The sequence below is a fragment of the Panicum virgatum genome, chromosome 6N (genome assembly GCF_016808335.1).
Source record: "Panicum virgatum strain AP13 chromosome 6N, P.virgatum_v5, whole genome shotgun sequence".
In the NCBI taxonomy this organism is placed as follows: Eukaryota; Viridiplantae; Streptophyta; class Magnoliopsida; order Poales; family Poaceae; genus Panicum; species Panicum virgatum.
In genome coordinates, this window is record NC_053150.1 from 31,535,898 (window position 1) to 31,605,319 (window position 69,422).

The 69,422-nt window shown below is 44.8% G+C and overlaps 9 protein-coding genes and 1 long non-coding RNA gene across 18 annotated transcripts; 7 read left to right on the top strand and 3 right to left on the bottom strand.

The window, feature by feature from the left end:
- The first annotated feature begins 15,335 nt into the window (after nt 1-15,335).
- Nucleotides 15,336-17,677, top strand: LOC120678766. 9 transcript variants are annotated; one of them, XM_039960103.1, is made up of 5 exons: nt 15,336-15,604; nt 15,906-15,955; nt 16,534-16,608; nt 16,784-16,964; nt 17,111-17,677. In XM_039960103.1, exons 4-5 carry the CDS (start codon nt 16,797-16,799, stop codon nt 17,333-17,335), a joined length of 393 nt encoding a protein of 130 aa, XP_039816037.1. In that variant the 5' UTR covers nt 15,336-15,604; nt 15,906-15,955; nt 16,534-16,608; nt 16,784-16,796; the 3' UTR covers nt 17,336-17,677. The 9 variants fall into 9 exon arrangements, with proteins under 9 accessions (XP_039816037.1, XP_039816035.1, XP_039816036.1 ...); XM_039960101.1 differs by having other exon boundaries at nt 15,337-15,604; nt 15,906-15,967; XM_039960098.1 differs by having other exon boundaries at nt 15,338-15,604; nt 15,906-15,967; nt 16,787-16,964.
- Nucleotides 17,519-21,748, bottom strand: LOC120678765 (chloroplastic group IIA intron splicing facilitator CRS1, chloroplastic-like). Its single transcript, XM_039960097.1, has 8 exons — nt 21,019-21,748; nt 19,825-20,317; nt 19,430-19,560; nt 18,716-19,066; nt 18,468-18,624; nt 18,071-18,363; nt 17,925-17,984; nt 17,519-17,805 (listed from the first exon to the last, which is right to left on the bottom strand). Exons 1-8 carry the CDS (start codon nt 21,718-21,720, stop codon nt 17,761-17,763), a joined length of 2,232 nt encoding a protein of 743 aa, XP_039816031.1. The 5' UTR covers nt 21,721-21,748; the 3' UTR covers nt 17,519-17,760.
- A 2,445-nt stretch (nt 21,749-24,193) lies between these two features.
- Nucleotides 24,194-26,158, top strand: LOC120678065 (exocyst complex component SEC15B-like). The gene is made up of 2 exons (XM_039959224.1): nt 24,194-24,211; nt 25,781-26,158. Exons 1-2 carry the CDS (start codon nt 24,194-24,196, stop codon nt 26,156-26,158), a joined length of 396 nt encoding a protein of 131 aa, XP_039815158.1.
- On the top strand, nt 26,111-27,225 carry LOC120678066. The gene is made up of 2 exons (XM_039959226.1): nt 26,111-26,253; nt 26,421-27,225. The coding sequence occupies exons 1-2, from the start codon at nt 26,246-26,248 to the stop codon at nt 27,223-27,225; spliced, it is 813 nt and encodes a 270-aa protein (XP_039815160.1). The 5' UTR covers nt 26,111-26,245.
- Nucleotides 27,226-27,650: 425 nt separating this feature from the next.
- LOC120679686 lies at nt 27,651-29,443 on the top strand. Its single transcript, XM_039961336.1, has 3 exons — nt 27,651-28,369; nt 28,458-28,576; nt 28,697-29,443. Exons 1-3 carry the CDS (start codon nt 27,712-27,714, stop codon nt 29,228-29,230), a joined length of 1,311 nt encoding a protein of 436 aa, XP_039817270.1. The 5' UTR covers nt 27,651-27,711; the 3' UTR covers nt 29,231-29,443.
- Nucleotides 29,444-31,475: 2,032 nt separating this feature from the next.
- Nucleotides 31,476-35,772, top strand: LOC120679341 (protein SAR DEFICIENT 1-like). Its single transcript, XM_039960910.1, has 8 exons — nt 31,476-31,526; nt 31,691-31,827; nt 32,528-32,603; nt 33,846-33,901; nt 34,111-34,622; nt 34,804-34,964; nt 35,059-35,247; nt 35,339-35,772. The coding sequence occupies exons 2-8, from the start codon at nt 31,712-31,714 to the stop codon at nt 35,654-35,656; spliced, it is 1,428 nt and encodes a 475-aa protein (XP_039816844.1). The 5' UTR covers nt 31,476-31,526; nt 31,691-31,711; the 3' UTR covers nt 35,657-35,772.
- A 15,171-nt stretch (nt 35,773-50,943) lies between these two features.
- On the top strand, nt 50,944-55,998 carry LOC120678067 (vegetative cell wall protein gp1-like). Its single transcript, XM_039959227.1, has 2 exons — nt 50,944-51,070; nt 55,505-55,998. Exons 1-2 carry the CDS (start codon nt 50,944-50,946, stop codon nt 55,996-55,998), a joined length of 621 nt encoding a protein of 206 aa, XP_039815161.1.
- Nucleotides 55,999-56,874: 876 nt separating this feature from the next.
- On the top strand, nt 56,875-57,599 carry LOC120679903. The gene has a single exon (XM_039961561.1). It carries the CDS (start codon nt 56,943-56,945, stop codon nt 57,432-57,434), a length of 492 nt encoding a protein of 163 aa, XP_039817495.1. The 5' UTR covers nt 56,875-56,942; the 3' UTR covers nt 57,435-57,599.
- A 287-nt stretch (nt 57,600-57,886) lies between these two features.
- LOC120678068 (ethylene-responsive transcription factor ERF118-like) lies at nt 57,887-58,702 on the bottom strand. Its single transcript, XM_039959228.1, has one exon. The coding sequence runs from the start codon at nt 58,700-58,702 to the stop codon at nt 57,887-57,889; it is 816 nt and encodes a 271-aa protein (XP_039815162.1).
- A 3,996-nt stretch (nt 58,703-62,698) lies between these two features.
- Nucleotides 62,699-64,304, bottom strand: LOC120680185. Its single transcript, XR_005677506.1, has 3 exons — nt 63,804-64,304; nt 63,614-63,714; nt 62,699-63,076 (listed from the first exon to the last, which is right to left on the bottom strand). It is a non-coding gene; the product is annotated as an uncharacterized LOC120680185 (long non-coding RNA).
- Between the last annotated feature and the right edge of the window lie 5,118 nt (nt 64,305-69,422).

Consider the following 69,422-nt stretch of genomic DNA (forward strand, 5'->3'; position numbering starts at 1 on the left):
TTGTAAAATCGATATAAAATCATAGAAAAATAAAAAAATACAAAATCAACTGTTCTGAATTCTATGAAACAAGATCTACAACTTTTGTTACATAAAGTTGTTCATTTGATCAATGTATCTTGCTCTATTTTAAATACCAGTTTAATACACTTTTATTTAAATCTCAAGATCCATCCTTTGGATGCATGTCATCTTTGGCCAGAGTGTTGCATATGGTGAGCATAGTCTTGTACAAAATTGGTAGGCCCAGAAAACATTTCTAGAATAAGTTTTTAAATTAGATCTTGCAATATGTCTAGTTTAAATGGGTTATTTATCCATACTGCTATACTGAGTATTAGAAGCCATAACTTTTACAGTACCATTATTTTATTTCCTAAGAGTTATAAAAAAGTTTGGTAAATTTTAGATTAGCATAACTAGACCAAATGAATTATTTCAGATGTTTCTAGGTACAAGAACTATTTTTCTTGATTTAGATACATTGATCAAATGAAAAACTTTATGTAATAAAAGTTGTAGATATTATTTCATAGAATCCAGAACAGTTGAGTTTATATTTTTACGATTTTATATCAATTTTACAAGTTCACTACAAAAACGTTGATTTGTCCCGGTTGGGAAACCGCTGTTGTCCCGGTTTCCCAACCGGGAACGCCTGTCCGGGACAAAAGGGGGTGCCCTTTTGTCCCGGTTGTGGCAACCGGGACAAAAGAGGACCTTTTGTCCCGGTTGGTAACACCAACCGGGACAAAAGGTGCAGCCAGCGCCCACGTGGCTGGCGCACCCTTTTGTCCCGGTTGGTGTTACCAACCGGGACAAAAGGTCTCTTTTTTTTTTCATGTTTTTCTTTTCTCGATTCTTTTTCTATTTCAATTATACTTTTGCATTTCAATTAAACTTATGTATTGGAATTCAGTGTGTATGATCTCCACTAATATATACATATATATATAGTTACTTATATAATATTTGTCCTAGATAGTTTTCATATATAAATTAATTCACTTATATATATATGTATACACATATCTATACATGTGAATTCCTTTACATATGAAAATGTCTAGGACCAATATTATATAAATATATATATATACACATATATATTATTGGAGTGCTTATATATATAATACATACATACTCCATCATATTTGCATAGGTATATTCGTTCTTAATTACATAGTAGAATTTGCCTTTTGGAAATTTAATACATACATACATACTCATAAATAGAAATTTAATACATAGACACACATATATATTTACATAGTTATATTCGTTCTTAATTACATATATACGCGTATATTGTCATATTTACTGTGATTGTCAATATTAGATATTCCATCATAGTAGAATTCGCCTTTTGGATCGAGGACTTGCTCAACAATAAATCCGGAGAATTGTTCTTGAATCGCCATAACCTTTTCCTCCGGTATGAGTTTATCGCGCATCTCCCCGACCTATGGAAAAAGAGGATAATTAATTTCGACTAATTAAAATACGAGTTCAAATATTAACAAGTTTTTTTACTTACTTCCTCCTCCCAATCTGTCCAGCCCTTTGGAGGACCTACCAGACCATGGATGTTCTCGCATACATAGTATGCGCACAATACAGTGCCTGGTTTCTGCCTCATACACTTTAAGAGAGAAGAAATTATCAGGTATTTACATGAATATATAATAAAACTAATGAATCGTGCAACGAATCATCCAAGCGCGTACCGGAAAATCTGTCTTGATCTTCAATTCCTTGTCAAATTTGCCTGGATGATTTTTAGCGAATTCTTTCCAAACCCTGTGCATGATTAGAACAATTATAGTCAAGTAACAAAGTGATTCAAATTATCAGTCACCGACGGAGTAGTGGTAGATTTACTTTTTCATCATGTTAAGAAGATTTTCGTATTGTTCTGGAGGTCTCCTCAATGAGTCCATAACCACGAGTAGGCTCTTCTCGGGAATTATGACAATTAGGATCCAGTGTTCACTGCAAGATTATACGGAGGCAGTTCTTGGTAGTTAAGGTTTAAACAATTCGATTACAGAATAGAAAGAGTTAGACGGAAGGAATCACTCACGCAAAGTTGTAAGGAAACAATATCATTTGCTTGTTGTGATAAACGCTTATGTACTTGAACAACATTTGGAATATCTCATCGGTATTGTCGCGTAGAAGCCTCCAATTACAAGTAATTGGGTCGATGAAGCCGAGGTGAGAGTATCCCTTTCTTCTGCAAGTATGTATCTCCATTCTACATGATACCGAATAAATCAAGAGATCAGTATGTTGAGATCATGCAAAACAATACGTAAGGAGAGTAAAATACTTACAGAACCCACAAGGCGACCATAGAGATGTCGAGGGCCTCCTGATGGAATAGTTGGTAAATTTCTTCCCAGTTTATCCATAGAATGGCCTCCCCCCGTAAGAAATCATCATCTTTAATCTTTGCGCCCTGCATGAAGATGCAATCGGCCATCGCACGCATGTAGTGCTGGTGCAGCTTATACATTTGCGTTGGAAGCACAGACACTACTTCGGGGGGTACAAGAGTTTTGCCGATCTCAAACGTCCATTTGACGACCACATCGGCCTTTGGAATATCTTCTCCCCCTGCAATCTGAGCGGCCGTCAGGTTTGATTCTTTCAGAAATGTAACAAAGTCTTGTTCTTGCGTCGTCTGTCCCACTACGAGAGGCTCTATTGATTGTTTCTTTTGGGCTCCGAGCTGTGGAACGTCGGACGACGACGACTTTGATTGTCTCTTCTTTTTCTCAGTAGTTTTGATAATTGTGCGTTCGTAGTCTGAAGGGGGGTCTCTTGGAATGAATTTTCTCTTATTTGCTTCGCACATTCCCTTAAAAAATTTCAAATCTATCGGATTTATCACTTTCTCGGGCTCCGGCTTCGGCTTCGGCTTGAAGTGCTCTTTAACTCTTTCTTGAGTTATCCGATCGCATTCTTCAAGGCTCATGTCCCAGGGTTTAATAGGAGCCTCCTTGGTTTTCTTCTTCTTTTCCTTCTTCTTTGGAGGCTCCCTAGCCGGTGCAGCTACCTTCTTTGCCGGCGGCCGTTTCTGCTTCTTTGCCGGCGGCGGAGGGGGTGACCATGGAGGCGACGGTGACGCTTGAGTGTTCATCGGCGCATGAGATGATGGTGATGGAGAATGTGCCGGTGAACCTTGCCGAGACAGTGCTGCCCTTGGGGAGTTTTGCGGAGATGCCGGTCTTGGAGAGGCATGCTGAGATGCCGGTCTTGGTGTTTGATCATCCGACTTTAGGACAATGTAGCGCTTATCCCATAGGATGTAGCCATGAATGGCTTCTGCTAGTGTCCTCTCCCCATCGCCTCCAGGAATATCAAGCTCGAGCGTCTCCCAACCCTGGCACACCTGCTCCACGCCAACTCTTGTGTATCTAGGCGGAATTTGCTGCCCGTGGTACACGTCGCCTGGTTCGGTTGGCATGGCGGTACCGTACGCAACAGTGAACATTAAGTTCTTAACGGCAGTCTGCAGGTCACAAGGTGTCCGGTGGGTGATCTCATCCACTGGAAATCGCTGCGGGGCCGACGCTTCAACTGCGGCCTGGATCCCCGTGGGCTCGGCAGCGGCGACGTCTGTGGAAGCGCAGCTACTTTTCCGCTGAGACAGGTGATCGGCTGCGACACTAGGCTCTGGAGGCAACGTTTGCGCTTGCTGTTGCTGGCTCATTGCTACGGCCACTTGGCGTTGTACCTCTTCCTCCAGTCTTTGATCGTGTGACATGAGCCGTTCCTCTAGCCTTCGCAGGTGCTCCCGCTCATCATTCTTTCTTCTTTGCCGGCTTCTATATGAATCAATGTAATCCCTGAACCCATACTTCCACGGAACCACGCCTTTGCCTCTTGTGCGGCCCGGATGCTCTGGATTCCCAAGGGCGTAAGTCAGCTCGTCCCTCTCTCTATCTGGCTGGAATGTTCCCTCGGCCGCTGCTTGTATGGCCTCCTGTAGTCTCTGGGCTGCTCGCTGGATGTTTGGCCCATAGATGCAGTCACCAGTCATTGGGTCCAAGCTTCCCCCGTGACCATAAAACCAGGTCCTTGACCTTTCAGGCCAGTTCATGGTCGCAGGTCGGATGCCTCTGTCAAGCAGATCCTGCTCCATCTTCTCCCATTTGGGTACTGCAAGCTTGTAGCCTCCTTGGCCTAGAGTGTGATGGTACACTTTCTTCGAGGCGTTGTCTTTGGCCTTCTGCACCTTTTGAAGCCCAAGCTCTGAAGACTTGTATTCCACAAATGCATCCCAGTGACCCCTGAGCTTTTCGAGCTCGCCGGTAAATACGGGTGTGGTCCCGGTCTTGATATATTTCTTCGTCAAAATTTTCTTGAATGATCGCAGTTGTTCGGCCATCTTACTCAGGGTCCAGCGCTTGCATATCTCTTCGGATTCAGCTGGAACCGTGAAGTTTTTCTTAAGCTCCCGCCAGCACCATTCTTTTTCTCTTTCGGGTACCGCATCCCGTTCCTCGCTTGGATTGGAAGCTTTCCAGAGCTTGAAGCTGATCGGGATGTGGTCCCTGACAATACATCCGGATTGTCTTATGAATTTTTTGGCGGCAGCTTCTGGAGCGATCGGTTCGCCATCTGGACCAACTTCCGTTATAATGAACCGCCCTTCCAGTTTTTTTGTTGGGCCTCGCTTCGTCTTTTTCTGCTGCGACGATGATCCAGACGGCTATAAAAAAACATTCATAGTATTCATATAGATTCAGATGAAAATATGATTGTCACTACAAATAATTATAGTTGTGATATGTACATTAGCACTTTGTTCAGCAGCAGCGTCATCCTGAATAGATGGTGCCTCAATTCCATCACCGGACATATTCAAATATATGTCGGTATTGCTGCCATCATCAGCTTGTTCAGCGACATCTCCTTGACCTTCGCCAATCATATTCAACAAGAACTGTTCGTCTTCCGCGTCTGTGTGTCGCGGGTCCATCGTAACTAAAATATGAATACAAATAAAACCCTTAAAAAATTATCTAAATAATCCACATATTTGCGAGCATTTGACTAAGTAACGGAGAATTGTTTGCATGTGTGCGCGTTTGTTGAAGAGTCATGCATGTGCCAGCTAAGCTGGGCCAGTTTATGATGTACCTGTGTTTGTATTGATCTCGTACGGATGCTATTTTGAAATTCCCCTCAAGATTGAGAGAAGGCTATTTGCTTTGTGAATCGACATAATGAATCATCTTCTTTAACTCTCCGTTGGAGAACCCAATTGCAACAAAATAATTGTATTTCTTTAGTCTCCGTTACTGGGTTAATTAGTACTTTAGTCGTCAAATCACTGCTTCTGCTGATATCTTTACTGTTTCTCTCTTTTAATTTATTCATTTTTTTACATAATACCGTTGTTGATATTCTGTAGTAATTTGTGGAACCCTAAGTATATGTCTTTTCACCCCTGTTCAAACTTCATCTATCTAAAGACTTATTAGTGTACCCTTTTATCACTACTACAAAAATAATTTGTAGGAACACCCCTTTTTTTTAAGGAGCGAATCAAAAAATAACTCATTTCTACTGCTACAAGAAATCCTTAAATGTATGATAGATTTTTGGTGAAATTTACGAAAACTGCCATAAATAGACAGGATCTATGACAATTTATAAATTTTCATTATATATTTGCAAATAATCCATATGGACTCTAGTTTGGGCCCAGTTTCTGTGGCAAACATCTGAAAACATCACAAAATGAAAGTAGAAATCGTCACGAATTTAATATCTTGCTCAAATCACAATAAAATTTTTGCATAAGAATATTGTTGTACAAAAATATGAGGTGCCGAAATTGAACCTCTAACTCCCTTAACGATGCAAAAGTTTTACTACTTCTTTGCACTAAATTTGAGCACCTTGGCGGCGGCGTGAGGTCGGGGCGGGCTCTGGGCGGCGGCGTGAGGTCGGGGCGGGCTCTGGGCGGCGGCGACGTCGATGGCGGCGGTGCTCGGCTCGCGCGGTGGGGGGAGCAGGACGGCGGCGGCGGTGGCTCTGGGCGGCGGCGTGAGGTCGGGGCTCTGGGCGGCGGCGACGTCGATGGCGGCGGTGCTCGATCGGCTCGCGCGGTGGGGGGAGCAGGACGGGCGCAGAGATGAGAAACCAAGTGTTAGGAGAAGGGCGAAGGAGGAAGGAAATATATGGGGGGGGGGCCTTTTGTCCCGGGTGAAGCCACGACCCGGGACAAAAGGTCCTTTTGTCCCGGGTCGTGGCTTCACCCGGGACAAAAGGCCCCCCCTTTTGTCCCGGGTGAAGCCACCACCCGGGACAAAAGGACCTTTTGTCCCGGGTGGTGGCTTCACCCGGGACAAAAGGGGTTTTTGGGCGGGCCGGGAAAATTCCCAGCCCGCGGCCCACCTTTAGTCCCGGGTGGATCTACCACCCGGGACAAAAGGGGCCCGTTTTCCCTCGTTCCCGCCTAATGTTATGTTTGTTTTTGTTTCTTTTTTACTTCTCATTTAAAATTGGCTTTCATATGTTAATTCAGATAATAAAATTATGATTCCAAAAATTATGGAACAAAATTTCTTATTATCTCTATATAAACTTGATACACGCAACAAAAATAATTAATTTTCATTCAAGTGATTGGGTCAATGAAATATCTAACTTTTTTGAAATCATATTTGTTATTTTGACCATGCAAAAATATATTAGGTGAAATTTTTTTCAAACTGTTGCTTTTCGATAGAAAGTGGATTCTATCACGATATTAACGTTTAAAAAGTGAATTTTAGATAAAATTAAGCAATTTCATGATATTAATGAGTAGTGTGTGTGAGTTTGAGAGATAGTGTGTATTAGTGAGATTGTGTGTGTTAGTGAAAGAGTATAGTGTGTTAATGTGAATGTAATTTCATGAAATAAATAAAATTAGTTGAGTAATCCATTATTGAATGAAAATTATAATTGAGTCTAGTAATTAAGTGAAAAATATATAAAATAATATAAAGAACACATAAAATATAATTGTACAGTACATATATAATAAAAGTATTCGAATTGCGATTATGTTTTTATACAATAATATAAAATGATTCAAGTACATGAAGGATTAGCGGTAACAGACTTTCTCTTCACAAATGTCCCTTGATTATGATCACGGCGCAAGTATGGAGCATCATCATTGGCTAGCAGGATGCATGGATCAGCATTTACTTCGAAAGCTGGAATGGCAACAAAATTATTATATTCTTCTGAAAAGTCTGTCTTGTCCTCCACTCCAACGATGTTTCTCTTTCCTGATAGAACTATGTGTCGCTTAGGCTCATCCTTTTGCTTGTTGATCCCCTTCTTTGGCTTGCTGGACATGTCCTTAATGTAGAAAACCTGAGCGACATCCTGGGCTAGGACAAATGGCTCGTCTCTATACCCAAGATTGTTGAGATCAACTATTGTCATCCCATACTCATCTTTTGTTACCCCTCCTCCAGATAGCTTAACCCATTGGCAACGAAATAGAGGCACCTTGAAATTGGGACCGTAATCCAGCTCCCATATCTCTTCAATGTAGCCGTAATATGTGTCTTTTTTTCCATTATTGTCCGTGGCATCCATACGAACACCGCTGTTTTGGTTGGTACTCTTTTTATCTTGGGCTATCGTATAAAATGTGTTTCCATTTATCTCGTACCCTTGGTATGTTAAGATATTCCAAGATGGTCCCCTAGCCAATAAGAACAGTTGTTCACTTATATCCATGTTATGCATTAGATGCTTCCGCAACCAGCTACAGAAAGTGTTCATGTGCTCACGTGTAATCCATGCCTCAGACTTTTCCGGGAAATTGGAGAGCAGAATTTTCTTGTGTTCCTCGATATATGGGTCAACCAAGGATGATTGTTGAAGAACCGTATAATGCGCTTTCTTGAATGAGAAATCATCTGTGCAGACATAAGATTTCTTTCCTAATGTACCCTTTCCAGATAGTCTCCCCTCATATCGCGATTCAGGGACTCCAATCAGTTTAAGGTCATCAATAAAGTCAACACAAAAGTCAATGATGTTGAAGAAAGATGGTGGAAATATCAGCTCAAAGCCAACAAGACATTGCACCACATCGTTTTGCAGCTTTATCAAATTCTCCGGGTCAATTATCTTCTGAGAAACTGCGTTGAGGAAGGCACATATCTTCACGATGGTTAACCGGACGTTATCAGGCAGAATCCCCCGCAGCACAACCGGAAGAAGTTCGGTCATAAGCACATGGCAGTCATGGGACTTGAGATTTGTAAATTTCTTCTCTGCCAAATTTAAGATTCCTTTTATATTGGATGAGTATCCAGATGGAACCTTTATACTGCTCAAGCAGTCAAACATGGTTTCTTTCTCTTCCTTGCTAAGAGTATAGCTGGCAGGACTTAAGTATTGTCGTCCATTATCTCGCTGTTGTGGATGTAAGGCATCTCGTTCTTCCATACGTTGCAATTCTTGACGTGCTTCTACTGTATCTTTTGTCTTTCCGTACACTCCCAAGAATGCTATCAGGTTGACGCAAAAATTCTTCGTGAGGTGCATCACATCAATTGCATGACGAACATCTAAGACTTCCCAATATGGTAGCTCCCAAAATATAGATTTCTTCTTCCACATGGGCGCCATTCCATTTTCGTTCGGAACAGGTTGGCTACCAGATCCCTTTCCAAAAACAACTTCTAGATCTTTTACCATGTTGAAGACGTCTTTACCACTACGGTGCATCGGTTTTGTTCGGTGGTCCGCTTGGCCTTTGAAATGCTTGCCCTTCTTTCGTACCGCATGCCTGATGGGAAGAAACCGACGATGACCCATGTATACAACCTTCTTACAGTGAGTCAACCATATATTATCGGTATCATCTAAACAGTGTGTGCATGCTTTGTATCCCTTGTTCGAATGTCCTGACAAGTTACTAAGAGTAGGCCAGTCATTGATCGTTACGAACAGCAATGCTCGTAGGTTGAAGTTTTCCTGTTTGTATTCATCCCACATCCGTACACCTTCATCGCCCCAGAGCAATAAGAGTTCTTCGACCAATGGTCTTAGGTACACATCAATGTCATTTCCGGGCTGCTTTGGACCCGGGATAAGCACTGGCATCATGATGAACTTTCGTTTCATGCAGAGCCATGGTGGAAGATTGTACAGACAAAGAGTCACAGGCCAAGTGCTATGACCACTGCTCATCTCACCAAAAGGATTCATGCCATCCGTACTCAAACCGAACCTTATGTTTCTCGCATCCAAATCAAATTTAGGGTACGTTCTATCTATTTTTCTCCACTGCGACCCATCAGCGGGGTGTCTCAACATCGAGTCTTTCTTGCGTTCCTCTTTGTGCCATCGCATCAACTTAGCATTATCTTTATTTCTAAACAGACGCTTCAAACGTGGTATTATAGGCAAATACCACATGACCTTCGCAGGAACTCTCTTCCGGGGAGGCTCTCCCTCGACATCTCCAGGATCATCTTTTCTAATCTTGTAACGCAATGCACTGCATACGGGACATGCATCCAAATTCTCGTACTCGCCTCGGTAGAGGATGCAGTCGTTGGGGCATGCATGTATCTTTTGCACTTCCAGTCCCAAAGGGCAAACAAGTTGTTTGGTTTCATACGTTGTGGCAGGCAATTCATTGTCCTTAGGAAGCATTTTTTTAACAAGTTTGAGTAATTCACCAAATCCCTTGTCGGATACACCATTTGTCGCCTTCCATTGCAGCAACTCCAAGGTGGTGCCAAGTTTCTTAAATCCATTTTGACAATCTGGGTACAACAACTTATGGTGGTCCTCTAACAACTTCTGGAACTTCAACCTCTCTGTTTCACTCTCACAGTCTGCCTGCACATTGTGCAATGCTTGCCCCAGATCGTCGCTGGGATCATTTTCTGCTACATCTACTTCGGGCTCTTCCATGGGAATATCGTCATCGAATGCACCGATTCCAGCATTCCCGGGAAAGTGGTCGTCAAAATCTTCTTCTTCATTGTCTTCCATGGTAACCCCCTGTTCTCCGTGCTTCGTCCAACAAACATACTTTTTCATGAAACCATTTGCGAAAATGTGGCTGTGTAGGATTCTTGAAGATGAGTAATCCTTGTTATTGTTGCAATGAACACACGGGCAGCACATAAAACCATTCTGCTTGTTTGCCTCAGCCACAGACAAAAAATAATGCAGGCCATCAATGAATTCTTTCGAACGTCGGTCAGCATTGTACATCCATTGCCGGTCCATCTGCATTTTAAATAAATCGATTTGAATTCTTTACACGTATCGAATAAATAAAATATATCAAACCTAAATTAAACTAAATGTAACATAACATGAATAATTAAAAGATATGCAATATCTATCATACATCTTGATTAATTAAAAGGGGTACTTAATCCATTACAGAACTTAACAAAGGAGTACTATACATGAAATTTAAAAATTCGGTCAACAACACATAGGTTTTCAACCGTCCTTGCGTTGGAACGCAGAATGTTCTAACGGATTTCTTGCTGGCGCAGAATAAGATGGCGGAGCTGAAACCTCCGAGTTTGGTGGTGACGAACCGTAACGCCGCAATAAATCCTCAAGATCAAACGGAGGTTCCTCGCCCCTTGCCATGCATTCTCTATATTCTTTTTCCAAATAACGGAGCGCTGCCCTATGAAAAGCACTAGGTTTTTTGGACCGACGACCTACTCGAGTTGTGCCCTTCTCTCCAGAAGGACAACGATCACCCCCACCGGCGCCACTCCCTCCAGCTGTTGAAGCCATATTTTACTGAAAAATACCTTTATTTTCCACAAAATTATAAATTCTTACCATTACAAAGCAAAAATTATTTACTATTACAATTACAATGATCAGATTAATAACTCTTGCAAATAACAATGAAATTATATAAAAAAAGACGAAATGTATCATTAATCCTCAAGAAATCTCTAATTAATTGAAAGAAATCTCTATAACTTCTAATTACTTTGACACCCTTCAGTTCCAGGAGTACACTCTTTTCAATATCCAGAAACCCTCTAGAAGAAAAATAAACCTTTATTTCTGAAAATGTATATGTCAGTAACCTCAACCCTGCGGTGATGACACTGCCTTTCGGGGGGACACGGTGCGGTACAAGGATGTCACCAATCGGCTAGTCGCAGCACCAACATTTACGATTAATAGGCACAGCACTTGGCACAGGCAGCATGCTCGTTCATATGCTCTCAGTACAACAACGGCATGCTGACTGCGTCAAATGCTGTCTTCTTATCAATCGGAAGTGCTGGTGATGCGACCAACCGATTTGCGACGTCCTTATAGCGCATCGTGTATCCCTGAAAGGTAGTGCCATCACCGTTGGATGGAGATTAACGACGTATACTTGTTTCGAAATAAAGATTTTTTTAGCTTCTAGATGGTTTCAATGTGAGCCTGATTAAATACATCACTAGAGTGTCAAAATAATCCATTCATAATACAAAAAATTCTATAATATACTCATTTCATTAATTCATTCACGAATAAAAAAATCAACTATCCACAATATGGTCATATATACAAGTACATCACATGAAGTATCTACACTCATTCTAAAAATTTCTACTATCCATATACTCATCTAAATCTAAAAGAAAATTACGCCTACATATATATGCAATCTAGCTAGCAAAATAATGTCCAAGAAATGAGCTAGCTACACATTTTCTCTATTTCTAAAGTATGAAATGAGCTATACAAGCCAAGGAAGAAGAGAAAAACAAGCCCCAAACCTTTAGAGCAGATGGATGGACGGGGAATCAAAGATCTTCACAAATGTGGTGAAGAAATGAGCAAGAACTCCTCTATCCCGAGCCAAGAACAGAGAAAACAAGTGAGCTGAATGGCTCGGGCGGGGGGAGAGGGAAGGGGATAAGGGAAGGCCTTTTGTCCCGGTTGGAGGCACGAACCGGGACAAAAGGGGGGACTTTTGTCCCGGTTGGTGGTTCCAACCGGGACAAAAGGCTACGCGGGCCTTTTGTCCCGGTTGGAACCACCAACCGGGACAAAAGTCTCCCATTTTGTCCCGGTTGGTGTCTCCAACCGGGACAAAAGGCCCCCGTCCCCCCGCTGGCCCGGCTAGCCGTTGGACCCGGGACAAAAGCCACCTATTGTCCCGGGCCCAAAGGCTGCCGGGACAAATGGCCAGGAACAAAGGCCTGTTTTGTAGTAGTGCTAGCCCTTGGAAGAGGTTGCGGTCCCGGCAGCGGCGTCCTTGCTGGGGTTGTCCCTTGGCTGGAGTTGGGGGAGCGCGTCAACACCGTGGCGTCGGGTCGCGGCCCTTTCCCAGCACCAGTTCGGCCGCGCACCCCCAGCACTTCCCTACCGGGTGCCCGCGCAACCGCGCTTCGCGGCAGCGGCATGCCTGCTGGCTCCCATCCGGGGGTGGCTCGACCATGGTGCCGGCGCGACGGCGGGATTGGGAGGTAGCAATGGCATCTGCAGCCCGCTGGTGGAGAGTCAGCCTCGGACGCTGCCTGGCTGCCGGCAAGTGCTCCTGATGGGCGCAGGCGTGTGGAGGTGGCTTCGAAGAGTGCAGGGAGAAATCCCAGTCCAGCCACATGATAGCCGGCAATGACTATGTTTCTTGCGTCGATTTTCCTTTTGAAGGCATTGCCAATACGCTATCTACATAAATTTTGATGAATCTTCAGGTGAAAACCCAATTCTAATTTGATAGATGAGGCGGCGATGACGTCTTTGATGTTATTTTCTTCTTGAGGCATTGTCTTGGAGATCCTTGTATCTGATTTAATTACCTCGGCAACATCTGATGGTTCGAACATTAAATTTCTAAGCAGACGAGTGATATTATCGGTGGCGGATCTAACGGTCGGGGCTAAAGCACCCCTACCGCCGGAGAACCCCTAAAATCCCCCTTAACCCCCCCTAAAATTTTCTGCCATGGGAGAGAGGATAGGAGAGTTTGAGCGGCTGAGCCTCGACGTGTCTGGAGGTCCAAAACGAAGCCCGTCCGGCGGCCGGAGCAACTAGGCTGTTCGGCTGGCCACTTGAGCCCAACTTTCTTTCACGGCCCAAACAACAGCCGAGCGGGCCGACCGAGCCAGCCTTCGCCCTCCCCCCCCCCGCGGGCCTCTCCTCTCTCGGTCTCGGCCTCTGTCGTCTCTCCGACTCTCTCTCTCCCCCTCTCCTCCCGTGTCCCGCTCCCGGCGGCCAGCGGCTGCTCGACCGGTGAATCGCCTCGGGGCTCGGCTACTCGGTGGCCGCTCGGCCTCAGCGGGGCGGGGGTGGCCGCAGTACTGGGCGGCCGGATGGGGCCGCGGCCCGTGGGAGAGAGGATAGGAGGGTTTGAGCGGCTGAGCCTCGACGCATCTGGAGCAGGCCCGTTGATGAGGGTGTGCGAGGTGGATGCTCGCAGAGGGCCCCCAAATAGGTGGGCTCCCAAGGCCAGATATAGGTATAGGTCTGTATGTCCGTCCCTAACTCTCAACACGTCCGTCCGTTAGGTACTCACGTATTTTGAAGATCAGTCGTCCAACTGATTGGTGCTTTGGTAAAAATTGGTTGACAGTAAGTCAATTATAAAATACTCGAACCAAGGTGTAAGTAATCACTTATCGTTGCTCCTTTTCAAAAACTAAAAATTGAAACATCTAGATGTAGGTTTAATTAGTAGTTAGATTAATCAATAAAGGCTTAAATTTTTTATTTGTTCTATAATCTGATAATTATACGAGCCATAGTGACTTAATTAGTAGTTAGATTAATCCGAAAGCTTTTAGGAGCGCGTGGAGGCGTCGTCCGCCCCTAAAAATCAATTTATAGGGGGCGGGTGACACCATCACCCACCTCTAAAAACAAGCCCTATTTTCAAGAGCAGGTAATGGCGCCGCCCGCCCTAAAAATACTTTTGTAGGGTGGGTCAGGTGCTACAGTAACCCCGCTCCCTTTATAGGAGTGGGTTACATTTTGATTGCCTATAGAAAAAATAGGATATTCCTGCAAATTATTTTTGCAGTAGTGAAAATTGTTCTAAAATGTACATGAAGAGACAAAAAAATATAAGCACTCGCTCAATATTAATTAGTAGTATTAGACCAAATATTTTAAAAAAAATTAGAGCCCAATTTGCATTTCGCACCTGGGCCCAAATTCCTGGAGACGGCCCAGGTCTGGAAGCGCTTTTTTCATTTTTATATTTTAAAAAAAACAAAATTTCAAAAATATATGCCGAATAGGGAAATTTTCAAAAATGGGTGTCTGTCGCCCCCCTAATGGGCGACAGGGTGCCTGTCGCCCATCCAGTGGACGACAGGACCTAAATGTAAAAAAAATTTACATTTAGGTCTTGGCGCCCAGGGCGCATTAAACAGTGAACTTGTAAAATCGATATAAAATCATAGAAAAATAAAAAAATACAAAATCAACTGTTCTGAATTCTATGAAACAAGATCTACAACTTTTGTTACATAAAGTTGTTCATTTGATCAATGTATCTTGCTCTATTTTAAATACCAGTTTAATACACTTTTATTTAAATCTCAAGATCCATCCTTTGGATGCATGTCATCTTTGGCCAGAGTGTTGCATATGGTGAGCATAGTCTTGTACAAAATTGGTAGGCCCAGAAAACATTTCTAGAATAAGTTTTTAAATTAGATCTTGCAATATGTCTAGTTTAAATGGGTTATTTATCCATACTGCTATACTGAGTATTAGAAGCCATAACTTTTACAGTACCATTATTTTATTTCCTAAGAGTTATAAAAAAGTTTGGTAAATTTTAGATTAGCATAACTAGACCAAATGAATTATTTCAGATGTTTCTAGGTACAAGAACTATTTTTCTTGATTTAGATACATTGATCAAATGAAAAACTTTATGTAATAAAAGTTGTAGATATTATTTCATAGAATCCAGAACAGTTGAGTTTATATTTTTACGATTTTATATCAATTTTACAAGTTCACTGTTTAATGCGCCCTGGACATCAGGACCTAAATGTATTTTTTTACATTTAGGTTCTCCCCGTCGCACATTAGGGGACGACAGGCATCCATTTTTAAAAATTTCCATATTCAACATATATTTTTGAAATTTTGTTTTTTTAATATAAAAATGAAAAAAAGTTGAAGACGAAGTCCCTCCGGCGGCCGGCGCAACTGGGCTGTTCACTGGCCACTTGAGCCCAACTTTCTTTCCCGGCCCAGACAACTGCCGAGCGGGCCGACCGAGCCGGCCTTTGGGTCTCTGTCTCTGTCGTCTCTCCGCCTCTCTCTCGCCCTCTCCTCCCGCTCCCGGCGGCCGGCCGCCTCTCGCCCTCTCCTACCGCGTCCCGCTCCCGGCGGCCAGCGGCTGCTCGGCCGGTGAATCGCTTCGGGGCTCGGCTGCTCAGTGGCCGCTCGGCCCCAGCGGGGCGGGGGGTGGCCGCAGTACTGGTCGGCCGGACGGGGCCGCGGCCCGCGGGCGCGGCCGCGCGGGGGGCAGCGCCGTGCCGCCGCAGGAGAGTGGGGCAGGCAGCAGGCCTGCAGGGCGCAGCCGGCAGTGCGGCACGGCAGGCCGAGCGCGGGTTCAAAGGTGCACTTTAATGATTACCAAGTCATGCTACTTTGAGAGTTAAAATCGAAAGCTCCGTCACGGAGAATTCATTCCCTGCAAGTGCAAGCATTTGCGTATCCTAGCATTGATCTATTGACATGTATCCCTACTTCTATGTGTTTCCAGTCTTCCACGTCTAGATGTCCTCTGTTATTTCTAGTGAAGTAGTGATAACTGAAATGTTGTGGGCCTTATAGTAATGAAAGTTTAACACTTTAGATTTGCTGCTTGTATCAGATACCTTAGTATGTCTCTGACAAATAGGATATATTTATTTCAGGAATGCCCAACCCAGATTCCAGTTCATTGTCATGAATCGCCGGAATACTGGTATTTTAGCATGTAATTTTCTTGAGCTTGTTTGATCTTGTATGATTGATTATTATTCTACCCTTTGCAAGACTTACACATGAGAATAATTCAATCATGTGACATGAATGATGATCGGTATGAACCTGGCGGTTCAAAACGTCAAGTAGCATATTGGGGAACTATTTTTTCTGTGAACAATTGTGATCTTTGCTCCTGCCATTAGGAAGTAGTTGGAATTTTAGATAATTCCATCTCATAAACTTCAATGTTGGTCTTATATGGGATACCATGAACTTGGACTTGCTCTTATACTTCAGCCCCCCCCCATGTATTTTTTCTGGATCCGCCACTGGATATTATGGTTTGGTATTGCGTAAAAGGTTTTGCAAGGATGGAACGTGGATGAAGGGAAGCATTGAAGCTTAGTGTTTTTGATTTTTTTTCTTTGTTTTAGAGTTTTCTTCTTTGTGTTTGGAGATCCACGTTCAACATCTAGAATCTAAGAAAACCTATAACTTGTGGCTGTATATATTCGCGCATGTGAATATTCTGCCGCGGACTCCTTACATCTCGTCTTCTACCAACTGGTGTTTCAGATCTAACCCACCGCCGCTCCCTGGATTCTGCACCTCACTGCTGCTGCTGCCACCGACTCTAACCAGCACTCTAAGGTGTGTGATAATATTTGTTACAGGCGATTGTATCCCTCGGTTCTCCGTGGTGTGGTGGTGTCAAATTTTCGTATCCGTTGGTTCATGAATTTTATAGTCCACTGACCGTGGTGTCAAATTTTCGTATCCGTTGGTTCATGAATTTTATAGTCCACTGACCACTGCTCTGAAGCAGCAGCTAATCGGCTATGTTCGCGACGGCAGCGCGGTGGGCGGCGAAGAAGGGGAAGCCAAAGATGGCGCCGATCGAGCTGACAACGCCGCCGGAGCAGACGCAGTCCATCACGCGCGCAATCTTCGATGTCGTCAGGGAGCACGGACCGCTCACCATCTCCGACGTCTGGGACCATGTCAAGGTACATGTGATTGCCCAGGGAGTCGTTAACCCTTTCCGTCGTCACCCACGCACGAAACCTGTTCGACAGAATGTTTCCTCTGAAAAGAAAATGTTTCCTCTGAAAAGAAAAGATGGTGAGATTGATATTTGCTCTCTCGTCTTCAGGATGTTGGCCTTATGGGACTGACGAGCAAGCGGCAGATGAAGATCATGCTGCGGTGGATGAGGGAGCGCCAAAAGCTCAGGCTCATCTGCGACCACGACGGCCCACACAAGCAGTTCCTCTACACCACCTGGTTCACCAACCCCAAGAACGCGCCACAGAGGCCCAAGGGGGAGCTCAAGGCCAAACCCGAGAAGCTCTCCCCTCCGCCTCCCAAGCAGCCATGATATTGTTTGAGCAACCTCCATTATTAACAACCAACGGTCTACCAAGTGATGACTAGTTGTGTGCCTTATAAGTTTCTTACCATCAAGGGTGATTTCCTGGTTAATCAGCATCCTTTCTCTAGCATGCAACAAAAGTGAAGAACCATGCAACACTTTTCAATATCTCTAGGCCTCAGCGCAAACTGTACATAAATTGAAGAAATTTCAATTATTTTCATGAAATGTTGTGAGTACGTACATCTGGGGCCATGCTGTTGGGACAATCTATTTTCTCGTGTTAAGTGGCAGTGGCACATATGTACAACAACAGACAATTATACAGCTATACACTTTCAAGTTTCAGCATTGTTCATTCAGGGCTTTACACAGCCATCCCAAATGAAAGCTGCAGGTAATTGTTCAGAATTAAAAAAAATTCAAGTCCCTCATGATCTTGGGGTTCGATACTTGATTTGCCTTGCCACATATCTCTACAGCAATAGGATAAAAAAAATTAATCAGGAGAACAATTTCCAGCTGCATAAGTATAAGAAGTGGACAGTGAGCATTAATTCCTAGCTACAAAACATATGAACTATTGCATACTGACCAGTCTCCTTTTCAGTTCCAAAATGGACTTTTGTCTTTCCCGAGCAAAGTATTTCATTGACTGCATAATGAAAGGGTGTGAGATAGCTAGAAATAGTTAATAAAATGGAAGTTCTAGTGGACGAATGGTTATATGCTGATTTGTACCCCTCGTCGTTGGACCTCAATTGATCTGCGCAGTGCTTCTCTTTTTGTTAGAAGATTACTGGATGATGATTTTTCTGGGCGGTGATAGTTTTTCCCACGGTAAAGTATTATGGAATGGCTGGTCGGAAGCTTTTCTACAGCTATTAGGATACCACCTGTTTCAACCTCGAGCAGATTTGCTGTGTACATGATTTGGCGGGCTTGATTCTGCTTCGTAATTACTTTCACAACCTCTTTATGTTTCCAGTGTTGATGAATCTCTTCAATTACACCATCAAAGATGCCACGCCTTCCTGCAGGGAAAACAAATGATACATAGATTCAATAATTATAGAAAGCTAAGATGGCTGTTGGTGGTCATTGGTAACGGTATAAGAGCACATATAGATAGTTGTACCTAGAAGAACAAGACCATCCATTTTACGGCCAATCATGCGGAACATCGCCTTTTCCTCTTCTGTCAAGAGTTCTTTGTCTGCGGACTCCTCTAAAGGGCTCCAAGAATTGTGAAGCTTTGCCAGTGCCTGGTTGGATCTTTCAATCTTCTTGTTAAGCTGCAGAAAATAACAGAGTTAGATTACAATTAAATGTCATTAGAAGTTAAGGACTTCAAAAGAGAGCATGAGATGCTTCCCATCAACATACAATGGAAAGCTTCCATTCTTGGTCTTTCAGTTCCTTTTCCAATCTATGCTTCTCAGCCTCTAGTTCAATGATGGTGTTGGAGTTTTCAGTATTTCCATGCACATGGTCAGCTTGGAAGTTCTGATACTCCCTGAAAGTTCCTACAGAACTTTCTTCTGATGACAATCCACCGACCATCTGAAGAGAGTCAACTGCTTTCAGTCGAGCTTCTTCTTCCTTCACTTGTTCATCATGTACCTGAGCCTCTCGTTGAATTACAGTTTGAGCAACTCCACCAGGAAGAAAATCCTTGCCTCTATATAGAATAATAAAATCCTTGTTTCTCAATATTACAGTGCCTCCTGTAAGATGCTGCACTGAGGAGCTTCAGTGTTACACATGAAGATACAAATGAAGGACCAAATATCAGCACAGAGAAACAAATTTCTGAATAAAAACCATGTAAACTTGCAGTAAGAAACTAAGGATTCATGGTTACTCCAATTCGGTATGTACTCTAGATCAACAGACCTTTGATAGGACAAAAGCTGGATTTAGCACATTAGTGTTAACAAACAAGTAGTAATGCAAGGTAAACCAAGCTTCATACCAAACAAAGGAGGTAACTGGCAACATTCTTGGATTTTTCTACTTAAATGGAATGATTACAATGCACAAAACAACACAAATGCTACCCATATCTTAGTACAAGATATCATCAGAAATGATACTTGCCTTAAGGTTCCATGCCATTTGTTCATTGTTTGTATTTTGGATACCCACTTTCACCGCAATTTTCGCTATAAGGCTTTTTTCCCAAAGCTTCAGTATAGCAGCAGCCAAACCCTGCAGTCTTGTATTTCTACCTGCCAAAGATAGGCAAAATTATAATTTCCTCGTTCATAAGGTAGCCTAAGGTGGTGGGCCTCATAAGATGGTGAATATAGACAACAGAACTGGTTAAACACAATTGTCAAGTGAGCGCACAGAAGGTGAAACATGAATAAGATGGTGAGACTACAAACTACAGAAATGCTTAACACTTTATGTCCATAAAGAAAGCACACATATAGGAACAATTTAATCATATACTTGACAAAGATGCATCTGGCAACTAAATACATACTCACCAAGGGCAAAATGTGTCGGCAAAGGCTGTGCAAGTTTGCGCAAGTATGTCAGCTCCTCATCTGCTAGTGTTGGTCTCACACCAGGAGGGCACTGCCTAAACGGAGTCTTAAAGCCCGGAACAAACTCCGGGAGTAGATCAGCATCCACAGGCAATGGTGTGTTCCACCACCAATCAACAAATCGAGGGCCCAAACTGTCCAATAATCTGTTGACTTCTCTCTCATAGAGAGTTCCCTTGACAGGTTCTTCGTCATTCTGACCACAAATGCTTTGATACTTTTCTTGGAAAGCATCATCTGCTTTGCTATTAGCATTGGTTAGCATTTCACCTTCGTTACCATATTCAAGCTGGGTTGTAGGAACATTGTGTTTCATATTTTGAGCATCACTCACAAAATAGTGACTATGATTTGTGTTTTGCTGATAATTGCTTCCTCTGTAAACAAAATGTATGTCTCCTTTTGTCCAAACTACTAAGCCTCCTGTTTTTATCTGAGGAAAAAGGTAACCCATCAAAGAGAATCATAATTTTGAATTTAAGACCAACAACTGAATAATCATAAAACTAAAAGTGCTAGAAATAATTATGGTTGGCACCAAAATAATCTTTCTTTGTAAACAGACTATGACAGATTGACACCACAAGGCACACATGACAGTTTTAAGCCCCAAAAACCATGGATGGAGTAAACAACATAATCTAAAGAAAAACATGAAGAGAGCAAACTCAACTAAAAGTAACTAATTCAGACTTAAAGGAACGAGTTAGCATAGAATGGAATACTCGCTGTAATTATCACCTGTTGCCAACAGTTCAGTACAATTAACAAATTACTGATTGTTAGTCCACCATAATTGCAGCTCACTATGGCTCTACAATCAATTAGCACCGGCATTGCCATGTTATATATTCCTTGGCATCAATTTACACACCCTCCCCCATCCACACCCTCAACTACATCTGCACCTGCCAGTTTGAAGTTCTTTACAGAAGTGAGCACGGCATCAATTATGCTCTTGCAGCACCAATGTGGCACTACATGCACCAAAGTCACCTCTCCAATTTGCAGGGAAAACGAAAATCCGCAACATACCTTCTAGCCACATTGCTCTGATCGAAGCTCAAGTTCAACTCTCAAAGTACTTAGCGGAAAATCCTACAATGTGGCAATGGTTTCCATGGTCTGTCTCACCTCCAGAATCTCCCTGGCGCGGTCCATGTTCCGGCACAGCGGCTCGACGATGCGCACGGCGGCGAGCTCCTCGCCCCTAGCCCACTCCCGGCGCAGGTCGTCCACCACCTCCTCGGTGACCCCGGCCTTCTTGGCCCGCGCCCACCTGCCCATCCCGCGCGCCACATGCCGCAGCCGGTCCAGCTCGCCGGCCGCCAGCTCCGTCTCCGCGCGCGTGGGCTCCCTCGCCTTCTTCTCACGCCGCAGCGCGAGCTTGAGGCCCTCGTCCCTCGCCGCCGCCCACGGCACCGCCCGCGGCTTCCCCTTCTCCACCGCTTCCCGGCCCTGCTCCCGCGGCTGGATCGGGAGGTGGAATGGGACGGCGGCGGCGGCGTCGTTGCTGGCGGGGACGGGTCTCGGCGGGTCGGAGAGCTCGAGGGAGCGGACGCGGCGGATGATGCCGAGGACAGCACGGCGGGTGCGTCCGCCGGGGACGCCGGCGGTGAGGGGCTTGGCGGCCGCCTTGCCACCGGTGTTTCTCGCCGGTGCCGGCTTGGGGCCGTGGTGGCGGGGCTTGTTGGGAGGAGCTGCCTCGGCGGGGGGCGGGGGCGCCGCGGGGCTGGGGGAGGGGTTGTGGTTTTGCGTGGAGGGGCCGTGCAGCCATGGCGGCGGAGGCGGGGGCTTCGGGGACGGGGAGAAGAGAGGCAGCGGCGGGGGCGCCATGGCGGGCTCGGCTCTGCTGGGCGCGTCGCTCACTCTGCTCCGCACTAGTCTCTGGTGAGTGGGGCCGTGTGGGTGTCAGATAGGATGAATGGTCTGGCCGTGTGGTGTGGGTGTGGTCAGCGTGAAGCGTTCGTCGGATTGCGGATTTTTCTGCTTGTGGCCCTAGGCCCTAGCTGCGTTTTGGCCCGCGGGGAGATGGCCTTCGTTGTCTCCAACAATGAGAACACAAATCTAACATCTTTGCTTGGGTCATGCACACTGAAAGCATTCTCACCTAAATTTATCCTTCTCCAACAGTGAAGGGAGATCAGGAGAACCCAAATCCCCTCCCCACCCTGATGTTGCGGATCCGCCTACCCGCGGGCAGGCCTTCGACGACGATCGAGCTCGCCCTCCCCATCCACGATGCCTGCTTAGGCGGCGGAAGGGGCCGAGCAGCAGCAATCGGAGATCCAGGGCGGCGGTGGGGGCGCGGCGCGGATCTAGGGCGGCGAGGCGGAGCCCCCCTCAATGCTAGCTGAGAGCAACCACGTGGCCGCCACGTCGCCAGCTCTGGTGGTATGGGTCTTGGTATGCCAACTTTGTTGGAGACAGTCTAAACACTGGAACATCTGTGCCTTGCAGCAGGCAGCACAGTCGTCGCGTCACCTGCTAGATTTAGTGTAATTATTAGAAAACTACAGGGCCTACATTCAAAATAGCCAAAGGTTAGGATTGAGGCCGTGAGGGGGGTTATTGGAAAAGTGCCTGCCAGATCATTTTTATAAAGACTCAAGCATTATCGAATTTCTTTTCTTTGTATCTAAATAAACATTAGTTTGAATTTCTATGTGAAAAATATATGAACGTAGTCGGGATGAGCTGAGTTTAGTTGTGATTTTTAGAAAACCAAAGAACCTTTTTGCAAAACAGCCAAAGGCTTGCTGTGCGCCACATGCCCCTTGGCGTGCATGAAGCGCCGGGAGAAGGGCAAAGAAAAACTTGAGGGTCTATTTGCAAAATAGCCAAAGATTAGGGTGGGGGCCGCGAGGGGGCTTATTGAAAAAGTGCCTCATAGGGGGCATTTGTAAAGATTGAGCATTATCGAATTTCTTTTCTTTGTGTCAATATAAATATTAGTTCGAGGTTTTGCGTGAAAAATATATAAACATAGGTGCTGTATCATCGGGACGAGCAGAGTTTAGTTGTAATTTTTAGAAAACCAGAGAACGTTTTGGCAAAACAGCCAAATGCTTGGCTGCGCGCCACATGTCTCCTTTGCCTGCGTGAAGAATGGGGAGGAGGGCAACGGAAAACTTGAGGGCCCATTTTGCAAAATAACCAAAGGTTAGGGTTGTGGGGCTACGAGGGGGTATTGGAAAAGTTTCCTCGGAGGGGATTTTTGTAAATACCTGAGGATTATCAAATTTGTGTTTGTTTGTGTTAAAATAACATTAGTTCGAGATCCTACGTGAAAAATATATGAACGTGGGTGCTATACTGTCGGGATGAATTGAATTTAGTTGTAAATTTAAGAAAACTGAAGAATCTTTTTACAAAATAGCTAAAGGTTTAGCTATGTGCCAGATGTCCCTTTTGCCCCCATAAAGCACGAGGAGGAGGGTAAAGAGTAGGGGCTTTTAATCATTGCGATTTAGAAATTAGGATGATCAATGCGGTTAGTTAAAAGAAAGATCTTGAAATCTGCATTGATGAACAAAAGAAACATAAGGATAACAAATCCTATAGAACAAGGACGTACCTTCAAAATATGGAGCATTTTAGCAAAGTAAATTTTATCCCATATATCAGTTACATATTGATCTAATCAATCTCTACACATCTATATTAAGAAGATCATATTAATTATTTTACTAGCATAGACACACGTGCGACACACACGTAGCTTAAAAAACCTAATTAGCTTTTAATTCAAAAAATACATTGAATTATAGATTAATTAAACTAATACTTAAATTAAATCCAAAAACCATGTTCCATGATAGATGTCGGTGCTATCTCGAGGTCCAATTATGGTAAAATTTCTATGATAGGCTAATCATTATATGCTTGAGCTGTAGTAAAAATTTCATGTTCATTGGATCATGTATGTTTGAGCAACTGAAGACTTTGATACAACTTTGAATTAAACTCCTAAATCTATACTCAGGCATGCATAATTCAATGAGCATGAAATTTTTACTATAGCCAATCATATAATGATTACATCAACATAAAAATTTCATCATAAATGGACAACAGAAAATGTAGCTATGAGTTAATTACAAAAAATATATATCTAAAAGTAATTAAAAACAACTTTTACTAAATTATATATTATATTATATGTTTACTACATAGATTTACTCACGTGGAGTCCAACAAAATTGTATTTTTTTATTTTATGATTTTTTGTGATTTACTAAGATTTTTCAAAATTTCATCCAAAATAAACATAAAAGAAAAGGAGGAAAAGCACTAAGAGAAACCAGCCATGGAGGACATGTGTCCGGTATTGCGACATCGAGGAGCACAAATAGCCAGTTTTTGAGTCCAGGATGAAAACATGGACTTGGCTCATTTTCCAGGGAGGTAAAAAGAACTTTTTTTCCCATTCTATAACCTTAGGTTTTTTCGCGAGATGAATCTATTAAGTTTAATTTGTCTATGATTAGCCTATGAAGCTACAATACACATGTGCTAATTATAGATTAATTAGGCATAATAGATTAAGCCCATGTTTATGCAGTTAGTTTTATAATTATTTTATATTTAATCTTCCTAATTAAGCATCAAAATATTCGATGTAACATTGCTTAAAATAAGATCATGAAACCAAGCACTCCCTAAATAAAATGTGCCTCTTACAATAAGATCAACCCTGCTATATATAAGCAAGAAGATGAATAGTAGATACCTTGACACATTGGATGATACCTTGTCCTTAGATATCTTTAGCATGCAAGGGGTCCCAACTATTTGTTACCAGCAAGAAAGTACTTCATCCACATTTTACTACACATCCCGCAAATTAATTAAATAACTTAAGCTTACTAACAGATTAATTAACTTAAGCTTACTATCAAATGACTGAAATGATGATTATCCGCTGTAAATATAATCTTCAAGTCATCTCGTGGATGCTGTGAGACTGTCTATTAAGATTCATGACACCATATTTTCATTGACCCAACGGTGATATCACAGCAGAATCACGCAGCTGATTTATTTTAAACAAATTGGCAAGCGGTTACGTATCCCTGTCTCCGGAGGCTATTCCTAAAAATTCAAGCTAAACAACTAGCTAGCTACTCCCTCAACAACTATAAAATTCATCATTATTATTGCAAGTGCTCCATCACTGCCGTGTTAATTCAACACGGCGTGGGAGCTTGGCGCAGAAGATCCACGCGCGGGCGGCCTTGGCTGCCTGTGCGCGGGCCTTCCCTTGCCGCCTCCTCTCCTCCCATCTTCCACCGCACGGTGCGGCGGTGCGGCGAGTGTATAGCGGCGGTGTGTAGCGAGAGAGTATTTTTCTTTCTTTTTTTAAACCAGCACCGTGATGACGTTCCCATCACTGTCCACGTAAAACCAATGGCGATAGCAAAATCTATGCACCTACAAAAAGCGCCAAAAATGACTAATAATTTGTGATGGAGGGAGTAGTTATTACCTCTGTTCTTAAGGCGTCGCCTAGGCGACGCCTAGGCGACAAGGCGCGATTGGCAACCTGGGCGTCTGCTTCGCCTTGGTCGACTGCGTATGGCGTCCGCCTTGCGCCGAAGGCGTCGTCTAGGCGTCCATAGGCGTCTCCTGGGAGTCCAATTGGATGAGGGGGGGGGTGCCATACGTGAGGCCCCAGGCGGGAAAGAGGGGAGGCGCGCGGGAGACCAAGTGGCGGGAGGAAATCGAGCCAGCGGCGGGAAATCGAGCGGGAACCGAGGGCGGCGCGGGAAATAGAGGCCGGCCGCTTGCAATCGACACAATTTGGGAGGGAAACAAAGAGAGCTGACCTGTGGATAGGGAGGGAAGAGAAGAGGGCGGCGCCTGGAGCTGACCGTCCGCCTGCGCCCCGTCCGAGGCGGACCTCGCGCAGCTCTCCGCCGCCATCGCGGCTGGGGAGGACCTGGGCCCCTTCGTGCGCCGGGCGTTCGCGTGCGGCCGCCCCGAGCCGCTGCTCGCCTCGCTCAGTGCCGCGGTGCGGGACCGGGAGGCCGAGATCGAGGAGCTCTGCCGCGCCCACTTCCACTACTTCATCCGCGCCGTCGACGACCTCCGCTCCCTCCTCGCCGATGCCGACGCGCTCAAGCGCTCCCTCTCGGCGTCCCACTCCGCGCTCCTGTCCTCGGCGGCCCCGCTGCTCGCCTCGCTCGAGTCCTTCCTCGCCAAACGCTCGCTCGCGGGGAACCTCTCCTCCGCCCTCGCCTCCTCCCGCCGCTGCGTACGGCTGCCCCTCTGATCTGTGGAGAGTGACGTCCACCGGGATTTCTCTGCTGCTCGCCTGGTCCCCGACGGCCCTGCTGGTCCACGACGCGAGCCCTCTCCTATGGCTAGGTAATTTCCAGTGCCCTACTGCCCTCTTCTTTGCTCTATTCTTAAGGCAGCACAAAGCAACATCACATGCTCTGTTCTTAAGGCAGTACTTTGTGCTGTGCTAGCTCTAGCTAATCAATAAACAAAGTACTGCCGATTAGCTTTTTAAAGTTCTATTTACACTGCAGCCATCAAGCTAACAACACAATGGAGAGTCCAGCTTCTGTGGCAGCAGAGTATGATCCCAAGACTGATCCAAAACGAAGACCAGCAAAGTCAAATGATCCGGGCTGGGAGTATGGGTACTGGGCAGACCCTAAGGATCGAGATAAGGTGACATGTAAGCTATGTGACAAGAAGGTTCCAGGTGGAATTAAAAGGTTTAAGCAACATCTAGCTGGTGGCTTTGGAGATGTGGTTAACTGTCCAGAATCAAGCCCTGCATTAAAGAAAAAGATGAAAGACTACTTGGATGCAAACAAGAGGAGGAGACCATTGTTCCTAGGGGAGGAGGAGAATGCTGAGGAAGTACAGGAAGAAGAAGATGTGGTGGAGGTGGGACAAGAAGCGGCAAATTCAGGGACTGCTGCCCAGTCCCAAGTCGCTAGTGTGGCAAGTTCTGGGGCTGCTGCCCAGTCCCAAGTCAAGGTGCCAAGTTCTGGGACTGCAGCCAAAAGAAGGCAATCAACACTTCAATTCAAGGCTGCACCTGCTAGCAAAGCAAAGGCAAATCCAAATGACACCAAGAAGTCAGTTAAGGCTATGTTTAGAAGGACTCCCGAAGAGATAGTTGATGAAAGGCGTTCAGGAAGGTTCCAAAAGACAATTCAAAACTGCATGAGGACAGATGAGGAGAGGCATTATGTGGATGTGCAATGGGCCTTGTTTTTCTATGAGTGTGGTGTTCCATTTCATGCAGCTGCTGCAAGGCAGTTTGAGGTTGCTCTTGAGGCCACAGCACAATATGGTTCTGGGTATGAGCCTCCTTCATAGCACAAGCTTCGGGAACCATTGCTTTGGGAGTGTGTCGGCCTGACAAGTAAAATGAGGGTGGACCATGAACGAGCATGGAAGCATTATGGTTGCACACTTATGTCCGATGGTTGGACCGACATGAAGGGACGTCACTTGATCAATTTCCTTGTTAATAGCCCAGAAGGGATCTATTTCTTGGAGTCTGTTGATGCATCCGGTGAAGTACATGATGCACATATGCTAGCTGATTTGTTAGAGAAGAGGATTGAAGGAATTGGAAAAGACAAGGTGGTTTAAATTATCACGAACAATGTCGCTAACTACAAGGCAGCCGACAAGCTTCTAATGGACCGGATTCCTACCATATTTTGGAGTCCTTGTGCTGCACATTGCTTGGACTTGATGTTAGAGGACATTGGAAAAATTAAGGAATTTAAGAGGACTATTGCACGTGCTAAGGGGGTTGCCAATTTCATCTATAGGCATGGGAAAATTCTTAGTTTAATGAGGGAGAAGACAAGAGATGCTGAAATTGTGAGGCCTGGAGCCACTCGGTTTGCCACTTCATATCTTTCTTTGAAGAGCTTGCACAAGCTAATGGAAGGGGTGAAGGCTTTATTTACATGTCCAGAATGGTATGCTAGCAACCTGTCAAAAACTAAAGTTGGTGAACGTGTTTATAACACCATGCTGTCCATAGAATTTTGGAATGCAGTTGAAGATTGTCTTAGGGCTTCAGCTCCACTACTTATTGTGCTAAGGGCTGCTGATGGTGATGAGAAGCCAGCAATGCCCGAGGTTGCTGCACTAATGACTGAAGCAAAAGAGCAGATCAAGAAAAGCTTTGGCACTCAGAACAAGAAAGGGCTGCTCAAGAAAATCTTGGACATTATCGAGCGATGTTGGTTGAAGCAAATGGACCATCCATTATATGAGGCTGCACTCTATTTGAACCCAGAAAAATTGTTTCCTCTCATAAATGCTGATCAAGATGAAACTGTTGGGCAGCTAAGGGCCTGTTTCCTTAAAGTGCTTCGGAGAATGGTATCAGATGGCGTTCTTCGAAACAAGATAAATGATCAAGCCATGGACTATCAATGTAAAAGAGGAGAAGCCTTTTCAGATGAAATGGCTATAGAAAACATCGAATCAAAGAGCCCTCGTAAGTGCTGTCCATTTCATCAACTTATTATAGATTTTTGTGTGCTGCTGTCCATTTATGTGTTCTCCGCTTGTATTTGTCATTCTAGTTGATTGGTGGAGTTCCTATGGTGGCCTTGCAATTGACTTACAAAGGTTTGCTAGGCGTGTTGTTGGTCTATGTGCTTCATCATCCGGCTGTGAGCGAAATTGGAGTACCTTTGAACATGTGAGTCATTGACATACATTTTGTTACTTGCCTACCCCAACTTGCTTGGGATTAAAAGGCTTTGTTGTTGATGTGTTCTTTTCAGCAAGACAATTACTAATCCATTTTGTTCTTTTCTAGATGCATACAAAGAAAAGGAATCGATTGCTGCACAAGAGATTGAATGCAATAGTCTTTATTTCATACAACCGCAAGATGAAAACTAGGTTTCAGATGCTGCGTCAGAAGAAGAAAAACATTGATCCTTTGGTTATTTCAGATTTGGCTTGGGACAATGAATGGGCAGATTCGTTGCATGAACCCCCCCAAGGTCGTCGTGGTTCTGATTTAGGTGATGGTCTCACATGGGAGCTTGTTGATGGAGCAACTGGTGCTTCTCAATCACTCCAAGGTCGCTGTTTTCCAAGGAGAGCTCACAGAAACAGCCGTGGTGATCCAATTGTCTACAAGCGTGGTAGAAGTAGAACTGCTACTATTGATGAAGAAGATGAGATTGATGACCAGGAGGAGGAACACCTCGGTTCAGACAATGTAGAGAGGGAACAAGATGAGGATGATGATGCAAATGTGACCGACAATGAGGACTCTCCTACCAATGTTGCTGCAGAAACGACAAATGATGCTCCCACCAATGAGTTCGATGATGGCTATTGAGAGATGAGATCCGAGAGATGGGAGTTGAGAGATTTTAGACTTACAGCATGCTGCTTTTGTGCACTACTTATATTGTCTTATTTAATGTGGAGTACTAGAGTCTGAAATTGTGGACTAGAACTACTATTAATTATGTCCACCAGGCTCTAAACTTATGGGCTGATGTACTGAACTAATGATGTTAGTTATGCACTTATGCCGTGTGATTGTATTGCTGTGTTGTGTGTTCATGCATTCCTGTTGACAGAGTCCAGTTTTTGCACTTAATTTCTTTTGTTAGTCTTGCTGATTGATTCATTGCTCATTATTTGTGTAGCTTGCTAATTGGGAGAAGAGAATGGATGGAAAGAGCAGCAGCAAGGGGAGAATGGGTGCTACAACAGCTCAACAAAGGTATGTATGTGTGCTACTAAATTATGTTGTCATAGTATTCTAACATATGTCTATGGCGTCGCCTCGCCACGCGCCTTACGCGCCTAGGCGTCCTTAGAGGGGTGGGATCGCCACAGACGCCTCACGCCTTAAGAACAGAGGTTATTACCATTAAGTAAGTACGTCCGTGTTATGCAGTGGTCACATTGTATTGACAGCGATAGGTCGTTTTCTTGGTGTTTACTCATGCCAAGGAGATTGATTAAACAAGTGTAGTTAGTTACGCACTCGAAGGACAATGTTATAGCGTCGTACATAAGAGGTTTTTTTTAAAGATGGTATATGAGGTTATGGACACTTGTACATGGAAATATATAGACAGTCCATATGGAAATAATCAGGTTTCATATATGTAGCCAGGTAACATCTGTGAGCGCCGAGCTATTCTATTCAGACTAGCCGGGCCGGGAGACCGTACCTCTCGGTTTCAACGCTGCGTTCGTGAACAGGTGGTCTACTCAAGTCTCTGATACATAGATTATATATGCTTTCTACGGTCCTCATGGAATTTCTAACAATGCACTAGCAACATTATATTGTTAACGATAATAAAGAACATTCTGTAAAAATTTTTAAAGCTACCTGTATATATATATATATACAATTCCTGTTTGGAAATATTATTAATGATGCATTCTATGTTTGCGGTCAAAGTTTTCAAATTATGACGGCCCCGTATCCAGTTTAAATATGCTCTCGCTTACTGAAACCAAGCTTTACAGTATAGTACTACATTATTAATGTATAAGGCAACAAATTTAGCTTACGGGAACATTGGAAGAATAAGCTGTCAGAAAGAGACCAATTATTATTAAGATACATCAACAACCAAAGGGTTCACTCTCTGACGAACTGTCACAAGCTTTCTATCTAGTCGAAGTGTGAGGTGCTTTCAGTTGAGAAGGTGCATAGAAAATAGCAGGAAGCTAGGTGGTTGCAGAGAGTTACATTAGCAAAGAAATTAGCTAGTCCCTTTCAGCCGATCCAGCAAGGCAGCAAGCCACATATATAATAATATAGGTGGTCATAAGGAAAGGCAAGAAAGAGACTGACATTTCGATGTAACCTAGATAGCCATCCAGGAGGCATCCACTATATATCGTCCATGCACACAATTATGACGTAAACTCCTGGTACTTGATGGGCGGCTTCCAAGCAAGCAAGACGTGCCTACGTTCCTGTCCCAGCTGGTGCATGGTTACTTCGCTGTTGTACAAGGAACGGCCAGTGAATGTTGTGCTGCCCAGCAGCCCAGGCAACCAAGATGGGATTGTTTCCGAGCAAAAACCCAGCAAGACTTCGCTGCCCCGGCCGGTCGTGGTCTGGTCACGTACGAACACGCACGACCGACTCTGGAAAAGTGCCCAATTTCTGACGAACGCAGTCGTCGTACGTGCCCAATTTCTGGAAGGTGCCTCACGCGCGCACCGATCTGCCGGTCCCACCTGGCAGTGCCGTTGCATGTTCCATCACCTTTTTGACAAAAAAACGTCTCACCGTCCTCTGCTGCATGCATTGTCCTCCGTCCGATCGATCATGCGGCAGGCAGTGCAAGCCGGCCAGCCAGTGCGAGCGAGGAAACGAAGCGAAGCATACAATGCCGTGAACTTACGCACGGCGTGACGCCGGCTTCCGACCGCCTTCCCGGAGCCTGCCTCGAACGTTCTCCTGCCATTTCTTTTCTATCGATCGGATCGGCGGCCGGAACGGAACATCTACTGCAATTCCCCTCCCAGCCAGTCATACGAAGCCACTGCGTGCTGCCTATATATAGCTGGTGTGACGGCAAAGTTGCTTTCGAGCGCGTACATGCCGACGTAATCTGCGTCTTAGCTAGCAAGCTCGTCACAGGCCACTTCCGCAGGTAGGGTTATTATTAACAGTCTTCCTCGATATCTCCTCACGCATCATCTTGAGCGCACAAATACCCTGATCATCAATCATTCACATCGTCTTCTTCTTGATTTATTTGATTCATCTGATCCTAAACTCGCTCTCGCTTGTTTTCCCTGATCTTGATTGTTCAAGCAAAAGCGCAACTGATCGAAGATGGCGGCGCGGAGGCCGCGCGGGGACGACGACGACGAGGAGGGGATCGGAGCTGATGGTCATCCGCACCGGCGTGGTTCTAGAAGGATCCGGCAACCAGCGGTTGCGTTTACCAAGTAAGTTCTCCGGTTCGATCGGTTAGATGAATCAACTTAATTCTTGCTTCGGTTGGCTCAAGTTTCTTGCAACTACTGGGCCTTCATATATATGCATATCATATCGAACTCGCACCCTAGCTAGCTGCTTGTTCTCCTTCAATTCGTTCCTTCCATTTTTAATTTTTCTTCTGTTTCGAGTTTGAAGATCTTATTAATGCATCCCCTAGCTATGCAAGAACTAATTAACGTTCATGTTGTTTGTGGTTGGAGTCAACATATATATAGTGATATACATACATAATGATCTTATAAATGTATATACCCCCTGTGCCGAGCAAAATCCCATACTGAATAAGATCCATGGAACCACGAAAAAATAATCTATTTGTTACTAATTGGAAACCTATCTACTTACCCTTTCATCATCCTTTGCTTCGTGTTGTCTTTAAGAAAATTTATCCTTTAGTTTCATTAGACGAGCATGTGAATTCAAAAATCCAAGTTCGTATATATGATAATGGGAATCAGTTTCCAAAGTTCCAAATTAAAGGAGTCTTCTTATAGGTGCCTCCATTGCACATGCATGAATTGATTTTCATGCATGTAATAAGGTGTGCCATTCATGCACCAGCTTGCTTAATTAGTTGCTTCCATCTAAAAGATTCATTTACCAGCTGGTAATTAATTCTCGTTTTGGATTTCTGTACTCGTTTTGCAGCGTCGTAAGAAGAGCCGTGGCCCAAGAAACTATTCAGCAAATAGTCCAGAATCTGGAGCCGCTTATTCGTAGAGTGGTAAGACTATGTATGGATCACACACATTTATATGTGTCAACATTTTTTGTCAATTTTATGTTTAGCATGAAATAATGGCATCAAACTTATTTCTTGATAGAGGAAATAACTTGATCGGACTACTACAAAATATACTATTGCAAACACCACATCACCGCCGGTCTGAACTGAACCAGCGGTGATACTCTATCACCACCGGGGCCCTTAATTTGAAACCGGTACCGCTAGTTTCTAATACAAACCGGTGAAGATATATAGTTTCAAATGGCATCACCGTCGGATCGTAAAATGAACCGGCGGTGTTGTGTGCATATCACCGACAGTTTGTAATTTGACCCGGCGGTGATGCCATTTGAAACCCTATATATTTCCTCCTCTCTCACTCCCTCTCATCCCCCTTCTCCCTGTCCTCCTCCCAGTTCTGATTCTTTTCTCTTCCTCTCCTCCCCTTCCTTCCCCACGTCTCCTCCTCTTCCGCCGCAGATAACCCCTCCATGGGCGTGGCCGCGCGGGGCCAAGCCGCCCTGCTGCCCCGGAGCGTGCTGGGTGGAGGCACAACACAACGAGGTGGCGATGCAGGCGTGGCACAGCGTGGACGCGATGCGGGTGTGGGGCCGTGGTGCGAGGCGGTGGCAAGGGTGCAGGCGGCGCACAGAACAAGGAGCGGCGCAGGTCTCGGCGTGGGCTCTGGGCTGCGTAGCACGCGGGGCGTGGTGACCGGGAAGCATGGAGAGGCGAGCAGAGCAGACGCAACGGCGTGGAGCTGGCGCGGTGCACCGCGACGACAGTGCGGAGCAGTGCTTGTGGAGACTATTTTTTTTCTTTCGTTTTGTTTTGTGATAGGGGTAACACAGCCAGTTCTAGAACTGGTGGCGATGATCCAAACCATCCCGGCTGGGTCTAGAACCAGCAGTAATGGCCCTCTCCATCACCGTCGAATTAAATCCAATATCCCAAAACCGCCAGTGATGACCATTTTTGGACCGGCGGTGATAGGGGACGCTGGAGTATATATAGCATGGTCTACTGATTGCCCTAAAAATGTAAATTGGTCCCGATTATTGATTAGATGCTACCATGCCAGTCGTGCCCTCGCTGTGGTCTTTACACTGTACAATAAGAACACTATTACATATATATTTTTGTCATGGGTAAACATTGATTCTTATTTCTTCTGTCGTCGTCACCACAAGCTATTGGATGCACCTCAGCTAATAACTTCATATATCATGCTATGCTTAGGTGCGTGAGGAAATTCATAACATCTTTTCTCAGAACGCTCATCACATGCCACCCAGGTATATGAAAATTCCTTTCTTTGTTTTTTTTATATGGAGTCACTGAAAGTTTCGCAGGATTCATGTCCCTGAACAAGCAAATCCAAATCTAAATTAATAAGATTTACTTAATTAATGGGGAACACAATCTATTTGTTTCTTCTCTAACTTTAGATTGTAGATATGCCTGTTATATTATGATAAGACAAAACATTATTATTCTCTATCAGATCTCTTTCTCTACGGATCCAAGAGGCTCCTGCCTTGCCTTCTCTGAAGCTAGTCTTTGCTAAGAAGCTCAACCTACCAATCTTCACAAACAACACGATTCTTGATTCTGACCATAACGCTATCGAGATCCACCTCATGGACGCAAATACCAACTGTATTATCCCACCACCAGACACTCATCTAGGTTCTTCATCAGTAAGGCTCGAAGTGCTAGTTCTGGATGGTGACTTTTGTCGCGAGGACCGGGATTGGTGGACGGCTGATCAGTTTAATGCCGCGATCGTGAAGGCTAGAGAAGGGAAGAGACCATTGCTCGTGGGTTCAGTTAATGTGCCAATGAACAATCATGGAGTGGCTGTGATTGATGATGTATCTTTCACTGACAATTCGAGCTGGATAAGGTGCCGGAGGTTTCGAATTGGTGTGAGGATCATGCCTGAGAGCCATTTTGGAGCAAGGATCCAAGAGGCAATCAGCGAGAGCTTCACCGTCAAAGATCATCGAGGCGAATGTAAGTTTGATGATGCCAACCTGTACATGTTTTCTGTATTGAAATTGTCACCAACCCGCTGTTGTATTTCCCCATCATACTTGAGTGCTGATGTTTTCATACCAATACGCAACTTACTATATAACTGCAAAAGAAGACAGTAAAATCTAACATTAAATTGAATTTCTCCATTAATTACTAGTGTACAAAAAGCATTATCCTCCGTTTCTAACTGACAACATATGGAGGCTCGAGAAAATTAGAAAGGATGGACCAATCGACAAGAAGTTGGAGTCCGAGGGCATCAGGAATGTCCAGGACTTCCTGAAGCTAAACACCATAGATCCCGATAAGCTCAGAGCTGTAAGAATTCATAGACATGATGATATTTGAGTATGCGTACAGCTGTTTGGCATGAGTTACTAAGTTTGATTCTTTTCTATATGTACTTCATCAGCTTGTCGGCATGAAAGATAAGCAATGGAGTGCAACACTAAATCATGCGAAAACATGCGAAATGGGAAATAAATGTTATGTTTTCAAGACTATAGGGTGTGACATTACCTTTAACCCTATAGGAGAGATCTTGGCAGCAAGAATTGGAGATCAGACATTCCCATTGGAAGAATTGCACCCACAGCAACGGGTAAGATAATCAAATTGATTTATGATATAATTACAAATTTGCAACCTTGACTTCAATGGATATCTTACTTATGTGTCGGACTCAAACGCAGTTCCATGTGAAGCAATTGGCCACTCAGGCATACCAGCTGTGGGATCAACTGGAGGAAGTGACAAACGAGAGTAGTTTAGGTCGCAAGCCGAGTGATAGCCAGGAGAGCATGATCAGCTCAGGGGCTCAGGACGCCAAGTATCTTGAATACACCGGAACCGCTACCTCCAGTGCAGCAGTAGCAATGTCGACCAACAGCAGCAGCACCTCTGATTCTGCCGCAGCTGCTCCAGCAAACGATGCTACTATGTTCTGGACCCCGAGTATACCATCAGATGATCACTTCGGCTGGCAGAACTCGAGCGGTTGCTGGGATTAAGTGGATTAGTCTTTGGTCACGCTGCTTATGTCCTGTTTAGAATAACCAAAGGCTTGATGTGTATGTTAAATTATACTTGGAACAGGCTGCTTGATGTATTTTCTATACTACGAGAATACAATGAACAAATAGAGCTACCTTTATAATATCTAAGAAGTCAAATTTATCCATGGTTAGTATCATCTAAGTTGCACTACTACTAAAACAGTTTCAAAGGACGGGTAAAAACATATTTTAGGGGTGAGCTTAATATCTGCCCTAGAAATAGATTTATAGGGGCGCGCGAAGGGCATGGCTTGCCTCTGGAAATGGATTTTCAAGGTGGGTCACGCGACCCGCCCCATACAGATTGAATAAAAAACAAAAATAAAGATCACCGGCATCAGCTGCTCCGAGCTGCTGCTGCTCTCCGTGCCGACACACGTGCCGTTGTTGTGTTCGCACCGTGGCACCACGCCACTCCGCGCCGCTCGTGCCCCTACCACGCGCCACACGCCAAGCTGCCCTTGTGCACCGAGCCGCCCACCATGCACCCCGCGCCATGCCATGGGCCGCACTGTGTGCCGCGCCACGCATCACGACCCCATGACACGCACCGCGGCCCCACGCCAAGCCCCTCCTGCTCCGCGACGTTGGCTGGTAGCCAAGATGTGCCGGCCCTGTGCCGAGCTGACACTGCTCTGGGTCGTGCTGTTTCATGGCCGAACTTGAGGAGGAGCCCCATGCCGCCATCACAGCTCTGAGTAGCCACGCCCCCACGCCACCATCACAGCTCCAGCCACCACGGCTCCACGCTGCCATCGGGGCTGGCACTACAAGCGAGAGGAAGGAGAGGGGACGTGGCGGTGGTGTAGAGGCTAGGGAGAAAATGTGGTGTGTGGGAGAGGAAGAGATGCGTAGAGGACCGATGAGATAAGGAAGAGAGAGGGGGCTGTGCAGTGCATGTGCTACTGCTGCCTTTGCAGAGATAAGAAAGAGAGAGAAGTACAGGCGTGCATGTGCTTCTGCTACTACTAATACAGTTTCAAAGGATGAGTAAAACCATATTTTTAGGGGCGGATTTTATACTTGCCCTGGAAATAGATTTATAGGGGCGCGTGAGGGCATGACCTGCCTCTGGAAAGAGATTTTCAGGGTGGGTGACGTCGCGACCCGCCCCATACTGATTGAATAAAAAACAAAACAAAAAAGATCACCGGCAGCTGCTGCTCCCCACACAGACACACGTGTCGCTGCTGCGTTGGCACCGTGGCACCACGCCACCCCATGCCGCTACGTGCGTCGTGCCCCTACCATGCGCCACGCCCCACAGTGTGCCGCGCCGGAGCCAAGCTGCTCTTGTGCACTGAGCCGCCACCGTGCGCCCCGCGCCATGCCGTTGGCCACACTGTGTGCCGCCCCATGCACTGCTTCTGAATTTATTCAGGGGTGGATGATGCCTTTACTCGCCCCTAAAATGGCGCCCCATTTTCAAGGGCGGGCAACACCACACCCGCTCTTGAAAATGGTATCACTTTAGCCCCCTAAAAATGCCTTTTCAGGGCCGGGTAACTGCTACAGTAACCTTGCTCCTTTTGAAGGAATGAGTTATATTTTGACCCCTCCCTGAAGAAAAGGACATTGCTACAAATTGTGTTTGTAGTAGGGGTTAGTTTGTTGGCATCTTGTCTCGAGAAAATTGTGGATAACTAAAATTGGTCAGACAATGCAATCTAACAAACTGGAGTGTCAGGTTTAAATAGTCAGAGAGCAGAGTTGTATCTGACTTGATTTTTGTATCTGACTTGATTTTGTGTAAAGATCTCAACTCCTAACGTAATAAGATATCCTTACCTTATCTATACCTATTTTTTAAAGAAAGTAAGGTTTCCACCTAAATTTTTGGTTTGGTCTGTCGATTTTGTATCATTAACATGTGGGTCTTAGTCCATCCCGTTTATGTGTCGAACCAGTCATCCGTCCACGATTCGATCACATAGATCCCTACGAATTAATGAATGGACAACTATACTTATCCGATACTTACACCAATTCTGTTTGTAGCAATGCATGAGCATAATTGCCTTATCTCTACTATTTCTAAAACAAGCAATGTTTCTTTACTCCGTCAATAAGAATCCTAATCGAAGTTCGGACAAATCAAAATCCGAATCCTAATCGGAATCCGAATAAATCAACTGAAATCCCAATTGGAATAGGGCAATCAATGTCGCTCACAATCGATGCAGGGTTTATACATGATGTGAATGAACATAAATTTGATATTATTATGTAGTCTATCATATTACCTGTAGCAATGCATGAGCACTATGCTAGTGATATATAGAGGGCTACTGTGGCTCGAGTGTATGTTGACAGTTAATTTATAGTCGACCGTAGGGAGGGGCTCCCTACGGTCGATCTTCCGACCATTTTTTTCCTTTTCTAGTAGTTTTTTTATCTTTTTTTGATAAATTTTTTTTCGAAGGCAGTTTCCAAGGAAATATTTAGCGAGAAATGAAAAAAAATTGATGAGAAAATTTAAAATAAAAAGTTTTGAGAAAATATTAGAAGAAAAACTTTTGTATCCAAAACAAAAAACTTTTCTATCAAAAAATAAAAAAAGTTCATAGTACAATTTTTGAAGAATAAGAAAAAAAACATGCCCCGTCCACTGTCGGCGGCCGCACGGATCCGGCGGCCCTCCTCGCCGCCGCGCTCTCCCCCACCATGTGCCGCTCGCAAGATCACAGCAAGTCGCGCTTCTCCCTCGCAACTGTTCGCCCTCGCCGTCGCCTCTCCCACAGCATGCGCCGGTCGCCACCCCGTCGCAGGCCATAGCCACTCGGCCTCCCGCCACCGACCGCCGCAGGGCGTGCCCCATGCTCCAACCGCTGGCTACTGGTTGCCGCCCGCCCACAGCCGTGTGGAGCTCTCGCCGCCAGTCGGGCTCTTCGCTGGATCTATCCAGAGGAAATGGAAAGGGGAAAGGGGGAGGGGGAGGCTGCAAGATGTTGTGCTCTCAGAGGAGTGGGATCAACCATAATTTTTGAAACTTACAATCAACCATAGATTCAGCATTGGGAGTGCATGGAATCAGTCAAATATGACTTGCACCTTAACTTTATGTTTCCAAACCCTAGATTGCTATTCTTTCATATTGGCCCTATTATCAACCCCCCTCAAATAGCCCCAAATAGCTCAAGGAGCCAAACAGGGGGCTATTTCAGACTATTTGCTATTTGAGGCTATTTGGGATTGTACCCAATAAAAAAAGTGACATCTCTCTCTTCGTAAAGTGGCAGCCAGATGATTGGAAAAGTGCTTTAAATGCCAAATAGCCCTTGGATCTAAACACCTTAGGGGCTATTTCATTGGAGAGCTATTTTTATGTACTAAACTTTAGCCCTCAAAATAACCCTTGCTATTTATCCAAACAGGGTCATTGTCTTGACAGTGATTGGGGATGACTTTGCTGGCCTGCCAACTCAAAGAAAAACCCAAAGTGCACTTGTCTTGATGGGGATCCCTCCAGAGCTGTTGTTTGTTGGTTTTCACACATGAATCTGTGTTTTTTTGGGGGGGGGGGGGAGAGGAGCTCGCTACCATTGTCCCCGGCCTTACAAGAGGCTTAATGCGTGTGCACGTACAGGTTCGAGCCCGGAGCTCCCCACCGGAGACTCCACCAATCATGAAAATTGGAGGCTTCTTTTTTCAGAAGCTGGAGGATCCTGTTTCTATAGATTCGAACCGGCTAACGTACGGCTGGCTCTAATGAAGGTCGGCCGAACGGCCGGCTCTAATGAAGGTGGGCCGTACGACCGTCCCCTAACTAGAAAATAAATCTAATTAGTAGCTTATTTTCTTAAAATCATTTTTCTATTGTAGGAAATTTGATTTTCGCATCTTCTTCTCCTGAGCCGCTGTGCATTTTGTTATACTCAAGCTCCGCACCATATCCTCCTCTTTAATTCAGCAAAACTTCTTAAAATAGTATAAAATAAAAACAATTTAAAATGAAGGATAAGTGTAGCGTCCCCTCATAAGAGAAGACTTAAAAGTGATACAATATCAGTCTCAGGAGGCTGATAACACTTTTATTACAACAGATGGTACATCACTGTACAACTCTACGCGGAAGTGGGCAGTGAAGCGCCACTATCGCGAGCATAAAAACTAACACCCACACAACGATATTAACTACGAAGAGGGGGTCATCAGAGTCTTGCGCCATACGGAGCTTCCTGCGGGTGACCCTATCCACAGGCAAGGTTGGGTGCAGGACGGAACCCCTACTCAATGTCTTCGGGAACGAAGTCTGGATCTTCGTCTGTAAAAATTAAGAATGGGGTGAGTACAAACGTGAAGCACAACCATGGGAGGCACGTGAAGCTTCTACAGCTTGCCAAACGGCAGCACGACCATCGTAAAAAGAAACGGAGATCATGGGGAGAAAGAGGAGGCCGAGGGGGTTCCGGTTTGGCAGTTTCGAGCATGGGAGGCGCAAGTTGGCTCCGGCCTCATGGCAGCCATGGCCGTGGCTTCCTGAGCTTCGTTGAGCTCGTCTCAGGAGAGGAGGCTACGATGGGGATGTGCGGAGTTGATGAGAGAAGCTGCCATGGGTCTCACCTTCACCGGGAATGGCTCGAGCGAGGGGACGACTCTCGGTTCTTGTGAGCGGTGGATTAGCTAGTGGAGCGGGAAGGCTTAGCGAGCACTGGATGGCACGGCGGGGAAGAGAACTCGGCATCACCTTTTATAGGCCGGAGATGGGGATGTAGCCGGGCATGTGCGGCCTCGCGCGGCGCTGTGCTTGACGGCGCTGCAGCTACGCGTGTGCGGGGCTGGTTGGCGTGGAGCGGCGCGCTGGTGGCCGGCAGCGGGATGCGCGGCGGTCTGCAGCAAAGTAACGGGTGCGGCAGAGTGAACTGTGGCGAGGTGACGGGTGCGACAGAGCGAACTGTGGTGCGCGTGGTCGCGAGTGACGTGCAGGTGAGGCCAAGAAGTAAAAGACGTCGACGACGCTGTTCCGAGTGTGCGCGTGCATGCTGCCGCTGTGTCTCAGTGTCCTCGAGAGCAAGTGGTGCAAAGTTTGGTTCATGAAGCTCGCATCCTTGCAAGTGGCTGCATGCGCATGCTTAAGTGTGCTGCTGCATGTGTGGATGGGGTACGTGTGAGCTCACTTGATGAAGAGAGAAATAGAGATTAGGAGATAAAGGGATGCTGATTGGTTCAAGTGTGTGTGAGAGACAATGATGATTAAGTTTGAGGAAGATTTGGCGCACAAGGAGTTGAGCTCAAGAAAGAGTTTATGCAATTAGATTAAAAAAAAGTCTTGAATTTGAATGATTTTTGAATATGAATTTTTGGGCTGTTACAAACCTACCCCACTTAAAATGAATCTCGTCCTCGAGATTCGGCTGGCTCCTAAAGAGAATGGGAAACTCCTTCTCCAAGGCATCTTCGCGTTCCCACGTAGCTTCTTCTACAGCGTGTCTTCTCCATTGCACTCTGCAATTCCGTACTTCTGAGTTCCTTGTCCTCCTAGTGACAGTGTCCAAAATCTTGACAGGTACTTCCTGGTACTGAAGGTCTATTTGCAGATCTATTTCTTCTTCTAACACATGCTCTTTCTCAGGTACCCTCAAACATCTCCTTAGCTGGGATACATGAAACACCGGGTGTATATCTGACATTCCTTCTGGTAGCTTCAGTCGGTATGCTACGGCTCCGACTTTCTTCAGAACTTGGTACGGTCCAATGTACCGAGGGGCCAACTTTCCTTGTACTTGAAACCTTCGAGTTCCCCGAATAGGTGAAACTTTAAGGTAGACGAACTCTGCTGGGTTAAAACTTATTTCTCGTCTCTTCTTGTCTGCGTAGCTCTTCTGTCGAGACTGGGCGGCCTTAAGCTTTTCTCTAATCTCGGCCACTCTTTCTTCGGCTTCTTTTATGAGTGCGGGTCCAACTAGGGCACGTTCTCCAACTTCTGACCACATCAGGGGAGTTCTGCATTTTCTTCCATAAAGAGCCTCGAACGGTGACATGCCCAAGCTTGCCTGATAACCGTTGTTGTATGAAAATTCCGTGTAGGACAAACTCTGTACCCAATCCTTGCCATAGGTAAGGACTCATGCTCTCAACATATCCTCCATGATCTGATTTACCCTTTCTGTTTGGCCATCCGTTTGCAGGTGATAGGTGGAGCTGAAATCCAATTTGGTGCCCATAGCTTTATGCAAATTTTTCCAAAATCTAGAGGTGAATTGGGTCCCTCTATCTGAGACAATTCGGCTAGGCACACCATGCAACTTTACTATGTTTTCCACATAAAGCTTAGCTAGTTTTTCTCTACCGTAATTGGTCCGCACGGGTATGAAATGAGCCGCTTTAGTGAGTCGGTCCACTATTACCCATATGGAGTCATGTCCTTTCTGTGTTCTGGGCAAACCCACTACAAAGTCCATTCCTATCTCATCCCATTTCCAAACCGGGATGGGTAGGGGTTGCAACAATCCTGCTGGCTTCTGATGTTTGGCCTTGATCCTTTGACAAGTATCACAATGGGCGACAAATCGTGCAATATCCGCCTTCATTCCTTTCCACCAATATCTTTGTTTTAAGTCCATATACATCTTGGTGGATCCTGGGTGGATGGAGTAGGCCGAGTTATGGGCTTTATCCATGATTATTTGCCGGAAGTCTCATTTCTGGGGCACACAAATCCTATTTTTATACCATAAAGTTCCCTCATTATCGACTCTAAAATCCGGTGCCTTATTTTCTCCAGTCTGCATTCGGATTTCCATCAAGTCCTTGTCCGAACTTTGGGCTTTTCTAATTTTATCTTCCAGAGTGGGTTGAATGCTCATCTTGCGAATGGAACCTCGAGGGACAATGTGCACATTCAATTGTGCCATTTCTTCATGCAGATGGGCATCCTTGGGTCCATAAGATTTCCGGCTTAAGGCATCGGCTACCACATTAGCTTTGCCAGGGTGGTAATGAATTTCCACATTATAATCCTTAACCAGTTCTAACCACCTTCTTTGCCTTAAGTTCAAATCTGACTGGGTGAAAATATACTTCAAACTCTTATGGTTGGTATAGATCTCGCACTTATTTCCAATTAGATAATGCCTCCAAATCTTGAGGGCATGCACTACGGCTGCAAACTCCAGATCATGTGTTGGGTAATTCTGCTCATGCGGCCTGAGTTGGCGGGAAGCGTATGCAACAACTTTTCCGTCTTGCATGAGGACACATCCTAATCCTTGTCGGGATGCATCACAATAAATAACAAAATCTCGATGAATATCCGGTAGGGTCAGCACTGGGGCGGTCGTCAACCTATTCTTCAATTCTTGAAAACTTCTTTCACATGATTCTGTCCAGGTGAATTTCTTATCCTTCTTGAACAGCTCTGTCATGGGCCGGGCCACCTTGGAAAACCCTTCAATGAACCTCCAATAATACCCAGCTAATCCAAGAAAGATTCTAATTTCACTAACATTGGTTGGTTGCTGCCAGTTGGATACTGCTTCGACTTTCTCAGGGTCCACTGCTACTCCTTCTGCGGTCAGAATATGACCAAGAAAAGCTACTTTTTTAAGCCAGAATTCACACTTGTTAAATTTGGCATAAAGCTTATGTACTCTCAGCTTTTCCAATACTACCCGCAGATGTTGCTCGTGTTCCTGAACACTCTTGGAGTAAATAAGTATGTCATCGATAAAGACTACGTCAAACTTATCTAACTCGTCCATAGACACCTTATTCATGAGATTCATGAAATATGCAGGTGCATTGGTGAGTCCAAAAGACATCACCGTAAACTCAAACTGCCTGTAACGGGTGACAAAAGTTGTCTTTGGAATGTCACTTTCTCTAATCTTGAGCTGAAAATATCTTGACCTTAGATCAATTTTGGAGAAGTACTTGGCTCCTTTTAGTTGATCGAAAAGGTCATCAATCCTGGGGAGGGGGTACTTATTCTTGATGGTAACTTCATTCAGCGCCCGGTAATCTACACACAACCTCATACTCCCATCCTTCTTCTTGACAAATAGGACTGGGGCTCCCCAAGGCGACAAGCTTGGCCTGATGAAGCCAATTCGTTGTAGTTCTTCTAGTTGCTTCTTTAGTTCTGCCAATTCAGAGGCTGCCATCCTATAGGGTCTCTTGGCTATAGGAGAGGTTCCAGGGACAAGATCGATGACAAACTCTATATCCCTATCTGGTGGCATTCCGGGAAGTTCTTCAGGGAAAACATCTGGGTATTCGTTTACTACCGGGACTTCTTCCAAGGACTTGGCTTCCATGCTAAACACCATTGGGTTAGATCCACTTCCCTGGGTATGGCAGGTCACTCGTACTCCTTCTGGGTTCGTTAGGTGTACCACTTTGTCAATACAACCTATGAGACCATTGTGTCGGCTTAACCAGTCCATTCCAAGGATCACGTCTATTCCCTTAGACTTAAGTACTACTAGGTCTGCTAGAAATTCTACCCCACTTAAATTGATCCTTACCCGTAGACAACCCAGTTGACACTTGATGTCACCTCCAGGCGTCCGGGTTAATAGGGGTGTTTTTAGTAGTACAATAGGTATATTGTGCTTTTCCACAAAACTTGAGGATATGAACGAGTGTGATGCTCCAGAATCAAATAGTACTGTTGCAAGAGCTGAGCTGACTAGGTACTCACCGAGCACTACTCCCTGAGCTCCTTGAGCCTCCTGCGTGTTGATGTGGTTGACGCGGGCTCGTCCAAAAGACTACTGGGGCTGCCTCATCTACTGACTGTTGTTGTTGGTGTTGTTGTTGTTGCGGATGGGCACTCGGTTGGCACCTGACAGAACTGGCCTTGGTCCATTCACAGAGTTGGAGAAGGCTGATGTAGCAGGCTTGTTCTTGGCATATGGGCTGTTAGCAATGAAATGCCCTGTCTCTCGGCAGTTGAAACAGGCCCTAGCATTGCTGTTGTTGATGGTGACTTGGTTGGCATTGCTCTGCGTGGCCTTCATGGTGTTTTGGCTTCTGAATTGTGTGTTAGGGGTTTGGGATCCCGTCACTTGTGACTGGGTCCTATACTGCATTGGGGCTTAATATCTTGGTGCCATGTAGCTGGAATTCCTTGGTTTTTGGAAGCGGTCCTGCTGGCGGGCCTTGCTTTCCAGAAACTTGCGCTTGTTATCCTTCCTTTCTTCCGCTTTGGCCCTTTCTGTGAGAATGGCCTTGTTCATCAGAGTGTTGAAGTCCGGGTAGATCTGAGGGGTAAGCAAGGTCCGGAGTTCTGGGTTCAATCCCTTCTTGAACATGTCCTGCTTCTTTTCATCATCGTCCACTTCCTCTAGTGCATATCGGGCCAGTTCCATGAACTGGTGGGTGTACTCTTCAACTGACATGCTTCCTTGCTGCAGTACGCGGAACTCATCCGCCTTGCGCTTCATGGTGGCCGAGGGGATATGATAGCGGCGGAACTCCTTCACAAATTCCTTCCAAGTGATGGTGGAGGCATCTTCGGCAGTGGCACAGTAATTCTCCCACCAGGCTAAGGCGGTCCTGGCGAGTTGGTGGGCTGCCAGGAGAACTTTGTCTCGATCTTGACATTCGAATGGCTCGAGCTTCCTCTGGATCACACGCAGCCAGTCGTCTGCATTCAAGGGGTTGTTAGATCCGGCAAAGGTGGGCGGCTTGATTCTCAGAAAAGTTGTCAGCTTGTCATTCATGGTCTGCTCTCGTGGCCGCTTGTTGACGAGGGCATTGGCCAGTGTTTCCAGTATGAGGGTCCGGTTGTGTATTATATGTGCCAGGTCCCCGAGGGGTGGTGATGGTGGCAGTGGCACTTCTCCTTGATTTTCTTCTCTATTCTGGCTCACTTCCTGTTCTTCCTGAGGAGGATTCTGTCCATTAGGCTGTACTCCTACATCAGCGGCCGCAGGGGTCCGGTTGCGGGAGGCCCTCGTACCGCTTCGGGAAGCTATCTGTAGAGTGAGTAGAGTTTTTGTGAGATTGGGATTAGGATTAAGTGATGTTTAAGTTTTTTAATTCATATTTTTAAAAAGGCAGAATCCACCTTCCGCCAAAAAGCACACAGTCATACAAATAAGCAAACAACAAGCACACACAACTTTATTACTGCAAGGGAGGGTACAACGGGGGCAAGACAAAAATGCGTACTTCACGTCCAGGTACCGGTTCACACTTACGGGTACAAGTTAAGCCAAAGGGGCTGGGTGGGCATAACACTAGGGTGGCGTCAGGTATTCTACTCGCGGGGCGAGCCTCCTTCAGGGGCGGAGTGTGCGAGTAGTCCTTGCTTGCCATCCTCTAGGTTTCCATTTTCCAAGGGTTGCACAACAGCTTCTCTTTCAACGGCGGCAGTAGACCCTTCAGGATTCTCGGGTGGAACTTGTGGGGTTCTCAAGAGTGGTCCCCATCCTATGACGGGCGTCCCGAGTAGAACATGGCCTTCCCCAATTGCCGGGACTGGCGTTCCACTTCTATTCCATTGTTGCATACGCCGGTCCCGGGCCTGCCTGAGGCTCTCCTGGGCAGCCGCTTCGCTGCTGACCGTGGCTGCGGCTCTTGCCTCGGCTTGGGCTGCCCGGATCTGTTGCAGTCTTACCGCGAGCTCTGTTTGCTTGGCTCGATGGGTCTGCTCCCTCAGGATGCTGGCTTGCTCATCAAAGAGCTAATCCAAGGAGGCTAGGTAAGTAGCCATTTGGTACAGGGGGTCTTCTTCATGGTGGCGTCGTTCCATGCTTCTCATACGAGCTTCCCAAACTGGGGTTTTGATGGCCGGAGGGAAGAACCTCATTGGTGTGGGGGCTATGTGTCTTTCAAAAATCCGGCATAGATAACGGAGCACCTTTCTGACGGCCAAGGGATAGGTGTCTTGGTGCCTAAACCCTGTGGCGGTCACTCGCCATGGCTGGATGTCGGGGTTGCGGTCACTTCTGGCGATGACCAGGATCACCCTGCAGCGGAGGGTACCATGGTGCTCGTACTCTCTGCTGTAGTACCTTGGGCGTTCCGTAACGCCAAGGCTTTCCAATGCATTGATCAAGAGGATGGGGAAGCCAGGTGTAGCTTGGCAATTGCCCTGGGTCCATCCTTCCTCAGCCATCTGAAAACAAAGATAGGGTGAACAAATTTTGCACAAGTATTTAGATACAAAGGGGACAGATGGTACTTATTATTACAATATGGAGGGGTACAGTTTCCATGGATACATGATTATTAGGATAGGGGTTCTAGCTTGGAGTGCTACTCCTATCATGGGGACTCTTCCTCGATCTGGATAGGGCGCTTCTTTGGTGGAAGACACTGCTCCATCACATTATCTTCGGTCTTAGTACCTCTATCCCAATGGGTTTCTTCGGGCTCTTCTTCTATCCACCCTCCTACTCCTCTATGAGCCTCGTGTTCTTGCCATTGGGCTTGGAGAGTGGCTAGGGAATACTCGGCTCGCACGGCTCTGGTCCGTTGTTCCTCCATTTCTTGGGTTGCCTTTTCTGCCCTGTGGATTTGGTGCTTCAGTTGTGCCGCCTGTTCGCGGTAGAGTTCATCCAGGCTGGTGAGGTAGATGGATAGGTGGGAGACCGTATCTTCTAGGTCTTCTTCTTCTCTTCCAAGTCCTCTCATTCGGGCAATCCATATGCGTCCTCTTTCTCCAGTAGGCGGGAAAAATCCCACGCAGACGTCGCAGGGCTTTTCGGGCGGCTTTTCGGTAGGTGTCTGGAAAGCGAAAGCCAGTGGTGGAGATGAACCAGGGGTTCACGTCAGGGTAGCGGGTGCTCTTTCCCACAAAAATCATCATGTCGCACCGAAGAGTGCCCCTGGAGTCGTACTCCCGGTAGACGTACTCTGGTGGGTCCACCACTCCGATGCGTTCCAGGTTGAGTATCAATAACTTAGGAAGGCCGGGCTCTGCATGGCAGATTCCGCCACTCCATCCATTGTCAGCCATCTGGAATAGAGCAAGAGTCAATGGTGAGTGTATGAGTGGAAAAAGGATTAAGCAAAGAAAGTCCTAATGTGGAAAGGCTCGAAAAAGGGGTCTCGATCCTAGGGTCACGTCCTACGGCCAACCTACGGCTCTAATACCACCTGAAGTGTCCCCTCATAAGAGAAGACTTAAAAGTGATACAATATCAGTCCCAGGAGACTGATAACACTTTTATTACATCAGATGTACATCACCGTACAACTCTACGCGGAAGTGGGCAGTGAAGCGCAACTATCGCGAGGATAACAACTAACACCCACACAACGATATTAACTACGAAGAGGGGGTCATCAGAGTCTTGCGCCATACGGAACTTCCTGCGGGTGACCCTATCCACAGGTAAGGTTGGGTGCAGGACGGAACCCCTACTCAACGTTTTCGGGAACGAAGTCTGGATCTTCCTCTGTAAAAATTAAGAATGGGGTGAGTACAAACGTACTCAGCAAGTCCAACCACACCCACGGAGGGGTATAAACAGAATATAATGCACAGGGTAAATCAAGGATAAGGTTAGGGTTTAATTTGCGGAAAACTAATTTTTATGCAGGGGTTCATTTGAAAGAAAAGATTTTCAAAGCAAGTTTTCTTGTACCGAGTAACGCATAGTGTTGATCCACACAGGATCCAAGTTTTAAGTTGCTACCGAACTCCTCATCCGCCATAGCACACAGCACAACTGCCGGACACTTTTCTAAAACAACTCACGCCAACCCATCCATTCCGAGAAGAAACACTAGTTGTGTGACCAAACTGTAACTCGCCGAGTACCATGGGCACGGCTATTCGAATAGGTTTTAACTCTGCAGAGGTGTGCAACTTTACCCACAAGTGGGGTACCACAACACGATCACCTTAGTGTCGGTGCAGATCCCAACAAAGCCATTACCCACCTTAGCTAGACCTGACTAGCCACCACGGGATCCATTAAGGGGTCATCGACCTATCACCGAGGTTTAACCGGGGCATCAGTCACACAGAGCTTATCCCTTCTCCTTTGTCACCCGTTGCTCTCAGCTCTCCTAATGGCTATCAGACTAACTAGTGGAGTTTATGCTAAGCCATTGCCCATACAATGGTCGAGTGGTTTGCACGATAGTGGAGTTAGGCAAGATGACACACCAACTCGGTCCTTAACTATGACAAGATGGATATGTCCCTTCCTTGCTCAACCACACAAGTTCGAGCACACCATTCGGCAAATCACACAGAAGTGCCATCCATCCCGTCTAAACTCATCTTTCGAAATTCCTCATTTTTCCCTTCCCACACACTCACACATTTTTCCTTTATAAAATGAGTTGTATCGTGTTTAAAGTCCTAAGCGTTCTAGTAGCGATTAAAGTCCAAACAGATCACATTCAGACATTAATCTAGGTGATCAAGGAATAGTTATAATAAATCAAGGGGTGGCTATCCAACCATATTTGCAGCAGGCAAAACATATGCAATTTTATAAAACAGGCCAATAGGTTGTGTTTATAAAAATTAGGACAAAATATGCATCAAAGGGCGGGATTGAACTTGCCGTTCACAAAGTCGAGCTCCTGCTCGCGGTACTCATTCTTGGGCTCCGGCCGCAGTACTGCTCTGCGTACTCCGGCTCGCGGTACTATCCACCAAACTCCTAGGCGTTCTCCTCCTCGGTCACTCCGTCGGCTACGAGCGAGAACGGCACAACGGCACACAAACAAGCACAACATATAAAAATAAAATGAGCTCGGAAGGAAAGGAAATAAAATAGGAGTAATAGATAGTATGTGATTTTAGAAGAAAAATTTAGGAAAAAGAATTAATTGAATTGGAGCTTGGGTGGGTGAAATACGAGAAGTGTAATATAGGGTGTGGTGATTAAATAAAATGGATCATCTCCAATCATGGGCATGGTTTGTACGTGATGGGCTGAGCATGTGTAATCTGTACTTGGGCTTTTAGATGTGATTAACACCTTGGCCCAAGAAGAAAGGAACAGAAAGGGCACGACATACAGGGGCTTCGTGCTCCCTGCGTTGGCCACCATGGGAGGCACGTGAAGCTTCTGCAGCTTGATCATAAAAAGAAACTGAGATCATGGGGAGAAAGAGGAGGCCGAGGGGGTTCCAGTTTGGCAGTTTCGAGCATGGGAGGCGCAAGTCGGCTCCGGCCATGTGGCAGCCATGGCCGTGGCTTTCTGAGCTTCGTTGAGCTTGGATCAGGAGAGGAGGCTACGATGGGGATGTGTGGAGTTGATGAGAGAAGCTGTCATGGGTCTCACCTTCATCGGGAACAGCTCGAGCGAGGGGACGACTCTCAGTTCTTGTGAGCGGTGGATTAGCTAGTGGAGCGGGAAGGCTTAGCGAGCACTGTGATGGCGCGGCGGGGAAGAGAACTCGGCATCGCCTTTTATAGGCCGGAGATGGGGATGCAGCCGGGCATGTGCGGCCTCGCGCGGCGCTGTGCTTGACGGCGCTGCAGCTACGCGTGCGTGGGGCTGGTTGGCGTGGAGCAGCGCGCTGGTGGCCGGCAGCGGGATGCGCGGCGGTCTGCGGCGAGGTGACGGGTGCGGCAGGGCGAACTGTGGCGAGGTGACGGGTGCGGCAGAGTGAACTGTGGCGAGGTGACGGGTGCAGCAAAGCGAACTGTGGCGAGGTGACGGGTGCGGCAGAGCGAACTGTGGCGCGCGTGGTCGCGAGTGACGGGCAGGTGAGGCCAAGAAGTAAAAGATGCCGGCGACGCTGTTCCGAGTGTGCGCATGCATGCTGCCACTGTGTCTCTCGAGAGCAAGTGGTGCAAAGTTTGGTTCGTGAAGCTCGCATCCATGCAAGTGGCTGCATGCGCATGCTTAAGTGTGCTACTGCATATGTGGATGGGGTACGTGTGAGCTCACTTGATGAAGAGAGAAATAGAGATTAGGAGATAAAAGGATGCTGATTGGTTCAAGCGTGTGTGAGAGACAATGATGATTAAGTTTGAGAAAGATTAGGCGCACTAGGAGTTGAGCTCAAGAAAGAGTTTATGCAATTAGATTAAAAAAAAGTCTTGAATTCGAATGATTTTTGAATATGAATTTTCGGGCTGTTACAATAAGATACCCACAAAATTGCTCAATGAAATATGTTGTTCTGTCTAGCTAGAATAATATTATTGCTTACTACAAATCAATATTATTGCCGCTCATTAAAATGCCTATACGAAATTGAAAAAAGACCAACCTATAAACTAAAATGCTTATGAGTTTTTACCAAAATACTAGTTGATTTAGCATAAGTTGGCTAAAATGTTGCATACGCTCAACTTGGTGTTCATCACAGCTTCGGGAATGCGTTTGCCACAGCTCCGTGCCCCGCCGTCGTCGCAGCTCCCTGACCCCGCCGTTGTTGTTCTGCCGCTCGCACTCATTACCCCGCCGTCGTCGCAGCTCCCTGTCCGTGCCCGGATGCATAAAAGTATAACCGGGCTAAAACTACTCATTACCATATAGATTTTCAACGAAGTGTTTGTTTACAAGGTACATTTGCATGCTCAGTATTTGGAGAGTTCCTATATTAACATATTTTTTCCAACTCTACTGGGGAAGAAGAAAAATTCATTGGTTATCATGGAACCCAAGGGAGCTGATCAATCCAGCTGAGATCAACCCGAACAACACTAATTGAGGATTTGCTAATATGCTTAAAGATACATTCGGTGTGGATCTTTGGAATAGAATTTTCACATATCAATTGCCTATTTGCCTTATCTTTCACATGTCGATAAACTTGTGCATCCTCAAGGTTGTATACTGTTTCTTGAGTGAAAAGTGAATTTTATTTGTTCCTGTTAGAATTCGATTAGGTTTTATTATGGAAAATTAAAACAATGCAAACTATCATTAACTATGACAAAAAATTGCACAAAAATTATATCCAAGATCATATGATCCATTCTAGCCAATGCCTTGGAGATAGATGATAATTTTGATGGTCTTCTAGGGACAATTCAAACTTCTATCTCCAATCACCATATAATCTTAACAATAATATCTAAATTTAGTTAGAAAATTCTACTGTGGTAAAATTTTAGGAAAAGATAGAGTTTATTGTTAATTATCTATGCACATGAAATATATAATTTCCCTATGAGTTCGAGTTGTTTCCCTGTGTGTTCTTTAATAACCAACAAGGAAATATGAATGTCCCTATGAGTTCGAGATACTTCCATGTGTGTTCTTTCAAAATCAACAAAGAAATTTAAGTTCATGGCATACATCAATGGGGAGCTCTTTATATGCTGGTGATATATATGCCTTATGTTTATCAAATGCAGTACATATGGGTTGTCATTAATCACCAAAAAAGAGGAAATTGAAAGATATTTAGGCCTCTAAGGGGGTTTTGATGTTTGATAACAAAACACATGTACGTTTAATATTGTATTCTAGCATGTGTGAAGGTGCTAAGGTTGAACATGTGAAACAAATGATGCAGCGCGTCCCCTAAAAAGGAAATGAAAGTGGTGTTTTGAATTGACTCGAAGAATAGTATTTTATTTTGAATTTGGGTACAAGAACACCATACTATCAAGAGTGACTTTGATCTGCAGGTTTTGACTTGGATCTAGTGCTCAAGAGAACCTATACAAACCTCTGTGAGCCACAAAAGCCACTCAAAAATTATCCTCAAGTCCTTTTGAGTGAAGTTCCTGCTGAACCCGGAGACTCTGGGTTAGTATCCGGACATATACCCGAAGGCTCCGGATACCCTTTGGCCAACGACTAGTTTTCTGTGTGAGAAGTATTTGCTTATTCTTGAACTGAATAGGCAAAGGAGCCTTGAAAGAGCTCTCTCACTCCCTCCCTTCCATCCTTGAGTGATTTTCTTGAGGGATTCAAGTGAGAGTGGTGCAAGAGACAAGATTTATGCTAGTGAGCTGACATTCCCATGCTTGAGCACTAGAATTTTCGTCAAGCCAATGGATTCAAGTTTGTTACTTTTTGAAGCCTTGTGCTTCTAGATGGCTAGGCGTGCTCGTGAGTGCTCAACAAGATTTGTGAGCTCCACGAGAAGTTTGTACTCGCCATTCCTCTCGGAGGAATCCATAGTAAGTGATCTTGGGCTTGAGAGTTGGTCTCGCCCTTGGGCGAGGAGCATAGGGGTTCTTGAGCACCGTCTCTTGAACTCGTCCTCAATGGAAATGTAACACCTATGTGTGTGAACTTCGGGAAACAAATCGTTGTTCCTTTGTGTCTTCTTTACTTGAGCTTTTAGTTATTTTCTTGTGAGACTAATCTTCTAGGGTTTCCGGCCGATCTACGCATACACAAGCTTCTAGCAAGAACCTACTGATGAAAAACAAGTCCAAGGAACCCTGGTAAATCTAAATTTTCTTTAGGGTACCCAGTAGTTTTCCTTTCGAGCATTCATACCCGGACACTCCGGACCATATCTCCGGAAACTGCGGACCCTAAGTCCGGAGTATCCGGGCCTCTTGTGTACTGACTATTTTGAAAGTTTTTTTAAGTTTCAAGTTAGCCTATTCACCCCCTCTAGGCATCTTAAGATCCTCTCAAGTCCAATATACACCATCAAACTATCGCAAAAGTCCGATTTTCAACCTTCAACTACAAAACCAGATAATAGAGGCCATCCAACTATCAAAACCTGAAAAATTTGTCCCTTGGATGGTTTGAAAGGTAGTTTTTATTTTTAGGAAAATATAAATAAAATTTTAGTTAGATCTAAATAATATATATCTTTGCTGTGTGCCTGGTAGTTTGCCGTATGTTTTCTGTCGGGCACACGGCAAACTACCTCTTTATCGTGTGCACACACAACAAAGATATAGCACACAACAAAGAACCTCTTTGCTGTTTGTTTTTTTGGTACACGACAAAATAATAAAATTGCCATGTGCTTCATTTTTGCATACGACAAATTTGCTTGTTTGTCGAGTGTTTTTTTTGGCACTCAGGAAACAAGATTTTTGCCAGAGTGCTAGAGAAAAAACACGCAACAAAGAGAAATTCAAAGCACATTTGAAGCAGTAAACTAATTCAAATTAAAAAGTGTTAAACTACAAAGTTGTATAACTTCTCAAGATGTACAACTTTTATTTTGGTCATTTCTTCATTCAATAGAGCAATAGTAACATTGTTCACAAAATCTAGATCTCTCGTATAGTTTCCTAAAATAGAAGAGATATATAAGATTTATGAACAATGTTACCACCACTATTTCGGATGAATAAATGACCAAATAAAAGTTGTAGATCTTCAGATGTTATACAACTTTGTAGTTGACAACTTTTTATTTTGAATTAATTTTTGCTAGCGAAAAGTACATTTGAATATCTCAATTTGAAATTTAAAATTTTCAAACAACCTCGGATGGAGAAACTACCAAAATGAAAGTTGTAGATCTCGGAATGTTATGAAACTTTGTATTGACAACTTTTTATTTGAAATCTAAGTTTGAATTTCTCAAATTTAAAATTCAAATTTTATAAACGACCTCAGATGGAAAAACTACCAAAATAAAGTTGTAGATCTCTAAATGTTACGAAACTTTGTAGCTGATAACTTTTTAATTTGAATTCATTTAGGGGCATAAATAACCAATTTACACTTGATTTAGTATAATATGTGTGGAAAGAAAAGCAGGTGGGAGTTGAGCAATTCTTGTCAGCAAGGCTTGGCACTTTTTTTCACATCTGTAACTACATTTTTACTCTTTTTTTTTCCTTTTATATGTTGAAGTGAATAGTGCAGCTGTTTTGGCTCGCAATAAAGCAAGGGTCCTGATCGAGCATGCCTTCAAAGTATTGCTTTAAAGTTCCTCATGAAGACAAAGAACCAACTACTTTGTGAAGTATTGATCAGTGAACCATTGCGGGCGAGTAGCGAGAAAGCGTAATCTATGTCAAATCTTTGTCTCAAACCGGCAAGATGTGGTGGATAATGCGCGTTAGCGCAACGGCTTTCACACTAGTTGCTCAATCTTTTGCTTGTTTGGAGAGAGTACCATTATGGTGTAATGGAAAGTGGTTATTTTCACAAGATTATTTGTCCCCGGATCTATTGTTTCTTATTCTCATGCTTTTTGCCTTATTTTGACCTGTTTGATTATTTTAAAGAAGGAGGTTTTTTACTCCCCTCCAAAAAAAAGTATAATCTCCATTTTTTCATGTCTTTCCGCTATTTTCATTGCAGTCGCCTATCTCTTTAACTATTGTAGTAGGCCTCAGGCAATGGCCTTCGATTCCCCACCCTAAGTAGAGGAAAAATGTCCGCTATTTCTTAGGATGAATGGAGTATAGATACAAGTGAGGGTGTGGTGCATTGGTAGAGGAGGTTAGGTGCGAGGGGAAGGTTCGTGAATATTGCGTGAAGAATTCCACAACTTGTGATTTCTCTAATTGAAATTTTTTTGCCATTATTTCAGATTTTTTTGATTCAAATTTTGCTGAGTATAATTTTTTGCCGTAGGCCAAAAGAGCAATAGCAAAAACTTTGCCATGTGACCGAAAAAGAGCCCACGACAAACGTGACTTGCTTGGCACACAGGCAAACTACTAGAATCCGGTAGTAAGTGTAGGTTCTGCTATAGAATTCCAAATGGGCCGGGCGCGATTGGCGGCCCGAGGCACGGCTCTAAAAAGCCCGGCCCTAACCCGGCCTAAGGCACGATCAATAGTGCTTAGTGCCGGCCCGGCCCGACGGTCTTTTAGTGCTTGGGCCGCCATCTCGGCCCATAGTGACGGCACGATAATGGCCGGCCCGATAGCGGCCCGAGACATTCAATGGCCCAGCAGTCCACCTCCCCTTACCTCTTTCCCTCCCACATATAAAATCATCAAACACTAATTTCTACCCTCTCTTCTCTCTCCCCACCCCAACTCCCCAGCCGCCCTCCCTCTCCTCCGCACGCACCCCCACCCCCACCCCCACGCCGGCCCCAGCGGCGCCGTCTGCCGCGGCCGCCACCGCCTCCGGCCCCCGCGCGCCCCCGGCTGGGCGCCCCCCTTGGCCATCGCCGCCGCCGGCTCCGGCCCCCGCACCGGCCACAGCGGCGCCGCCCGCCACTGCCGCCGCCGCCTCCGGCCACCGCGAGCCCCTGGCCGGGCGCCCCCCTCGTCCATCGCCACCTCCGCCCCGTGCGGCCGCGTGCCGCCGTCCGCCGCCGGCTCTGGCCCCGCGCCGTCCACTGCGGCGGCGCCCGCCGGGGTCACGGCCGCCTCCGGCCACCGTGCCCCCTTCGCGCGGCCGCCTCCCTGCGCTGCGCCCTGCGGCTGTGTCGCTGCCGCCCCCAAGCAGGACCGGCCAAGTACGATGGGCCGGCCGTGCCATCGGGCCGGCCCGGCACGAAAAAAAGGCCTTAGTGCCGGGCCTGGGCCGTGATTTAGGCACGGCGCCCGACATGGCCCGGCACAAAAAATTTATTGGGCCGGATAGTGCCGGGCCGCATCGGGCCGGGCCACATCGGGTTAGTGCCGTGCTAGGGCCGGGCAGCCCATTTGGAATTCTATAGGTTCTGCACGTCCGTCATCGCATCCATCGTCCGAGTCTGTGAGCGCTTCGATCCTGACTCGGAGTAGATCGATGCATTTGAAAACTCAACTGCATAATTTCATATCGAGCAGCCCGGCACAGACGCACAGTTGGATGCTTACGGTAAAGATTGAATGAGATAACTTCCATTTCTTGTCATTAGCATCAAAACAACCACCCTCAACTAACCTGCTTTTATAACGTTTCCAAAGATTAACGGGCGTGTGCCTTCAAATGAGCACCGTATCCCTGCTGTCCTGCATCAGAGAGTCAGACTCTATACGTGGTACAACGAAAGGTAGATAGGTTAACAAGAACTCACACAAGTGCATTTGAGAAGAATCAATAATCCTGCATGGTAGATCATGGAACAAATCCATGTTTGATTCTTTTGCTCCTCGTGACATCATGGCATATATACAGCCAGATGACTAATACACTGGAGCTAAGAAAAAGATTTAACACACCAACTTAATCACAGCTCTGATATCACACCTAAAACTCAGTAGCTGGCAGGAGATTTTACCGACTGCAGGTGTCAGTCAGCCGTCAGAAAAGCTATCACACCTAATCTCTACCAGCATGCCTTCTCAGTGGCGAAAAATTGCAAAAAACTTCTGCCAAAAGATGTAAAGAGAAGTAGATAACCGGAGGTACAAGACGCATATCATCACTACTATTTAAGCACTGCATCATCACTAGCTCATCGTCATCACTCATCAACAAACCACACTCGCTGCGCCCAAGGCAAAACCAAGCACAGCAGCACGCGCTCTCTGAAAAGGAGACGAAGCATGGAGAAGGCACTAGGCCTAGCTCTAGTGGTGTCGGCTGCCCTGATCCTGCGAGCGCACCAGCCGGCGAGCGCCCAGGTGTTCTGCCGGTCGCAGTTCAACCTGGCCAACGAGGCGTGCAGCATGCGCAACTTCATCCCGGGCCCCGGCGTGCGGCGCGGGGTGCTGCCGCGGCTGCAGCAGCAGCTCAACGAGACCTCCGTCGAGCAGCAGCACCGGGGCGGCGACGACGATGACGACACCGACAGCAGCAGCAGCCGGCGGTCGTCGCGGCACCGGCACCAGCACCAGCACCGCCACGGCGAGGAGGTGGGATGGGAGGACCCCCGCGACACGGCGTGCTGCCGCCGCCTCATGGGCCTCGACAACTCGTGCGTCTGCCAGGCCACCGCGCGGCTCCCGGCCTTCATGAACTCCGTCAGGCACGCCATCACGCTCACGCCCATCGATGGCTGCGAGATCTCCTTCGAGTGCCCCGGCCCGCTCTTCTAGCCGCCGGATCGTCGCCCCCGCCGCCGCCGTCTTCTCATGGATGGTGAATAACTTGTGATTTAATTGGTAGTGAGTAATTGTGTTTACCAAACATATGTATCAAAGCTACTGTGAATTCGATCATAAAGCCCGGCGGGCCCAGAATAAAGGTTATTTCCGAGACTATGTTGTGATGAAATTTACCTTCCAAATTTCAGCCAATGGATTTCCTCCCAAAATAAAGAAGAAGAAATATTGGATGGTGAATCCTAAAAGATACTAGCAATCACAAATTCATAACAAACTTGACGAAAAATCGATCTTAGCACAATGTGCCTCTCAAATCTGAATGCATGCAGACATGATCTTCATGTGGCCATTCAATTTCTAGTGTACAGATTGGTCGAAAGAATTGCGAACGGATCGAAGTATTTACTCACTCGTCATCTTGATCAAAAGATTGTTGGTGTTGGTCATAAGAATCCGTTATCAAACAGCGACAAATCAGCCGGATCAAAGTCCATGCTAACATCCGAGAACCGCGGCAATGGAAGGTGCGCAAGATCGGCTAGCCCTACGATATCCTCGTCAGCGGGCTCGTCCGCCCAGATCGAATGAAGTCTCCGCGGCACATCATCGCGCCGTCGCGCATCCCGGAACAGCGGCGGCGGTGGCGGCGACGCCGACGTCGAGGAGGAGACGCACACGGACGCCGCCGTCGCACCCGCCGACGACGGCGGCAGCATCCTAGTCGTCGCCGCCGTCGTCAGAGCCAGTACAATCTGCCGCTTCTCATCTGGCGGTGGATTGGACGCTCTGCGAACGCCACCGGCGTTGGCGCCGCGCTTCGACGACGACGGCGGCGGGCCACAGCGCGGCGACGAGTGGAACTGCCTCTCGAAGGGGTCGTAGGCGGCCTTGGCCTCCTCCTCGGTGGCGAACGTGCCGACCCAGTGCCGGACCTTGAGCCGGTGGCTCCGGAACTCCGCCGCCCACCGGCCGGGCTGGCGCTCGTACACGCCGCGGTACCGCCGCGCCGTGGGCGCAGACCCGACGGCGCGGCTCCCCGCCGCAGCCAGCGCCAACGAGCCTATTGCTTGAGGTCGACCACACCCAGCAGGGTTCATCTTGGCCCTGGTGTTGGTCCTGCTATTGCATTGCAAGATCACGAGCTCTGTCTTGCCGGCTGATTTCGTGGGGGCGCAGACGTCGGAAGTTGGATCGTAGCCGGAGTCCGAATCTGTAGCGTCAGGATCGGAGAAGAAAATTCGGATCCGCCGAGCCTCCATGCCGCCTGCCTGCTAAATTTCCTCCTCCCGGACGGCGAAAAAGGACGGAAGCGGCTTGGATTTCCTTCCGCCGCGCGCAGAAAAGATAGGAGTCCTACTCCTATGCTTGCTTGATGAACCCCGACTACGCACACACGAATTTTCACTAAAAATTTGATGCGAATATCAAATTCTCTCAGATCGGTGTTAGCAATTGCATGCTAGTGTCTTTTGGTTTTTACCTTTACCTTTACCATTTGAGACAATGTTTGCCAAAATATGGATCGAGAGCAAATTTCCTAAAGAAGGAAAAGAATAAGCGAACTATAAAGTATATACTAGAAAAGATGGGCTCTACAAAGATTTGTCATTAGAAAATATGTTCCTTTCGATGGAATGAGGCGTAAATAACATCAAGTGATGCATTTGAAGAATAACATCAAGACTGCATTTTAGATGCATTCGAACAGAATCGTTTAATGAGGCGGGCACTTGCTATAAGAAGCGGTGGAGGAAATATTTGAACAAGTTATGCACGTCTTGTCTTGGTGGTTCTCTTCATGGATCCAGCACCTGTTCCTAGGTAACACAAGCTTGTGGGAATTTTTCCAGTTTCAACCCAGTTGCTTTCATGGGCTGGTTTTTCTTTCTTTTGATGAGCTAGGCTTTTCCTTTCTTTTGATAAGCTGGGTTTCTTTTTGTTGTTATTTCATTTCGATAGCCCTTTTTGTATCCCGTTTAGTTCAGTTTGGATTTTTCTATTGTGATTTGACTTTTAGTTTATTTCCAGCTCATTTACCTTTTCTATTTCGACCCATTTACTGATATCTTTTGTTCTTGGTTTCTAGTTTCCTTAGCCCAATAACTTGAGGCCCAGTTCTTTTATTTTCTTTTTTATCTTTTTCTTATTGGGCTCTGTTTCTTTTCATCAATTAGTTTTGCATGGGCCCATGTTATTATTTTTCTGGACTTTTACTCAATTTTGGTTTTCTGTGGGCTGTTTCTTTTCTGTGGCAGCCCATGCCCCAAAACCTGTTCGTGGGAAACTTACTGGCGAAGTGTTTTCTTTTCCAGTTAATGTTTTTGGGCTCAATGTTGAACAAACAACTTTTTTTGGCAGCTTTTATTTCTCTAATGTCGACAAAACAATTCATTCTGTGCTTTTTTACATGGTTCAGTATCCTCTTTTGTCTTATGGTCTGAAGCCAATTACCAAGTACACAGAAAATAGCCCAACAAGTAGAAGCCCAACAGACTCGTTAAGAACAACAGCAAACATTATGAAGCCCAAAATTACTGTAGCAATGTTAGAAATGCAAAAAAAAAGCCCAACAGACAGACAACTCAGCAGACATGGAAGTAAGACTGGGCCATTTTTCTCCAAACACTTCAATTAGAATTCAATAGTCAGAGTGGGTGACTTATGTGTAACCAAAAAATCAATCACCCAACAAGGGGACCGATTGCTGCGTGACTTACTGACTTACGTGTAAACAAACAGGTAGACAGAGGGCCACGCTAATTTACGGTCAACCGTACGGGAGCGCTCCGTACGGTCGATTTCCGACCAGAGTACCAGACCTACCGTCTGTCTATACTCCAACAGATGATGGCTCTAATATCGTGACGTTGGAGCTCTAGGACCGCTAGGCCCGCTAGCAGATGATGTGGGCAGTAGGAATCGAAGAACGCGCCACACCCAACCCAGCGAACGCACACATCCCAGGACCCAAAAGCCACCAGAGAATACAATTGAACAAGAAACTATACACATAAAAAATTAGATACAAAACATTTATCTACGTAAAAGTTTGGTCAAAGCGTAAAGATAAAAATATAGAAAAGAGAAAAAGATAGAAAAGATAAGAAAAGAATCATGATTTTTTTTTGGGAAATTTTTTGAAACAATCTTTCAGGGAAACTTCAACAAAAGTCTAGAACAAAAATTTCAAGAGAAAAAGTTTGGAAAACAAAACTTAAGAACAAAATTTGGGAGAAAAAAATTCGGGTATAAAAATTTAGAAGCAAAAACTTAAGATCAAACTTGGGAGATAAAAGATTTTAAAAATAACTTTTGTAGAACAAAAAAAAATAGAAGTAAATATTTTGGAAGCAAAACTTAATAACATTTGGGAGCTAAATTTTGGGATCGAACTTAGTCAACAGCTGAAACTAGGCAAGGAAGAAAAAATAAAAAAAAGAAAGGGAAAAGAAATTGGACATAAATGTTTTGAGATCGGTAAATTTTGAAAGAAAATTCATCATTTAAATTTTTTGTACAAGAAAAATTAGGAGCCAAAAAAGTTTATGCAAAAGATTCTGAAATAGAGAATTTGGAGGTAAATATTTTGATACAAAATTTCAAGAAAAAACAAAGAGACGAAAAAAAGTTTAAGACAAAAATTAACACAGGAAAGTTGGAAAAAAGAGAAGGTGGAAAAGTGGAGCAAGGAACCGCAGTACACCTGTGGTGCGTGGCACCGTGGCCCACTAGCTTAGGACCCTAGGTGCATACGTGCCTGGCAGCGCATCGACCGCTGGTAGCGCTCCGCGCGGTCGACCGCGGAACCAGCATTGCGGTAGACAGACCCTTAACTTTTTAGGTTCAACTGTTTTCTTAACAAAGCTTTTAGGTTGAATCAATAGGTAAATAGGTGCATGTAACTCAATGAGCAGTGGGAGACAAGCCAAATCAGAGAACTAGATCATAATTTTCAAGGAAAAGATTACCCACCATTTCCTACAGCACTAATACCATAATAATGATGGATTTCCAAAAAAAAAAAATTAACGCGTCGGGTTTTGTGGTGGTGATGCACTTGTGAGGATGTTGAGGAAACTGGTGCCTATCTGCTCCTGGCTCCTGCAGAGGATCTCTGCCGGGCATTAGGATTATTACTGGGAGCCAGTGTCGATTGAGGAGAAAATATTTTGTACGGTGCCTACAAACTTTACAAAATAATGATTCGTACAAACTAAAAAGATGTACATCCAAACAAAAAAATGGATTCAAAATATCATTCTAGGCAACTCAATTTATTTCTTAATCTGAACTAGAACCAAATTTTTGTAAAAAAGAAGAAGAAACATTAAAACTAGGGTATCCATGGTTCTAGTACAAGCCTGCAAGGCAAAAGGTACACAACTCTCGGCTGTTCCGTATTCGTGTCAAATATGAGGCAGCCGGGGAGTTAGAAATTAAGATAAATTTCCATAAAAATACGAGCCGTTCTGCTATGTGAAGCAAAAGGGGCCCAACAAGAATATATGGACATCTTTGGATGCACCGCAGTTAATGAGGCCCCTTTCCGGTATCTTGGAATTCCAATGCATCACACCCGAATCCACAAGATTGGAAAATTATAGAGGAGGGATTTGAAAGGAAACTGAGTACATGGAAATACAAGATGCTTTCTTAAAGAGGCAGGCTAACGCTGATAAACTCGGTCCTAAGCAATCTCTCTGTACATGATTTCCTTCTTTCAAATTCCAAAAGAAATTCTTAAGAAGTTGGACTATCACTACAAGAAACTATTTAATATGTGAAGAAAAAGAATTCGTCATGGATCACCAAAAAAACATCATAAAACAGTGTCTGTGACGATTTCAGATAGCGTCATGTATTGAGCGTCACAGATTAAATCGGGTGACGATTTTAACAAAATCGTCACGGATCAGCACAATCCGTGACATTTCTTAATCGTCATAGATTGCTCGAGCCCATAACAGCCCAACCCAGGCCCAGTTCCTGTGATGAAAAAAAACATCATAAATGTTGCCACATGGCAACTAACATGACTATTGATGTGGATAATTTTGATGACATGGATGATAACGCAGTTGGTGACATGGCAGGTACTGATGATGTGGATGATGATGTCGACAATGATGTGGCTGCTGACGTGGCATATGGTTTTTTGGGTTACATAGCCCACTTGTTAATGAGTCCAATTTAGAACTGGCCCACTTTGATGGGCCAATTTTTCTGCCCATATACAAGCCAACAAGAAAAGCCTATTTATCAAAATGATTAATTCAGCCTGCAAGATTTATCAACCAATTTGACCAGGATTACATATTCAAAATGATCAAATTTAGAACAGCACCACATCACCACCCCATAATACATAGTTTTCCGGCCCAGATCACATGCATGCTTTCATCTAGCTTCACAACAGATTCACTATGGCACATAAGCCAACTACAGCACCAGAAACAACAAATAGCACCACCAACAACAGACAGGTACCAGCAACCAAGGAAGCAAAGAATTCTTTTTCACCACCTATCAGTTTTGATGAGAGTGTTGTGGCAGCATATTTGGCTAGCGATGATTTCTTCTCTACGAGGCTTCTCTTCTATTCTAACTGCTAGTTCTTTAACCCTTTAAATCACCTGCAGAAATTAATGTCAATGCATAGTTAACTTTTGAGAATTGCAGGAACAAAAAAGATTGGTTGCTCCAAAGAAAGATAGTAATTACAGACATACATGTCTCTTTAAAGTAAATTGAAGACAAACATTTTTATTTGAAGCTTCAAATATGCTAGATCAAATAAGCAGCTCTGGTAAATAAGCTTCAAACAGTTCAACAGATGGGAAGCATCAAATAAGTACTCAAACTGATTAATAAATTGACATGTCACAAACAGCAAGTGATTAAATTAGATTTACTGTTTCTTCATTCAAGGAAAAGAATCATGCTGCAGAACCACTAACCAAAGCTCTAGGGAAAGATTAAATTAACACTTGCATTAAGACAGATGGATAAGAAGCAACACAGCTAGCCTCACATGTTTACTTGTATGTTAAAAGCAAGATAGCATCTAAGCACAAAATGGAAACATTTTTACAATCTGCATCTAAGAGAACGAACCAACATGCAAAAAAAAATAATAGATCTGAGCATCAAGAGCTTTCCATTCTACCTACATGAAAGCAAAGACCTCAATCCACTCGTGTTTTGCACAGATGAGAGCAAAACGTGAGTGATTCACATCCAGTTATGAATCGCAGGTGCTGAACTGACGAACCTACAGAACAGCAAAACAGAGCTAACCAAGTGACCAAACTGGATCTGTAATATCTGAACAAACTGAATCATTGAAGTCTGGATACTAACCATTAGCCATGGTGTGTCATCAATGTCATGCCAGCCTTGCTTCCTCGTGAGGAACCCCATCAATTTGGGTAGGGACCAAGGAGAAGTGACAACAACATGGTGGTGCCGCCTTGCCGCGTCGCTCCTGCGCACGCCCGAGCAACGCGCGTCCTGCACTCCGCCTGCACGCGCCACCTGCTGCTTCGCCCGCACATGTACGCTCCGCCGCGCCTCCAGCCTTGCCCGCGCCGCACCGCTGCCGGGCCCGCACCGCCCCACGGCCTCGCCCGTGCGTGCCGTGCCGGCTGCGCCACGGATCTGAGGCAGGAGGGAGAGAGGAGTGAGCTTGACGGGGGAAAGGAAGAGAGGAGGGTGCCGCTCGCCGGAGCTCCAGCTAGCCCGGCCCTCGTCCGGCCGGTGGAGCTCGCCCCGTGCAGATCTGAGGAAGGAAGGGAGAGAGGAGGATTTGGAAGGAAGTGGGGAAGAAGCCGCAGCCACCATAGGGAACAACAGGAGATGGGAGAGGAGCTAGGATTCAGCGTGGCTCCGGTGACTCTCTTTTATACCATGAGAGCGTGATTCAAACCGTTGGATCGGAGATGAATGGTCAAGAATTATTGGGCCCGGTGGGCCACTGAAAAATAGCCCATATTTATCGCAATTAGATGGGCCGAAATCAGACCCGTCTCAATAGACTTCACCGTTTAATATTTTTTATTTTCTTTTTTTTTTAAATTAAAGCACCTTGTGAAGTAAATTGTAAAACAATATATCTTGTATACTCTAATATATTTTTAAAAAAGTAATATACTACATCTAAGTTGTTGCGTTTGAATCTCAACAGTTACAGAACCGGTTTGCTATTTTTTATAGTTTAAATGAATTTCTATGTGCTTATCAAAAAATAATTTCAAATTGAACTATGTCTAGCTAAAATAAGATTCAAAAAATGCAAAAAAATTATATTTTAGATCATATATTCTATTTTAGCTCATATACTAAAAATATATGAAAAACTCAATTGTCTTCTAGGGACAATTCAAACTTCTACATCCAAATTAGCACATAATAATTATAATAATATCTAAATTTGGTCTGGAAATTCTACAAATTGGAATGACAACATATTTTTGGTCGTTTAGCTTCCCATAAAAAAATCAAGTAGTTCTAATAGTATGTTACTATACATTGTTCACAAATGGATACTTCTCTCACATAGTTTCATATATCTCAAGTCAAACTTTGAGATTTGAATACCTCATAACATGTTCGAACTTGTATGCACCTCAAATTTAGACACCACCTTTTGTTGACCATAACATTTAAAAATATCAAGTTACATTAGCAACTGTTATGCAAAAACATGTTTTTCAATTCTCTATTTAATTTGAATAAAACATGTATTACGAAAACAATCAAGATATAGTAATTAACATACAAAAAAAGCCACTAAATAAAAGATCCTGATTTTACAAAAATTCAGAAAAAAGAACCATCAAATTTGGAGGTCATATGAGGAAGAAATACTAATTACAAAATTTAATTCCGGATCAAAAACAAAAAGATGAATCACACATCAGTTCTTCATTGTAGGGCAACGTCACAACACAAGTATATAAAACAATTATTATCCAACGTCACCACAAACAAAGGCCCGGCTCATTGGTAGGCCACCCGAGTCTTATCGCCATGCCCCGGGTTCGAATCCCCGCTGCTCTCTGCGCCTTTTTTTCTTCAAATTATTAAAACATGAGATACTAGTCTATAAATAGGATAATACCATTCACCTCTGATGTAGAGCAGTTGGTAGGGCTTGTGCTTCTTATCTTGAAGATCAAAGTTCGATGCCCCATTAGCTCACAATTTTTTTTTATTTTTCTAAATTAAAGCACGTATATTAGTATATAAAGGATAATACCAAACTTTTTCACAAATGAAGGTGTAGAACAGTGTTATGGTGCGGCGACCTGTCTTGGAGACCATGGTTCGAATGCTCCATTCTCTCTTTTTTCCCCAATTTTTTATGGTTACTTTTTTTGGTGAGCAGCTCTTTGTTTTTCTTAGAATTTTTTTCTTCCATCACAAGCAAATAAAGTCAACTTATTTTGTGACGATTTTAATTTTCAATCCATGACGGTTATCAAAGGTTCGTCATAGAAACTGGGCCCGAATTGGAGCCCAAATGGGCCATTTGCAAATCTGTGACGATCTCTGAAAACGTCACAGATTAAATGGTTTCTTGTAGTGATTTTAGGTCTAGATTCTTTTGGCAAGGAGATGGACATAAAAGAAAATATAGATTAACAAAGTGAAGTATTTTGTGTAGACCAAAAGATCAAGGAGGTCTAGAAATTTTGGATTTAGAAATCCAAAACAAATGTCTTTTAAGTAAATGGCTGTTCAAGCTCATAAATGAGGATGGACTCTGGCAACATATCCTAAAAAATAAATATTTAGGTTCCCAAACTATTTCTTAAGTAGAGAAAAAGTTAGGGGACTCACATTTCTGGTCGGGCTAAAAGTCCGTCAATATGTAACATTTAACCCCCGAAATGGGAATCATATTAGATTTTGGAAAGACAAGTGGTTAGGAAATACTAGCTTCAGTGGTACCCCGCTCTTTACAACTTGGTAATTAGGAAACATGTTATAGTGAAAAAGGTCATGTCTTTGACTCCACTAGATGTGTCCTTTAGGAGAGCTTTGAGGGGGAATAATCTTAGCAATTGGCATGAGTTGGTAAGCAGGATAGCAACTGTCCTATTGGTAGATCAATCGGGCATGCTTATTTGGTATTTACAAATAAATGGAATCTTCACTGTTCAATGAATGTACAGAGCGATTCTCGATGTAGGGGTCCTTCCTATTAACACATTCTTGTGGAAATTAAAACCTCCCCTTAGAGCATCTCCGAGAGCTCTTGTATAATATTAGCTAAATTTAAAGTTTTACAAGATTTGTAAAAAGATAGAAGACTTCTTATAGCGTGGGTAATCCAACAGATTCTTTAAAACTGCACAGCAATGGGGAGGAAATAGAAAACAAGATAGCTAGCTAAGCAAAATACAAGAGCTGTTGCATCCATATTTTGACAAAATTTTTCTTCTTTTAGACAACTCATCAAGTATACAAAAGCTGTTGGAGATGCTCTTAAAGTAAAAGTCTTCATATGGCTCCTCCACCGAGGGGTTATTCTCACTAAAGATAACTTGGCTAGACGAAATTGGCATGGAAATAAGAAATGTTGCTGCTGGTAACAATGAGACTATACAACATCTTTTCTTTGAGTGTCAAATGTCTAGGTTGATTTGGAGAATAATTCATACTACCTTTGGTCTATATAAACCTAATAGTGTTATTCATATGTTTGGGTTATGGTTACAAGGGATAAAGTGGAGGAAAAAAACTTGTACTTAAAGGAGTAAACGCAGTTTGTTGGGCCATGTGGTTAAGTAGAAATGATATTGTTTTTATAAAACAAACCCTCAATCTTCCTTGCGGATACTTTTCAGGGCTACTCACTGGATCAGACTTTGGGACTTACTACAGAAGGAGGAGGATCGAGAAACTATTTCAGGAGCCTGTCAGGCTTTGGAGACGAGGGAAATGAATATCTTTGCGAAGAATGGGTGGCATTTTAGTAATAGAATTTGCTTATAAATTGCTACCTTTTATCTTCCTAAGTTGACTATGTGTGTTGTTTTTTGTAATAATGGCCGGATATATTGTTGCTGATGTAGAGGCCAGAATATTAAACTATTCTTTTATCTAAAAAGTTGCCAGATGGAAGTCTTATCATAACATTTCAGATTTTTGTGCTGCTTCAAGTCATTTGAAGCTACAGATAACATTTCATCCTAAAGCCAGCACAAATGGAAGAATGCATATCATTGACTATGTCTTCTGTCTTGGGGTCTCTATTCATCATCCTTCGAATAGCTCTTGCAGCAACGCTTCCAACTCCTGGGGTTTGATTTTTGGGTCGGTAACTTTGTTAACCTTTATGTATTTTTTTATAGCCTCGAATGATTAGTTTGGTGATAGCTTCGCACAGTCTTCTCGTTAGCGAAGGATCTGGGACCTTCCACTCCTTTTGGGTAGTGTAGATTTCCTGAAATCACTAAAAAAAATCTGTTGATCCATGACGATTGAATTTCATCACAGATCACTGAAAAACCGTCATAAAACAGTACCTATGACGATATCAAATAACGTCATGTATTGAGCGTCACAGATCACACCTCGTGACGTTCCTTAAATTTTCGTCATAGATTACTTGATCCATGACGTTTTAAAATCGTCATGGTATGTCTCCGGGCCCCCTGAAGCCCAAACCAAGCCCGTTTTCTATGACGAAAATTAATGTCACGAACAGTATAATTTTCATCACAGATTCAATTGCCATGTCACATATTGATGACATGGAGGATGACGTGACTGCTGACATGGTGATGACATGGATGGCAGTGATGACATGTAAATTGACGTGGACGATGACATGGTTGCTGACATGGAAAGTGAGGCTGACGTGGCAATCGACGTGGCAGATGACATGACTGCTGACATCAGCAACACAGCCCATGAGTTGATGGGCCGAATTCAAAGTGGGCCATCAAGTTGGGCCTGATTTCAGGCCTAGATTAATTATCAACTCACAAAATTTCAGCCCAATATTAATAATCAACTAACAAGATTTCAGCTCAAAATTATTAATCAAAACAAGATTAATCCAAAATTCACATCACAGCCATAATAACAAGATTTATCCAGAATTCACATGACAACTTAGCAAAACAATAACATTCCAGAATCCACATGCTCAGCAAAAGATAGTTCCATTTGTCCAAAATCTAGAGTTCAAGCCATATAGTTTTCCAAGGCAACATAATTAACCAACAACAACAAAATATAGTATTCATCAAGATAACTCAGCAAAATATGAAGGCCACCCAAAAGCTACCAGATCAGACCACCATATGCTCAGCTTTGTCCATTTTGGCTTAGCAGCAGCTCAATTTTTTTCTCCAACTCAGCTTGCTTCTTCCGGTTCTCCTCTTGGTCTTTGATCCTTGCTTGTTCTGTTCGCTGGACTTGATTTTTCAAACCATTTATTTCTTCACGCTGGTTGTTGACGATCGACTGAAGCTCAGAATTGGTTCTTTTCTCCACCTCCAATTCTGCTTGAACATTTTGTAGTGTAGTCATTCGTTTTGCAACCTGGATGCCCACATTCCGAAGGAAGTGATTGGTTTGTGTTTTGATGAAGCACAGCACCTACAACTTGGGTTGCAGACTTGGGTTGTCCATCTTCTGTTGGTACAGCCAACTGATTTTCCATTTGAGTCTAGCAAAGATGAAAGCAGCAAACAATAGAAAACTGGTTTATGATCACAAGATATTAGAAAATAAGCATCTCTGAAAAGCACAATTAGATGTTGTCTTACAATAGCAGATTGTACAGTGGGCGTGTATCCTTTCTTTTTGTTGCTGTAGTGGCACATCTTAAACAAATCAACAGCATTAAGTTCTTTATCCTTGTACTCATCTTCTCTCTGCAAACAACATTTACATGGTGGTATACTTGGTCACACCTAGAACATTATTTTGGAGCAATATAACAACAAATTGAAGAACAACAAG

Bases quoted from the DNA above. Each gene is read 5' to 3' on its own strand.
- LOC120679903 (XM_039961561.1), top strand. From the start codon at position 56,943: ATGGAGAAGGCACTAGGCCTAGCTCTAGTGGTGTCGGCTGCCCTGATC.
- LOC120678068 (XM_039959228.1), bottom strand. From the start codon at position 58,702: ATGGAGGCTCGGCGGATCCGAATTTTCTTCTCCGATCCTGACGCTACA.
- LOC120678766 (XM_039960103.1), top strand. From the start codon at position 16,797: ATGTTCGCGACGGCAGCGCGGTGGGCGGCGAAGAAGGGGAAGCCAAAG. The intron at 16,965-17,110 runs GTACATGTGATT...TCTCGTCTTCAG, and splicing joins ACGTCTGGGACCATGTCAAG to GATGTTGGCCTTATGGGACT.
- LOC120679341 (XM_039960910.1), top strand. From the start codon at position 31,712: ATGGCGGCGCGGAGGCCGCGCGGGGACGACGACGACGAGGAGGGGATC. The intron at 34,623-34,803 runs GTAAGTTTGATG...ATTAATTACTAG, and splicing joins CAAAGATCATCGAGGCGAAT to TGTACAAAAAGCATTATCCT. The intron at 35,248-35,338 runs GTAAGATAATCA...ACTCAAACGCAG, and splicing joins AATTGCACCCACAGCAACGG to TTCCATGTGAAGCAATTGGC.
- LOC120678067 (XM_039959227.1), top strand. From the start codon at position 50,944: ATGCGTTTGCCACAGCTCCGTGCCCCGCCGTCGTCGCAGCTCCCTGAC. The intron at 51,071-55,504 runs GTATAACCGGGC...CCAACTCCCCAG, and splicing joins CCGTGCCCGGATGCATAAAA to CCGCCCTCCCTCTCCTCCGC.
- LOC120678765 (XM_039960097.1), bottom strand. From the start codon at position 21,720: ATGGCGCCCCCGCCGCTGCCTCTCTTCTCCCCGTCCCCGAAGCCCCCG. The intron at 19,561-19,824 runs GTGAGTATGTAT...TATCTTTGGCAG, and splicing joins GCCGACACATTTTGCCCTTG to GTAGAAATACAAGACTGCAG. The intron at 17,806-17,924 runs GTCAGTATGCAA...CTATTGCTGTAG, and splicing joins TGGAACTGAAAAGGAGACTG to AGATATGTGGCAAGGCAAAT.
- LOC120679686 (XM_039961336.1), top strand. From the start codon at position 27,712: ATGAGGGAGAAGACAAGAGATGCTGAAATTGTGAGGCCTGGAGCCACT. The intron at 28,370-28,457 runs GTAAGTGCTGTC...TTGTCATTCTAG, and splicing joins CATCGAATCAAAGAGCCCTC to TTGATTGGTGGAGTTCCTAT. The intron at 28,577-28,696 runs GTGAGTCATTGA...GTTCTTTTCTAG, and splicing joins ATTGGAGTACCTTTGAACAT to ATGCATACAAAGAAAAGGAA.